The 72,089-nt window shown below is 39.5% G+C and overlaps 3 protein-coding genes and 1 long non-coding RNA gene across 5 annotated transcripts in view; all 4 read left to right on the top strand.

Moving 5' to 3' along the window:
- LOC110971178 (neuroendocrine protein 7B2) overlaps positions 1 to 4,655 on the top strand; it is a 7,491-nt gene extending 2,836 nt beyond the window's left edge. Inside the window, exons 3-7 of the mRNA XM_051960939.1 lie at positions 1 to 27; positions 1,540 to 1,689; positions 3,087 to 3,199; positions 3,658 to 3,711; positions 3,938 to 4,655. The exon at positions 1 to 27 is cut by the window's left edge and continues 199 nt beyond it. Coding sequence (XP_051816899.1) covers positions 1 to 27; positions 1,540 to 1,689; positions 3,087 to 3,199; positions 3,658 to 3,711; positions 3,938 to 4,063 — 470 coding nt within the window. The 3' untranslated portion in view covers positions 4,064 to 4,655. The remainder of the gene's footprint in view (positions 28 to 1,539; positions 1,690 to 3,086; positions 3,200 to 3,657; positions 3,712 to 3,937) is intronic.
- Positions 4,656 to 4,785: 130 nt separating this feature from the next.
- grem1a (gremlin 1a, DAN family BMP antagonist) lies at positions 4,786 to 8,542 on the top strand. The gene is made up of 2 exons (XM_022221509.2): positions 4,786 to 7,366; positions 7,530 to 8,542. Exon 2 carries the CDS (start codon positions 7,538 to 7,540, stop codon positions 8,069 to 8,071), a length of 534 nt encoding a protein of 177 aa, XP_022077201.1. The 5' UTR covers positions 4,786 to 7,366; positions 7,530 to 7,537; the 3' UTR covers positions 8,072 to 8,542.
- Positions 8,543 to 16,723: 8,181 nt separating this feature from the next.
- Positions 16,724 to 42,992, top strand: LOC110971175 (formin-like). Of its 2 annotated transcripts, XM_051960941.1 has the most exons (6): positions 16,724 to 16,840; positions 29,521 to 29,650; positions 30,103 to 30,249; positions 36,617 to 36,676; positions 37,112 to 37,233; positions 39,529 to 42,992. In XM_051960941.1, the coding sequence occupies exons 1-6, from the start codon at positions 16,761 to 16,763 to the stop codon at positions 39,536 to 39,538; spliced, it is 549 nt and encodes a 182-aa protein (XP_051816901.1). In that variant the 5' UTR covers positions 16,724 to 16,760; the 3' UTR covers positions 39,539 to 42,992. The 2 variants fall into 2 exon arrangements, with proteins under 2 accessions (XP_051816901.1, XP_051816900.1); XM_051960940.1 differs by lacking the exon at positions 39,529 to 42,992 and having other exon boundaries at positions 37,112 to 37,656.
- Positions 42,993 to 44,981: 1,989 nt separating this feature from the next.
- On the top strand, positions 44,982 to 50,392 carry LOC127537754 (uncharacterized). Its single transcript, XR_007947576.1, has 3 exons — positions 44,982 to 47,642; positions 48,969 to 49,550; positions 49,751 to 50,392. It is a non-coding gene; the product is annotated as an uncharacterized LOC127537754 (long non-coding RNA).
- The last annotated feature ends 21,697 nt before the right edge of the window (positions 50,393 to 72,089 follow it).

Genomic DNA, 72,089 nt, shown 5'->3' with positions numbered 1-72,089 from the left:
ACATAGTGGGGCCTCAGAGCATACAGGGTAGGCTGGATGAATGGAGATAAGCTGCAAACTAGAGCCTGCATTTAAAAGTCTCAATAGATGGCACTAACAGTAAAAAATTAACAATATTTCTGGTTCAAAACTTCTCAGTGCTGTGAGTTTAACCCAGTTATTGTAATAACCCCACTGGTTCTATCCGGTGGGGAATGTGTTGTTTTGGACCTACCTTGCTCCTATCATTTATTGTTGGGCAGCAATGGAAAATCAATTGTCATATGTTTTCTCTATTAATAAATTGGGTGTTTGTTTTACAAAATAGGAGAAAATGCTGAGAAACATCTGTCAATGTTTCCAAAAACCCAAGATGTCCTCCATAGTTTATATTTTATTTTGTCCACAACTCAAAAGATATTTATTTTGCTGTCATATGAAAACAAAGGATCTTAGAAAATATTCACATTTAAGAAGCAGAAACCAGGGAATTTAGAAATTTGTCTTTAAATAATACTCTAATTGATTCATCAATTACAAAAAAATAATTGGGGAGTAATTTTATAGTTGATAGCTAAGCTACTAATCATTACATCTCTAATGGTTTGACACTAATGTATATAACTTGTTCGTTGGCTGTTCACTTTCCTCTCCATATAAATGCTTGTTTGTGTTACTGTAGCTGAAACCTAATCCTAAAAAAATGTATTTAGTCAAACAAACACATTATCAACTGGAAAAGGATCCAACTTTAGATGGATCTGCATATTATTCCAGGCTGACTGAGTAAAACTATTGTTCAATAGTTCAGACTCGGTTAAACCAGTAGCTGCAGTGTGATTCAATCAATTAAGAGTATTTAGTAAGAACCAATGCAATTAAGTCAGCATCTGTCCTGCCTTACAGGGACGGCCACCCAACCGCAGTACAGCTCATTTTAATGAGTATTTAGTCATGAAGGGTTGCCTCAGCAGTTTTTTTTTTTTTTTTACAGTGCAGTGGAAAACATGATTTATTCTTGTAACTGAAACCTATTTTTTTGTTGTAGTTTAGTCAGCAGTGTGGACTCAGTGTTTAAAAGTCAGCTTCTCTGCAATATAAATTCCCAGATATTTGTGCAGTATTTTCTGTGTCCTCATTGTTAAAATTTAAAATCTTCCATATCACATAAAGGCTGATTTCAGAGCAATATATACATTTCTCCAACCTTGTGTTGACAGAGTCAGCTGAAGAAAACAGGTGTGAAGAAACACTTGCTCTTAATTCAGACAATTTAACGTAGACATAATCGGATGATGACATGAAATTATTGTAATATCTATTCTAATCTGAAACCCTTCCCTTGATAGCAAATGCTTTACTGCTGTTTGACACCAGGTTGTCTCAAATATCACCGTGTCAAGAAAATGATGGAAAACCACTTTAAATAGAAATTTGCTGAAGTTGGTTGCCCATGTTGAGTTCACATCTTTAATAGTTTGTTGTAAAGTGGTACATTTCAACCTCCAAGGTTGTTTTTCTAGCTGTTTTGTGGTGACTGCAGAGTCTTTCCTCCACCAGGTGGTGCTCATGAAGGGCTGCAGCATCTTGGCCCATATGGGAATATCCCAAACATTGTGGCTGAGCTGACAGGAGACAACATCCCCAAAGACTTCAGTGATGACCACGGATACCCAGACCCTCCAAACCCCTGCCCTCTGGGAAAGACAAGTAAGCGGTGTTCCTCTAAACAGTTTTTTTTTTTCCCAAATATGTGATGTCTTAGGAATTTCCAGTAAACCTTTTAGTGAACGTTGGTGCTGCTGATTTAAAAAAACAAACAAACAATAGAAACAGAATAGAATTTTACTTTTAGTCTTTTACAGGAAATCACTAATAGCAGTATGTTAACACACAGACAACCCATAAACCGTACAGAACACACTAATATTCAACAGTATGACCATATACAGATCATATAACTCTATTAACAAATTAAAATATTCATATTAATTACTGTGAATTGAAAAGCCTCCTTGCACTTAGTATGTACACTGCTGTACAAAAGTTTGGGGTCACAAACGCAATTTCATGTTTTCCACAAAAATTCACACTTTTATTCATGTGTAAAATTGTACAAGGGTTTTCTAATCATCAATTATCCTTTAAACAACATTAGCAAACACAATGTGCCATTAGAAAACAGGACTGATGGGTGATGAAAATGGACCTGTGTCCCCCTATGCAGATGTTCCATTGAAAAATCAAAGTTTATTTCTGTAGCCCTTTACAACGGCCCAAAAGGTGACCAAAGTGCTTCACAGTGAATAACAAGAGAATAACTTGAAAACAATACAGTAAATTAACAATCACACCTATGGGAATATTTAGAATATTCAAGTAACCTCAGGACATTTTTTGTACTGCGGGAGGAAACCGGAGTACCCGAAAGAGACCATACATGCACAGGGAGAACAGGAAGGCCGGGACACAAACCAGAGGTCTTCTAGCTGCAAGATGAAAGTGCTAACATGCCAGTTTGGCTTGTTCCAGAGCCTGGGTGTAGCTACAGAGAATACACGGTGCGCCCGAGTGTGTATTGACTTCAGAGCTCTTTCTGGTCTTTCAAAGTTAAAAGCTCAGATAAAGTGCAGCAAGATGTTTCAGAGCTTTAAAAACAAAAAAAAGTTAAAGAATGATTGACTTGACTGGAGGCCAGTGGAGAGTGTAAAGGTCTGGGGGTGTTTGTTAAAAGATGCCCTGCAGCATTTTTCACATCTGATAGACTGGTCGTTTCGAGCCAGAATTGTCCTAACAAGAAGTGAGGAAATCTGTTCCTCACTTCTCTGACTGTATTTCTAAAAAAATTAATGTCTTCACTGAAAAGAACTGCTTTTCTTTGAAAAATAAGGACATTTCTTAATGACCTCAAACTTTTGAATGGTTGTGTGTTTATTTTGTTCGCGCTGTTTCTGACCTTTAAAAGACTAGAAATGACGGTTAAAAAGAAAAATAAAGATTATTGACGCGAACCAGTGCATTAACTTTACTGATTATCTAGCCTTTTTTCCACACTAATGAAGTGATAATGTGACACCCACTCTGTCTGTGCCTGGTTGTGTTCACAGCAGCAGATGGGTGTTTGGAAAATGCTCCTGACACAGCTGAGTTCAGCAGAGAGTTCCAAAAACATCAACACCTATTCGACCCCGAGCATGATTACCCAGCCTTGACAAAGTGGGTGAGTACAAAGATGACTGTAAGTGTTGATTATTGGCATTCTTGTAATTTTTGTAATCTAGGGGTTGGTATATGTTGCTATAGTTTTAAAACAATTACAACAATTTGATACATGTAGATTTTAAGTTGCTTAAATTCAATCTTAGATTGAAGCAATTCTGTCTTATCTTAGTCATTGTTGGCAGATACAGCAACATCACTTACTGCTTTAGTTGCTAAAGCACAACAAGACTTGTCTTTCTGGGTCAAAAAAACATGCTTGTAATTCCCGTGGATTAATTTTTCAGTTTGTCTTTAAACCATGAGGAAGTTACCCTCAGAGAATGAGTGCTTTTATTTCCTGAAAATGATATTCAGTCCATTTGTTGACTGTAATTAAGGAACCTTTTACAGACTAGCTTCAAAACCACAGATGAATTATTTTATTTCTGAAATCCTGTTTTCTGCATTTTCTTTCAGAACAAAGAACGTTTGTACCAAAAACTGAAGACGGGACCAAAAAGAAGAAAAAGGGTATAATATTTCTTGGGTGTTTTTTTTCTTTTTTTCTTTTTCTTCCTTTTCCTGTGTGGATTATGTCTGAGAAACCACATCACCAGCTCAGATATTTACCCCTGAAGGAAATTATGTGCCACTGTTAAAAAAAAAAAAAAAAATCCTCGCTTTTTTCATCAAATGTTTGTACTTTATACACATGCTTACAGTCTGCATACAAACATTTTTACTTCTCTGTCCACAGAGTGTCAACCCATATTTAATGGGCCAGAGGCTGGATAATGTGGTTGCCAAGAAATCTGTTCCTCACTTCTCTGAGGAAGAAGCAGTGACTGTCCCAGCTACCAGACCAATTCATGACCTAAACTGATGCAACATCAATGTATTATAGAAAATAATTTTTAACACTACACATTTAAGTATTTTGGTTTGCAATCAATGGGACTGTGACCTTAGTGCAAGTATTGTATTTTGTAAATGCTTTGTTTTGTTGTATCGCAAGCATATTAGTTGTCCAAGATCTGGTTCCCAATTAGACACATGATGCTTTCTATGTGCTTTTGCTGGTATTATTTTATCACGTGCCATTACAATGCGCAAACTTGGTCATGGAAACACAATTTTAGGGTGATTTTTGTTAAACATTGATGGGCACTTGTGGCTCAACCTCAGAAATTTGCATGACATTGACAAATGCTGTTTTGAACGTTAAGAAAAAATTTGACGCTCGTCTCAGAGATAAATTACTTGCATCTTGCATCCAAAACATTAAAAAAATATTCAGAGTTCAGAGGCTTTGAAGGGTCGATTGGCAAGCTTAGTTTTTAATCTCGATTTCTGAGTTAAAATCTGTAAATCCATGTGTTTTTTTATTTTTAAGATGGAGCCACATTGCAGAGTTTCAACCAATACGCCCAAACTACGAGAATATATGGTGTGAAAATAAATGCTGTTACAAAATTTTTATTTTTATTTTTTATTTTTTAATTTTCAAGTCTCACATTTTTGTGTGAAGGCAGCCAGTGTACACACAATTCAATGCAGTAGTGAAAGCTGAGGTTGAGATGGAAACAAAGTGTACCTAACCTTGCCAGCAAGTTGATTTCTCGCGATATTTGTGAGCTCACAAATCCCTCAAGAAACCATCTTGCTCTGCTCCCGCATTCACTGTTCGTACAGAGCCAAGTTGGCACAGGCCAATCACGCAGCAGTATTCGTGTGTGGGGTGGGATATCCGGGTGTGAAGACGACACCAAGCGCCAGTAGATCAAAACAAACATGGCAACGGAGGACAACGATCGTGTAGATGCTGCTATTAAGTCAGTTTTAGCTGAATCTCCTATTGCTTCTTTGAAGGAAGAACAACAAGAGGCGCTTTGCGCATTTCTGGATGGTAAAGATGTTTGTGGTTTTTTACCTACGGGTTTTGGTAAGAGTTTAATCTACCAATTGACTCCACTTGTTGTGAAGATCCCACGATTGGCTAAAAACAAACCTGTCAGAGGCGGGACATACTGTTGCATTGTCCAATCCGTGCCTCTTTCCTCCGAACGGATTTACATGGAGCGGTCCCAGATTGATATTGTGGAGTACTATCAAGTACTACACAATTATTAATCTGGCTGTTGCCAGGTTAAAGTGTACCGTGTTGATAATTCTATCTGATATCAAGCTAACAGATGCCAGTGGAGGTAAAGATACCCAATATGCTTGATGCACAATACATTTGACAAAACATGTTGACAAAGATTTCTTCTTGGAATTATTTCAACTGTGAAGGCAAACTGTTTTGGTTGATTTAGATTGAAGTAATCGCGAGCACATTTGACAGAACTATTTCAGCACAAGAATATTAACGTGAACTTCATGTTGACAAAGAAATTTCTTCATCTGAATGTCTTTAAATATGAAGGCAAACAGTGGTTTGAAGGAATTACGGTGACAACACAGTTGACAAAACTGTGCAATTCAGGAAAAGAGTTGAAATGTCTGAAAATCTTGAAGGCTTGCATGCACTTGAACTTCATGTTTACAAAGCAAGTTCTTCTTCAGAATCACCTCAAATGTGATGCAGATGCAAATTATGTTGTGTTGGATTGAAGTAATAGAGGGAAACAATGCATTTGAAAACGATGTGCATTTAAGCTCATGAGCAGCATCAAATTTCTTCTTCAGAATGACTTGAAATGTGGTAAAAATGAATGTTGAAGTTGATTTGCTTTGACAGAATTATGGGAACAACATACTGTACCAAAGTGTGCATTTCAGCACAGGAAGAGCATTTGAAGCATGTACAAATCATGAACACTGCAGTAACATGAACTTCATGTTTTCAAACAAATTTCTTCTTCAGAATGACTTGAAATGTAGTAAAAATGAAGACAAATGCTGTTGAAGTTTATTTGAAGTAATTGCAGGAACAACATATTTTACAAAAGTGTGCATTTCAGCTTAGGAACAGCATTTGAAGCTGATTAACGTCAACAGTAACGTGAACTTCATTTTCACATAAAATTCACATAAAATTCTTCAGACTGACTTGAAATGTGGTAAAAATTAAGACAAATGCTGTTGAAGTTGATTTAGTTTGAAGGAATTGCAGGAACAATATACTGTACCAAAGTGTGCATTTCAGCTCAGGAACAGCATTTGATGCATGTAGAAGTAATGAGGGCTACAGTAACGTAAATTTCATGTTTTCAAACAAATTTCTTCTTCAGAATGGCTTGAAATGTGGTACAAATGGATACAAATGATGTTGAAGTTGATTTCAAGTAATAACGGGAACAATGTATTTTAAAAAGTGTGCATGTGAACTCAGGAACAGCATCTGAAGTGAAGCATGTACAAATCATGAAGGCTGCAGTAACGTGACCTTCATGTTTTCAAACAAATTTCTTCTTCAGAATGACTTGAAATATGTTAAAAATGAAGACAAATGATGTTGAAGTTGATTTGATGGAATTGCAGGGACAACATATTTAACCAAAGTGTGCATTTCAGCTCACGAGCAGCATTTGAAATGTATAAAAATCATGGAGGCTACAGTAACATGATCATGTTTTCAAACAAATTTCTTCTTCAGAATGATTTTAAATGTGATAAATATGAAGGCAAATGATATTGAAGTTGATGTGGATTGAAGAATTGCTGGGACAACATATTGTACCAAAGTGTGCATTTCAGGTAAGGAACAGCATTTGAAGCATGTAGAAATCATGAAGAGTGCAGTAACATGAACTTCATGTTTTGAGTTGCAATGTGAAAAATGTGAAGGAAAGTGATGTTTCACTTAATTTAATTTTGAAGGAAATTGCAACTGGCAAAAGGACTGGCTGCAACAAAACCATACAGAAAGCTAAAGAGTTGTTTAACAAACAGTGACAAAGTAAAAGAAAGATGCAACAAACCCTTTCACTATGACTCGTGTTTTGTCAACACGTTTGACAAAATGTTGAAAGCTTGGAAGGAGGATGTTTTTATTTTTTATTTCTTCTGTACTCAGATAAAGTGAGGGATTGGATTTGGGGGCGTGTTTGGCAGAATCTCTAGACAGTTTGGAAAACCCATCACTCTGGCGTTCATAAAGCCACTACTGAGGGCGCCAGACCAAACACATGCTCTCAACTGTCTGACTGGATAAAGTTTTTTCTGAGGAGTCTAAAATCATCAGGTAACTCAATATAATTATTGCAAATCGGGTATTAAAGTTAACTCATTCGTTATGTTCCTTGGGGGAAACACTGCATGCGCGCTGCTTATCCAATGCGTAAATCGCGCGTAAAACCTCTGCGTAAAATACTCTTAACGGATGACTTCTGCTTTTTTCCTCTCAGGTTGAATAATGCAGAAACATTCAGTACTGGTCTTTGTAGTAGTTTTGGCAAGGCTGGTCACCCCGTTGGAGAGCACTGACGCTGAAACATTTCAAGGCGCTCATCCAAATAAATACAACCCGAATGAATCGGAGAGGTGTCTGCAGCCACCTATCAATGGGCTCCTCGCCCGCGGAACGGGGGCCCCAATCTCAAACGACGAAGTGCTCGAGTCCAGTCAGGAGGCTCTGCACGTCACGGAGCGTCGGTACCTGCGGCTGGACTGGTGCAAGACGCAGCCGCTGAAGCAGACCATTCGGGAGGAAGGCTGTCTGAGCCGGAGCATCATCAACCGCTTCTGCTACGGACAGTGCAACTCTTTTTACATCCCGAGGCACATGTACCAGGACGGGATCGCCTTTCAGTCCTGCTCTGCTTGCAAACCCAAAACCTTTAGCACCGTTACTTACACCTTGTTCTGTCCGGGACAGACACCAAGTACGAAGAAGAAACGGGTTCAGCGCGTAAAGCAGTGCCGCTGCACAACTATTGATACGGATTAACCCCGAACTAAGACCTGCTGGCTGATGATATTCTCTTTCCTGGAAAATAAAAAGGGATGTCTGTGTCTTACTTAGAGGAAATATGAGAATAAACTTAAAATAGCTGAAAGAGCTGAAAGACATCAGAAATTGTAGTAGTTGGTTGATGTGCCCATTGGTCAACGCAACCATGGACCAATCACTCTGTCAGTTTTCACTTATCTCTGCTTCCACAGTCTTTGTGTGTTATATCAGACTGACACTATTTGTTGGCACATGGTTTCAAATGCAGATACCAATGATCAAAACTGTTTACTCCGAGTGCCAATGACACTGGGTTTAACTACATAACAACATATCATAATAACGTTATGTAGACATGCAAAATAACGGATGTGAAAGACTTGCAAGAGGACACATCTTCAAAAGTTGTTTCCACTGTGTGGGATGTGAAGCTGAAGGCTTTGGAAATATTACATTTTTTTTTTTTTTTTTTTTACAACCGGCACTGTTAAATGCTACTTGATTTATCTGAATGTGTATAATTTGGGTTTCATATATGGGATATGTTGCTTGGAAATAAAACATCATTCAAAATACTGCATCATTTTTTTCTGATCTGATCAGTGATTTTTATTTGAGGAAAATACTGTAAATGGGTAAAGTTTCTGAATCAATGCATAATGTTGAACACAATGTCTGTACACATTTGAAGACACCTTTCAAATTTAAATACATTTTATGTAGCAAAGTATAGCAAAGTAAAGCTTTCAGTTGCTGAATGTGACTATTCAGTGGAGACAAATCCATGTTGTGTTTATCAAGGAAAATGATGGAATCTTGGTCCACATTCTGTGGATAACAGTTTTGTGATGAGTTTTTTCTGAGCCTGTTATGTTGAAGACATGCTGGCTTCTTTCTGACGCAGTCGCTCTTTCTGTTGAGTACAAGTAATGATTGGATTTATAAATTCAGATGAAGTCACTGGCATAGAATGTTGCAATAATTCAATATGGTTTTGTAAAATATGCTGGTCAGATTTGGTTTTCTGTGTAGAATTAGTTATTTTAGTTGTTTAAATGCAATCTCTTGAGCACATTTCTGAAACTACGCTTTCAGATGGAGTGCATGTTCAAGGCTTGACTCAGCAAATGTCTGCTTGAGGATGGTCTCCTCAGAAAATCTACTAAATCCAGTCTTACCAGGCTGTTGGGGTTGATCTTTCTTGTCTCAACCTTCTTCTCTCCTGTGATCTGCTTCACTGACAGCTGAGCCTCTTTCAATCTGCAAAGTTGTTTAAAGTTATTTGATTAAACAGCAGTCCTTAGTCAATAAAACAACTTCAATCTCAAACAGCCTGAAGAGCTCAAATTAGTTTAATTTGTGACAAAAATAATACAATAAAGCAGATGTGAATATGAGAAGCTTTCAGCGTGCCCTTGCAATATCTCAGATATAACTGACTGGATAATAAAACATTTCACAACACATTCTGGATTTCTACATTTCGTGGGGTAGAAAAAGTTAAGCAAACCGATGCCTTTTATTGTAGTTTAAATATGCTACTTGAGATAATTTGGGGCATCTGTTCAATTTTCATCTGGGATGCCTTCTATGGAGAGTTTTGTCCAACTTTTAGGAGACCCATAGGAAGATCAAGTTCCTCTCAGGAAGATCTACGAAATGTTGCAGGGAAGTGGGACATCTGTGCTCACTTGCTTCACCCTCTGCCACCACAGTCCAACTCCAGAATAGCAGAATGTGGATGCATGACCCAAATTCCATATTGTTGGGTGCAATTATATACTGTAAATTAAAACTGAGCTGAACACAAATACTTGGGATTGGATCACCAAGTGGTAGTCTTAGACAGACAGACAGACAGACAGACAGACACACACACACACACACACACACACACACACACACACACACACACACACACACACACACACACACACACACACACACACACACACACACACACGACTCACCTCTCTTTTGAGATATTCTTGTTCTCCCTGTTCCACCTGGCCTTGAAGTCGGCACAAAATTCAAACCACAGCATGAAGAAGTGACCAGTCGTCAACTCTTTCTCTCCTGTTTTGAGCTTCAGTCCAAAGTCCAGAACCAAATCCTGAAAACTAAAAACAAGCATTAAAAAGAATAAGTACACAATGGAGGTGTGACTTTAGTTCTATTTACTTTGTGATTGTTAATTTATTATAGTTTTTAGTTTTACTGTGAAACATTTAACTGATAAGAACACAGAATTGTTAGCCAGTGTAGTAGCTACCAGGTGCTATGATTGCTAATGCAATGCTCTAAGTAACAGTGAAGCATTTTGGAACTTTTATTTTGAAGTTGCTCAGTAAATAAAGACAATAACTATTATTATTAATAATATTGTCATTTTACTGGTATGGTATAAGAAGCAACAAAACAATTTATCTTTGCTTTTGTGAATGTATTTTCCACAAAGTGACACAAAATCACAACAAACAGATGCAAAAGAATCAAACAGAGACATAAAACTATGTGAAAGAACCAAAGGAACGTGTTAAATGATCCAACAAGAGCTACAAGTCACTATAAAGAGACTTAAAAACTGTAAAGAGACAAAACAGCCAAAAGGAGATGTAAAACAGCCATAATGTGATGCAAAATGCCTCAAGATGACTAGACCAAGATTACAAAAAGAGAAGTAAAAGCCATCAAGAGCAGCAAACCAACTACAACAAGCTGCAGAAAAGAAATACAAAGAATTTAATTTTTTTATCTTATTTGTCACTGTTTCACAGTTGCTAAACTACAAAAACCAACATTTCAGTCTTTCTTAGCAGTCTATTCAACAGTCTAGTATTAACTGTCTGCATCTAAACGAGATTAGAAAAGGTTTGTTGTCAAGTTTATCAACTTTCAAAGAATCTTTGAAATGCAAATGAGAAAACTGCTCCACATATTTTCACAGACATCTCAAAATGATGATTGAGCACACTGCAAACTATTCCTGTGGCTGCTAGAGCTGATGCTGAACCAAACTCAGATGAAGATCAGTATTTTACACACAAAGTAAAAGCACAGTGTAATTCTCCCACCTTTTTTGTACATTCACCAGCTGATAGGAAGCATCAGTGTGTTCTTTCCATGCTGAAAAGAAGCAATAGGAAAAAGGGTTACTTCTTAACAGATGTAACAAAAAAAAACAACAACACACATCATATTTTAAAGAGTCCTAATCTCTATGGAGAGGACACAATGAGAATCTCTTGTAAGATGATGACCTTGTCCAAAGGAGCCAGATGACCATTTGGTCTCTTCAAATCAGCAATTATATAGTCTGTTTTTCAACAATGGAGCCATTCATTGCTGCTTACAGTACAAAAAAACCCCATTGTTTAATTTAGTCACTATTTAAAATTTCTTTAAAATTTTTTTTTTATTTCCCATTTTAAGTGGAGGAAAAATGTTTCAGACAAATCTGACCTGTTCAAAATGACAAGTAAAGGCTTAAAATATATGATGGGAGATCCTGCACATAGCCCAACTGTCTGCAATAGTTTAATTACAAATGAAAGAATGGGGAGGAAGAGACAAAAGCTCTAACATGAAACATGAAGCTCTAACAGGGTGATCTGAAGACTGCAGTCTCAGGATCCTCAACATAAGAAACACATTTTAGCACTACCATTGGAACCAGCACTATTTCAGAGGCTGGGTAGAGGAAGCTCTTCTCGATTACTCGACTCTATTACTTTTAAATAACCTTGACAGGGGTCAATATCAAGGTCTTCTGTAACATGGAATGATTCTGCTAGCTGGTTGGTGTCAGGGCTCCCTCCTCACCTTCACCCACCTGGCATCCCAAAGCCCTCTCCCTCCTTTTTCTCCCCCCTCCTTTCTCCCTCCTGCTCTCTCTCCATCTGTCCCTCTCATTGTTTCCTCCCCAGCAGAGCTCAGTGTGGAGCTCGGCCGTCACAGCTGTGTCCACTCCGACAATCAGCCGCTGCACTGGAGCCCGGGCAGCTGAGAAGCATTCCATCAATCACCACTGCTGCAATAAAAGACTGGTTCACTCATCCATTCTCCGCCAGATTGTTGCACTAGACTCTCCAGACCAGCTGTCTGGGTTCCTGTCCCCGCCAAGGTCTGTTGCTCCCTCTCAGAACCTCTCCGACCCTGCCGTTTTGGATCCCCTCCTTTGGTTTTCCCCCTCCTCATCTCCTGGTGCCCCTCGGACCCAGGGCCGGCTCTCCCTATACGCGAATTAAGCGGCTGCTTAGGGCCCCGCCGCCACTAGGGGCCCCCCGAATTGACTGTGTCTGATGGTCTGACCCACAGACTGCCATCTAACATTACTTGCTTCGGACTAACCTGGCAACCACCCAACACGCGTTGTAAGTTCAGTGTCACTGATTGGGCGGGAGCCGCAGCCCCAGACATGTGTCAAAATATTTGGTTGGTTGATCAAAAACTGGCATCAAGGAGGATGTGTAGAAGAAGAACAGAAAAAAAACAAGCTGAAGCGCGTTTATCCTTCAGGTGTGGAAAAAAAGGAAAAAGAAGAAGGAGGACGAACAAAAGAGAGATATGCAAGGTAACTTTTGAAAACGTCAGTTGATTGTTTTGTGGATACTATGATCATGAGTCTCATTTTTAAATGCACTTGTTGTCCTTGATATATTCAGCTCAGCTGACGGTAACCAAATCGTTGTTGCTAATGCTAGCGCTGTTTAGCTAGCGGCGCGGTCAATTTCTAGGTACAGACAGCTTCTATAGTGATGTGTTTTCTTGTATTATAGATTAAGATTAAGCTCGGTTCCTGCATCTTTCACATTGTTTATAGGATGAAGTAGAACAATATACTCACCCAGAAGGCTTTCCTGATCCAAACAGTGCTTCAGGAGACCATGATGAAATATTGGTGAAACTAATGAGTTTTTGGACGATTAATGCAGTTTTAGAAGTGGCGCTATACATGCCATCCGAGCTCCTCGACTTTGGAGCGACCTGCCAGGGGAGATAAGGCGTACGGAGTCTGCTGCTTCTTTTAAGTCACTTTTAAAAATATACTTTTACAGAACTGCTTTTATGTGATGTCGTCTTTTTAGTCTTCTATTTTATCTTCCTAAAATATATTTATATATATTTTATGTTGTCAATGTGATCCTGCTTAGGGCCCCCTGATGTCCAGAGCCGGCCCTGCTCGGACCTGCTGGACCTCCACGAACCCCACCAGTCATGAACCTCCCGGAACCACCAGCCGCCAGGGATCCCCATACACCTGCCGCGGCACTCTGCTCCCCTCTGGAGCCATAGATATACTAGATGCCTCGCCGGCCAGTGAGCGATGCGTCAGTGCGCCGCCATCTTGGAACGGGAGCAAGCGGGAGTAAACAAACCAGCGATAAGCGTGTTTATCACACACCGATTGCCAAAAAGCTCAAAATGCCACAGTCTTGTGCGGCCTGGGGCCAGGGCCGGATCTAGCTCAGCCCATTGGGGGGGGGCATTTGGTTTGACATGAGGGGCATGTGTCAAATCCCACCCAAACCCTTAAAAGTACACTACATAAAACAATGCTGACTATGGCCATCATGTTAATTAATGAATCCATAATTAGTTTATACATTTTATTTATTTTGTATTAGCCTATAGGTTTTATATTGGATTTGAATGCCATACCTGACACGCTACCCTCTGCATTTACCCGGGCTTGGGTGTTTGAACATTTTTTTTTCAGGTTATAGCAACTTTTAAGATTTTTTTTCTTTTTGTATTTTTTTTGTTCTTTTTATCCTTTTATGTATTCATTTAACATTCATTTATTTAGAACATAGTTTTTTTCAATATCTGTTTTTTTTGTCTTTTATGTCATTTTCATTTACCTTATGGCAACTTTTAGGATTTTTTTTATTGCTTTTTGTCTTGTTTTTTTATCTTTATCCTTCCATGCATTTCTTTGTAATTTTCTTTAGCTACAGTACATCTTTTATTTTATTTTGATGTCTGTGTTCTTTTCATATAGCATCGTTATCACTTTAGGATCAGTCGTCTGTTTTTCTGTGCAAACACCCTAACAAATTCATCCATGTTTAGGCCTTTTGTAATAGCCTTCTCGTGAGCCAGAATAACTAAATCTCTCTTTCTCTTGTGTAGCATAGTGCGGCGAAAGGGGGTAAGGACACGAGACAAAGTAGAGAAAGAGCTCTCGCATGAAGCAGATGATATCCCAATCACAATAGATGTCACATACATGCGATGGAGCTGAGGAAAGCCTTCTTTATGCCCTTGTAGAAATTGGCAAATGGTGGAGAGATTTACAAACTCTGCTCTACCCTCCTCAGTGTTTTTGAATTTATTTTCCAACATTATTTTTCCAACAAGAATCTCATTGGAAAGTGTGCCACTATCACACCCTGCCATTTTCTGCAGAGGACCTAACATTGCAGGATCCAGAAAAGAGATGGATTGAGGTTGAAGGCAATTCACTGCTTTCATGAGATCGAGATTGCTTTTGGTGAATCTCGTCTCCATCTCTACAATGGCTGTATCCAAAATGTTGAGAAGAGCTCTCTTCAGAGCCTGGTCAGGAGTCACAGAGTCTTCTTCATGGCCTAGAGTGGACATAACAACACTACCTGTAAGCTGTGAGCTCATTGTTCGCTGTCTTTTAGCTGCTGCAGCTGGTGTAGCTGTGCTTGTTAATGCTTCGCTCTGCTCATGTCGGATCTGCTTCAGAGTCTGCAGAGATGCACTGACTAGCTCTGAAGCACAACACAGATCAACAGAATGACCCTGTAGCATAGCATTTGCTGGCTTTAAGGGACCCAGAATCTTTAGGAGGAATTTTCCTATTTCAAAGAAATTATGCCTCCTTAACATCATCAATAGCCCTGATGCCTCTGTACAGATGTCAACAGCAGCTGCTCTATCCTCTGTAACCTCTGTCAGGATACTCATGATAGCATCCTGATTTTCCACAAGGCACTTGGTCACTTCATAGTGGCTTGTCCACCTGATCTCCAACAGCCGTTTAAGAGAAGGGACGTCATAGTTTTGAGACATATAATGACGGTGAAAAAATGAGTGCAGTGACCCTGATAGATCAAAAAAGGCTTTTGCACATGGCTCTGCTTGCATGGCATGAACCACTACCAAGTGCAGTTGGTGGTTATAGCAGTGTATATAAGGAATATCTTTCCCTATCTTCTTTTGTATTAAAGCCTGCACCCCACCCTTGACTCCACTCATGACAGAAGCTCCGTCATAGCACTGACTCATTATTTCAGCTGCATTGTAGCCTGACTCAGAAAGATGCTCAAGAATTTGGGTTGTAATATATTCAGCATTTAATTGACTGAGATCAAGCAAACCAATCAGGTGTTCTTCTGGAATGCCATTGCGAACAAATCTAATCATGACTGACATATTCTCTACATTGCATTTGTCCCTAGTTCCATCACTTTTAAGGCAAAAACCAGAATAATCTGCATTTTCATATTTTTCTTTAATGTCATTGATTACCATTGTTCCCAGTGTTTCAATAATTTCATTCTGAATATTGTGAGATGTGTACTTAGCATTTTCTGGGATGTGTTTACTGATTTCTTCAAATTTTGCATCCTTTGTTAGTGTGTAATTAAGCAGTTTTAAGAACAGTCCATCTCCATCAGAACTTTCCCATGTTCCACGAAGTGGAAGCTCATTTACTGCAAGGAACTGTACGACTTCTCCAATTGTTTTGACATAATATATATTTTTTTCAATTTGTGTGGGCCCTAGTAGATTGGTAATGGTTTCTCCAGTGTTAACTCTTTGTGACATTTCCGACCAGGCTTTTGCATTTTTAATGTGGCCTTGGCTTGATGCATGCCTTTGGAGTCCCTTGTCTTTTTCCAAAGCAGTTTTCCAATTAGTAAATCCCTGTTTGGTAAAAACCAAATCTCGATCATTGTTCCCCCCAAATTTGCGACAGGGAAAACAAAAGCATGCATCAAGCTTCGTGGAATATTCCAGCCACTGTCTCCCACGATACCAGCCTGGGCAAAATGCACGTAAAGTTTTGCCAAAATTACGTTTGGGGAAAACCAGAGCTGTGGGCTGTGACGGTGCTAGCAAATTCAAGCCCGTGTTTTCATCACTCGCAACGGCCTCTGTACTGTACACTGCGGGGGCTATGGTGCTTTTGTTAGACTGGGGCTGGGCACAAGGGGGACAGCCTGCCCCTGTGCCGAGTGAGCTGCTGCTGGTGCTGGGAAGTGCGCGCTGAGCAGCGGCAACGGCTGGAGTCTCCTGACTCGGCACTGTTGCTAATACCGTAGCATTGTTAGCAACAGCATTGCTAGGTTTAGCTTTAGGTACAAGAAATCTCCGCATCGTGATAGAGAAAGGGGAGATAGTTGGACGAAAACGAGCTAAATCACAGCGGTGATTGAGCACATTGTGACCTTCACAAGTCTGGGTCGGACTGAAGCGAGAGTGAGAGTGAGTGAAGCCTGGGAGTGGCCACTCCCTCTCTTTGAATTATCTACCAATCAGACGAACGAGACTCAGGGAGGGGAGAAGAGCGTGGGATATCTTTGCCTGTAAAGGATGTGATATTTTTGCCCCTTTCCATAGCGTTTGGTAAGGTTTGGTCGGGGCAGACATGGCATCGCGTTTGAGGGGGCAGGCGCCAAATTTAGTGGGGCAATGCCCCCTCGTGCCTATGCCTACATCCGGGCCCGCCTGGGGCTGCACAATACAACGCAACCCAAACACAAGGGCACAAGGAATCACATTCCACAAGTGAGTATGCCCTTTCCATTGAACTTTTCACAGATTTCACCAGATATTGTAGCAGAAACCCATGGTATGATACCAAGACGTTGTCAGTCTGTGGCTATATCTTTGGAGAAGTGCACACAGAGATGGCAAATTGGGTTTCAGAAATAAACTCATACTGAACTTAGAAAAGGATATATTGTTTTTGATGAGCAGTTAATGAAATCAATATTATATCTAGCTTTTTTCATGCAGGCATGGAACACAAGTAAATTGAAGAATTTAGGCATGGTTCCAACTTTGTGCTAGCTATGTGCTGTTATTGTTGTTCCCTTTTTCTCTCAGAGTGAGGAAAATCTATGCCTGTGAGTACTGAATTACTTACCGTTTGTGTTATTGAATTGATCAAGTACGATGCTGTTGAGTTTGATCTTGTACTATTTTCCGCGACCGCAATGCTAACCGTTAGCATGTCAATGGGTTTTCCCATTGGAATTAGCATCAAGCTAGCGGACTTTGTTTATACGCGTATAATTGTTCAAAGATGTTAATCCCATATGGAAATGCGGCACAAAAAAAGGAATAATCAGAAGACTAAATAAATAAAACTTAGAAGCTGCTTATCAGGGTGATCAGAGAAACCTGACATCACAACAGGTCAACACAACAAACAGTTGCAGGAAAAGGGTCCCTAAAACTTGTTGTGCTGATTGACACCATCTCTTTGGGAGTGTAATCAAAAGACGACCTCGTAAGCTTTCAAATGAGCCATACCATGTCGAAATCTATGCATTACAAGGTAAGTTATGAGTGGAAAACTGTGTCTGTGTAATGGTCTTGCATATACCAAACATTGGTTGTTTACAACCTCACTCCCGCTCCAAGATGGCAGCGCACTGACGCATTGCCAGCCTATGCTGGACAGTGGCGTGAGGCATCTAGTATATCTATGTCCGGAGCCCTCCACGGCTGCCGATCCCCGGCTTCCCTCCACCTCTGCAGCCGGACCCCCCCCCCCATCCGCCACTGCTGCAGTTCTGGACCCACACCCCTGACCATACTCACTCCGCCTTCCTACAATAAAACCCGTTTTTACCTCTATCCTGCCTCGGTAGCGTGGTTCTACACTCGAGTCCAAACCAACACCTTGTGACAGTTGGATATTTTCTGCCGAGAAAGAGTGCCTGTATGTCTCTGGAAGGAGCCACTGTCATTTCCAGATCTGCCTGATTCCTATCTGAGTGTCTAGCCTTTACTCTGAATCCATCCTATCTCCTTTATACACACACACAGATACCAAAGACAAAAAGAACATTGAATGGGCCGGTTGCGCAGAAAGCTGCTGCTGACATTTCTTGTTGGGAAGACAGTCATCAAAAAAGATGTTAATTACCATAAAAACACAAAATTACCTCAAAAAGAAAAAACGGATATCGAAATAACCAAAATAAAACATTAGCCAACAAAGACACATAAAACATTCACACACAGACAAAAAAAGACCAAAAAGAAGCATTACAGTGACCCCAAAAGAACGACTACTAGACACAAAAGACACAAACAACCTAAAAGATGAATTAGCACATGCAAAAGAAGGTGGAGGAACATGCAAGGAGATGCAAAATAATTCAAAGGAACCTTGATATACCCCCAACAACACAGACATGAAGGGAAACTTGAAAGTCTTAAATCTGACTTGCAACAACTTTGCAAACTGGGTTTCATGTGTCAGTATTATTCCGTCTCAGGCATTTGTTTTGTTTTTTAACTTAATTTATAAAGAAACACTTGCAGTTTTGTAGCTGTACAAAATATGATCATATTTACTCACCACTGAGAACAAAAGCCTCCATCTTGTCCTGAAATGGCTGCAAGTGTTCTTCAAGAGAGTCAGAGCAAACTCTCTGCACATCTTTCTCACATCCTGAAATGCGAAAACAACAGTAACAACAGTATATTTAGCAAAAAATAAGTACAAAAATACCTTCTGTAGGAGCCAATGAGCTCGAGTTATTATAAATGGGAACCAATCTTTGTTGGGGTAGGTGTTCCGCCCGGAAGGATAAAACAGTTTTGACCGCCATTGAAGCCGCCGCTGAAAAGCTGGTAACAATGAATTGTTTGTTTAGAATAAAGTTGTTGGACTATACTTATTTGGAGTAATAAACGCAGATTATTGGAACCGCAAGCATTGGTCTCGGCTCTCTTCATCAGACGCGGTAAAGTTGTCGGCGTGTCAACTATTTACATCCTGGTGAAGCACCTCAGGGGCTTCAAGCATTGGCTTAGCCTCTATATTCAAGTCAAAACTGTTTCAAGTCAACACTGGACTTTTGACAGAAAGTGGGCTCTTGTTTGACGAGCGAAAGACAATATTAGAGCCGTATGTGAGCAGGCTGTGAGCTTGAGCAGCAACGCCAGCTACACCTGTCAGCTCACCTGCCGGAGAGGACGCCGGAGAGGAGTACGCCAACATAGCGGCACCTTGTTTGCTTACCTGCCGGAGAGGGGAGAGCCAGCGGAGCCGGGTGAGGAGCCATCGTGTGGTGTTTCGTTTGTTGGCGTGGGCAGCGCGGAGGACGCCGAGGGATTTCGTTCTTATGGATCTCGGAGCAGCATTCTTCTGGACAAGGTATGGGTAGCGCTACCATAGATATGAATGGCCATAAAGTTTGTGTGTGCACACATAATAGCGTAATTCCAATGCATTGGTTGCCGAAGAGGATGGACAAAAAACAATAACGTTACATCATTGTTTGACGTGGTTGACTCTGTCAGTGCTATTTAAATGGAAGAGCGCGTTGCGGACGGGGACAAACATTCTGGCGTGGGTGTGTCCACAGATGGTAAACTGGACACAGTGACCAGCTGTAGTGACACACAACAGACTAAAAGAGAGAGCAAACTCTCTGCTAAAGCCCTTGAGCAAAGGTTAGAGAGATTGCAAAGTGACAGAAAAGCTAAGCTGAACAAAGCTGCTAAGTTAAGAGAAAATGTACAATATTTGATGCAAAAGTGCAAAGGGTCCGACGTGCAAAATGGTCTTGATGATTTTATGAAGCTATGTGATGACATAAGGTCCATTCATGGTTCTGTGTTGGGTTTATTGCCACAAGATGAACAGGGCAAACACGAAATATGGTTTAAAGCAAAGATGATGTTTAATGATGAATTTATTGTCAACACAAAGGGCTGGCTACGTAGCAATGGCGTGTCGGAAAGTGCTGCTATTAATAATGATGGTGGAATTCCTGAGCCAGATGATGTCAATCCCAATGACAGTGTTTCGAATGTGGGTGAAATTTCAACCAAAAGTGAAACCAGCAGCCATAAGTCAAGCACCACTTCCTCAGCTAGAGTTAAAGTTGCAGCAGAGAGAGCTGCACTTGTTGCTCGTGTGGCAGCTTTAAAGGAGAGACATGCGCTGGAAGTACAGGAGCAACAAATAAAGAGGAGAAAGGAAGAGCTGGAACTGGAAATCCAGCTGGCTGCTACCACTGCTAAGCTGGCAGTTTTGCAGGCCTCAGAAGGGCGAGGTTCTTCTCATGCAGCTTCTAATGGTATGAACTCTTATTTTGAAAAGGAGAAGAGGAAAATGGCAAAATGTAACATCCTTGACCCTATGGCTAAGGAGTATGAACCTGCAACTTCCAAAGGAAAAAGAACATGTGGGACACCCACAGAGAACATGCAATCAACAATGGATACAAGGCCTAAGAAATCGAAACTCAGAAAGCCATGTTGAATTGGGGTACTGGCACACGTCATCAAATGTCTTTGCAACCAACACAGTCTCTGCAAAATGGTACAACAACAGCTTGGCGGAATAGAGAAAACACTGAAAATATGAATCCTCAACAAAACAGTCCAGTACCACCTGGAGATGTTGTCACAGTCTTGCACAGACAAAATGAGATTACAACTGCTCTTTTACAGCAGCAGCGTTTAATGTCCTTGCCTGCACGGGATATTCCAGTGTATGAAGGTGATCCACTTCAGTATAAAGCTTTCATCAAAGCATTTGAACAAGGAGTTGAAGACAAAGCGAGTAAAGCTGATTGCTTATACTATCTTGAACAGTTCACAGCAGGACAGCCAAAGGAGTTGGTTCGTAGCTGCCAGCACATGGCTCCTGAGTGTGGCTATGTTGTTGCTAAAGGGTTGCTACAAGAACATTTTGACAGGGAGTACAAGATTGGTAGAGCATACATTGAAAAAGCTTTAGCCTGGCTAACAATAAAGTCCGAAGATGTCAAAGCCTTGCAAGCTTATGCCATGTTCTTGCATGGCTGCTGTAATGTCATGGAAGAGCTGTATTATATGCAGGAGTTGGACATGCCAACCAATATGAAAACGCTTGTGTCAAAGTTGCCATTCAAGCTCAGGGAGCGATGGAGAAGCAAGGCCCATGACATTTTGGAAGCCACGGATGACAGAGCTCATTTCAGGGACGTGGTGACTTTTTTGGAAAAACATGTAAAAATACTTTCTGATCCAATCTTTGGGGATTTGGAATGTGTAGCGCAAAGCACAGTTGGGTTAAAATATCTCAATAAACTGAAGTCACAGTCGAAGTATAAAGTGAAAGGAAGTAGTTTTGCCACTACAGTAACATCTATGGAGGCTGTGGATGAGAAACCAGCAAGAAATACCATCAATAAGAAGGAGAGCTTGTGTTGTCTGTACTGTTCTCGTGCTCACCTGTTGGAGAAATGTCAACAGTTTAACAATAAGAAACACAGAGAAAAGATCCGTTTCTTGAGGGGAAAAAGGAGTTTGCTTTGGGTGCTTATGTTCTGGACATATAAGCCGTGAGTGTGGTAAACGTTTGCACTGTGAGGTGTGCGATCAACAGCATCCGACTCCGCTTCATATCCAGAAGCGCATTTGGCAGTCTGAACAAACAGCTGAGTCACCAGGGACCAAACCAGAGACTCCCCCTCAGCTGTGTGGTCGTACAGGGGCTGGAAAGGATCGGTGCTTACTTTCTATTATTCCAGTGCAAGTTAAGTCTGCAAAAGGAAATGAGATCATAAAGACTTATGCTTTTTTGGATCCTGGCAGTACAGCAACCTTTTGTTCAGAACATCTCATGCAAAGGTTGAAAATGACAGGAACAAAGACTCATTTTCTTCTGAAAACCATGGGACAGGAAAGAGTTGTTCCATCCAATTCCTTGGTTGGGATGGAAGTGTCAGGACTGAAAGTAAATGATTTTCATCCCTTACCAGAGGTCCTCACACAAAAGCAAATGCCAGTGACGACAGATAACATAGCTACCTCTGCTGATTTAGAAAGGTGGCCTTATTTGTCTAAGGTACACATCCACAACATAAATGCTGATGTTGACTTATTGATAGGCACCAACGCTCCCAAGTTATTGGAACCGTGGGAGATTGTCAACAGCTGTGGTGATGGCCCATATGCTATAAGGTCAAAAGAGATACTTTGGTTAACGTTGTTGTTGATGCTCCACTTAATGCCACAGATGATCTTCTGACTTACTTCTCAGATTGGAGGAGACTTAAAGTGTCAGTGGCGTGGTTTCTCAGGCTGAAGGCAGTCTTGGTGGAACTCAGTCGTTGGAGACGGGATGGGAGAGCCTCTAATAATGCATGGGTAGATCTGATGGAAAGACCAAGGGCAGCCATCGCACTGAGGAGTACCATCTTAACCCCAAAGGATCTGCTGGAGGCTGAGTTGTCCATCATTCGCTATTGTCAACAGCAAAGATTTGGTGCGGAGATTTCTTCCTTGTCATCTGGAAAAGGAACGGTGAACAGACAGAGTTCCATATACAAACTGGACCCAATTTGGGAAGGTGGGCTCTTGAGAGTTGGAGGGAGACTAAGCAAGGGAGCAATGCCTTTAGAAGAAAAACATCCACTTATTCTCTCTAAAGATCAACACATATCCAAGTTGATTCTAAAGTATTATCGTCAGCTCTTGGATCACAGTGGTCGAAACCATACGCTCTCTGTGCTGAGAAGGAAGTATTGGATAAGTAATGCTACCTCAGCTGTGAGGAAGGTTATAGCTGAGTGTACCTTTTGCAGGCGTTTCAATGGTAAACTGATGTAGCAAAAAATGGCAGACCTTCCAAAGGAGAGGGTTGTTCCAGATCTACCTCCGTTCACTAATGTTGGCATGGATTATTTTGGGCCAGTTGAAATTAGAAGAGGTAGAGCAACCTGCAAGCGGTATGGCGTGATATTCACCTGCTTGGCAAGCAGAGCCATTCATTTGGAGGTGGCAAACTCACTGGGGACTGATGCGTGTATAAACGCCCTCCGTCGGTTCATCAGTAGGAGAGGTCAAGTTTGTCACATCAGATCAGACAATGGGACCAACTTTGTTGGAGCAGAGACAGAGCTCAGGGAAGCCCTTGCTGAACTGAATCACAAGCAGATTCAAGGCGCTCTGATTCCGTTTGGTGTGGAATGGAGTTTTAACCCACCAGCAGGGTCCCATCATGGTGGTATCTGGGAGCGCATGATACGCATTGTGAAGCGTGTGTTGAATTCAGTTTTGCGCCAGTAAACATTGGATGATGACGGGCTTAACACGGTGATGTGTGAAGTGGAAGCCATACTTAATGATTGCCCCTTAACCAGACTTTCTGATGATCCCATTTATTTAGAACCTCTCACACCGAACCATTTGCTTCTGCTGAAAGGGAAGCCAGCTTTGCCCCCTGGACTCTTTGAACCTTTAGATATGTATGTGAAGCGTTGCTGGAGACAAGTGCAATACATGTCTGATCTGTTTTGGAAGAGATGGGTCAGAGAGTACCTCCTACTGTTGCAAGAGAGACAGAAATGGAATCAGAAAAAGAGGAGTCTAGTTGTTGGTGATATCGTTGTAATCATGGATGCCTCAGCTCCACGGGGTTTCTGGCCTCTTGGCAAAGTACTGGAGGTTTTTCCTGACAAAGGGAGTCTGGTGCGTTCTGTTAAGCTACAGACCAAAACTAATATTGTTGAAAGACCTGTAACCAAACTTTGTTTATTGCATGAGGTATAGACAAATGGGTAATGTGGTGTACATTTATGGTTATTGAAGTTTTTGCATTTGGCTCCTTTTGTAATGTATGTATTTGAATTGTTATGTCTGTTCGCCAGTAACAATTAGGGGCTGGTGTGTAGGAGCCAATGAGCTCGAGTTATTATAAATAGGAACCAATCTTTGTCGGGGTAGGTGTTCCGCCCGGAAGGATAAAACAGTTTTGACCGCCGTTGAAGCCGCCGCTGAAAAGCTGGTAACAATGAATTGTTTGTTTAGATTAAAGCTGTTGGACTACACTTAATTGGAGTAATAAACACAGATTATTGGAACCGCAAGCATTGGTCTCGGCTCTCTTCATCAGACGCGGTAAAGTTGTCGGCGTGTCAACTATTTACATCCTGGTGAAGCACCTCAGGGGCTTCAAGCATTGGCTTAGCCTCTACACCTTCTGTTTCACTTCAAACTATTTTTTATTTTACTCTGAAAAACAGATGTTTGGAATGAGACATCATCTGTTGGTCTCCCCTTCACCCCACCATTTCACAGGGAGCTCAATAATCATGAAATAGCAAGTTTAAACCAGCAGCACCTGTAGAAGCAAGATATGCTGACAAATGCCAGATGGATCTTAAACACCCACACATCACATCACATTACATCCTTAAACTGCAAGATACTTAAATACACCCTGTCTTTTTCCTTTCAATCCAAGGCTTTAATTTTCAGATTTCTTATCAGTAAGAAAGTGGGAATTAGGCAACTCTCTTCAGTGATGCAGCCAATATTTAAACTGTTTGTTTCTGCCTTAAATTGTAGAAATCTACCCATAAGCCAACACAAGGAAGAGCTAAACGATTTAGGGAAAACTATTTGCAATTTTGACAGATATTGGAATATGATTTGCAACAACCTCCCTATTTCCCTTTTATAATATCGTAGCTACAGTCAAGATGAAAACATTATCTAAAATCAACTATCTCTTCTCTATGATTCCATTTAAACCCACATCAAAGTGATTTCAATCATTAGACTCTGCCATTGGTAAATTGTACTCAAAGAACAAAAAGGCTAAAATCAGTCTGACCACCCTCCAGTGGAATAAACCCGAAGGGGGACTGGAGGCTCCCAACTTCATGTATTACTACTTAGCCAACCAACTACAATATCTCACCAAATGGATATATCCACATGAAGAATATAACTCCTGACTGGGACTAGAACAGTTAGATTGTAACCAGATCTAAATCTCTGATGTTCCCCTTATCACTTCTGCCCTTAAATATCATTCCTGCTTCAAGAACCCTATCATCGCTTCCACTTTGTCTGCTTGATGGAAAACGCTGGAAGTCACAGGCTCCGAATTAAAACCCAGTACTCTACCCGTCAACCCTGATTTTGCAAACAATAAAATAGCTCTTGATTTCAACAATTGGGCAGAGAGAGGAGTCACCCACCTCCATCACCTTCTTGATGATAACATATTTAGATCAGTTATAAACTTATTTCAAACATTTGAAATAAAAAATGGGAATTTTCGAGGGACTTCCGCTTCCGCCTTCATGGAGTAAGCAGCAGGTAAAGGCAGCTCCGCTTAACTTTGATAACAAACGCCTTCTGGACCAGCTAAATAACATTCCTGAGCGAACTAATCCATAAACTCCCGAAATACAAGACTCTGCCATGAGTAAGAACAGCTCGAGATATACGCAGAAAACACTACAAACTCCGCCAGCTCCTTCTCAGGCGGAGCTGAAAAGCAAGATGGTGGGCCCCAAAGAGGACGACTTACCGATCTCCATGATGACTCTACGAAGTGAACTACAACTTACTGTGACGGTATGATGGAGGACATTAAAACACAAATTGCTAGCATATATCAAGAAATACGCAAAGATATCTCTTCCCTGCGAGATGAAGCCAAAGCTGATATTAATATGCTATGAAACGAGTTATCATTGAAGATTCAGACGCTGTATAAAACTAACACCGAGACCACAAACACACAGAAAGAGATGGAAAAGTCCCTCTGTTATGCTTCTGACAGGATAATGCAGCTAGAAAAGACAGCGGAATCTCTGTCAAACGACCATAAGAAGCTGCAGGAGAAGTGTATGGACATTGAGAACAGAAGTCGCAGACAGAACCTGCGGATAATCGGGATATCAGAAGGTACTGAAGCGGGAAATCCAAGCCGTTTCATACCGGAATTTATCACTGAGGTGCTCGGTGAGGAGAACTTCAACACTCCCCTCATCATAGATCGGGCCCACAGAACCCTCGCTCCAAAGCCGCGGAAAGGAGAATGCTCACGAGCCATGGTGGTTCACCTCCACTATTACTCTGACAAAGAAAAAATCTTAAAACTATCCAGAAACAAAGACCGCCTGACCTATAATGGATCTCCAGTGCACATCTTCCCGGACATGAGTCCGGAGGTGGGCCGTCTACGTGCCTCGTTTAACCAGGTGAAGGTGAAGCTGCGTGACGCTGGGGTCCCTTACAGCCTATTCTACCCGACTAGACTGGTGATAACAACGGATGGCTCCAGGCACTCATTCACTGATCCACAGGAGGCTGAAAAATTCCTAAAATCCAAGAATCTGACTGCAACTGAGGGCTGAGGTGACTATGCTCATAAAAACCCTGAAAGAGGGCAACCAGGATCAGGTATAAGACATATTTACTCAGGACAAGCTTAGTAAAAGACTGATTTCTTGGAACAGATAAAACTTTAACTGGCCTGAATAACTACCTCTGAGGCTGACAGGCCAAATTATATACTGTATACACATTATGATTTTATGACTGTAATGTTATGGGTCATCTCTCCTCTCCAAAAAAAAGTTTTATTTTTAAGTTGTTAATTAAGCTAAATATTCATTTTTTAAAATTATCTGAATCAGTTATGTGCTTTTTTATGTTTAGATTACAAGCTATTGAGAGGAGTTAAATTTTGTTTATAACGGCTACTTTAAAAATGCAGTGTAAGGCCTCACTGTTAAGATATCAGTTCAAAGAAGATATAATATGGTTCAGAAGGAGCAACACAAAGTATCTAAATTGAGCTTAGTGGCAAGACAAATGTCCTATTTCCTCTCGAAGTTTAAGTGGGACAACTGTTTACGGACAGAATTTTCTTTTCTTTTTATACCTTTGTCTTTTCTTCAGATGAAGACAGAGAGGGTTTCAAGTTATTACCTCCGCCAGGAGGTTATGTAATCACCGGAGTTTGTTACCTCCGCCAGGAGGTTATGTAATCACTGGAGTTTGTCTGTCTGTCTGTCTGTCTGTCCGTCTGTTTGTGTGTGTGAGTCTGTGTGTCTGTTTGTCTGTTAACAGCATAACTCTGGCGGCCATCTCTCAATTGTCCTTCGACCTTCAAAAAAATCCTGGATCCAAACGGTGGTCCGGATCACCTCCAAAATCTAATCGATTGTTACTTTTGCTCTTCCGGACATCCTGTAAAAATTTGGTGAAAATCCGTCCATGACTTTTTGAGTTATGCTGTTAACAGACAAACAGACACACACACACACACACACACACACACACACACACACACACACACACACACACACACACACACACACACACACACACACACACACACACACACACAAACGGCATGGCGGAGGTATGCACTCTCCGAGTGCTTTTCTAGTGGTTCAAGGGGTCTATTTTTTGTTTAACTAGGTTTTCTTATTTTGCGTGGATGTCATCTGGAAAACATAATATGATGGGTTTGTCTGTTATCAGATTAAAGAGAAAGACATGGCAGGAAGATCTAAACAGTCTGTAAAACAACACCACAGAATGCAATCAAATTTGTCTCATGGAACTGCAAAGGACTTAATGGCGCTATTAAACGTAACAATATATTAACCCACCTAAATAAATTAGAAACAGATATTAGTTTCTTTCAAGAAACTCATCTAAAGAATCAAGATCATAAAAGATTAAATTGAAAGTGGACAGGACAACTATTCCACTCTAACTTCAATGGAAAGAGCAGAGGTACAGCAATATTAGTTAAAAAAAACAATACCATTAATAGCAACTAAAACCATATCTGATCATCAGGGGAGATTTATTATTGTGACAGGTACTCTTTACAATAATCCTATTACACTAGCAAATATATACGCTCCTAATGTTGATGATGAACAATTTATCCAATCTTTTTTTGCAGCGTTATCAAATTTAGACTCCAATCAACTCATAATTGGTGGAGATTTTAATTTAACTTTAGATCCAAATCTGGATAGATTATCACACAAACCAGTAAACATCTCAAAATCAGCTAAGCTTAGTCAGATATTCACTAAAACATACAAAGTCATAGACCCATGGAGAACTTTATTCAGTTCAATTCAGTTCAATTCAAATTTACTTCGTCAAGGATGTGTAGCACAGAAATACACATTTTATAATCATCAGATGACCAATCATACACACGTTATGCCATACACACCCCTGCTCGAAAAGGAGCAGGCTGAAGAAAATCTTATATTTCCTGCCCCTTATCAACTAAAGATAGCCTTACTGGATGGCTCACATGACTAAGTAAACATATTCAAGCAATACACACAAAATACATTCAAGACAATAAAAAAGAAGAAAACACAAATAAACAAAATTATCCTTCCATGAAATACAAAACAAACACAACACATACAACTGTGCAGCTTACAAAACTGTACAAGACATCTTTTCTTTTCTAAATCATAGGTACCTGCCCTGAATGAATAGTCCAAATTTAGACACAAAATAAAAATCTAAACAAATCAAACATAACAGACCTATGCACTTGCATATCATCTCATTGTTCTGTCTTTTAAAGACTTTCTTTAGATAAAATATATTTGTACAATCCTTAAATTCATCATAAAGAGAATTCCAGAGTTTAACACCCACTACTGACACACACATCCGTTTTAATGTGGTCGGTGCATATGGCTGTTTAAAGTGACCTTTCCTTCTATGCTCAATCTCCTCTGAAGTGCAGACAAATATGTTTTGTATTGCTATTGGTAAACCTTTACTTTTGACTTTGAACATAACTAATAACGTATGTAACTGAAGTAATTCCTGCCACTTCAATAATCTAGAATCAAAAAATAGCGTATTTGTGTGCTCCCGATAATCTGCTCTAAAAATAATCCTATACAACATTTTCTTCCTTTTTTTTCCTCTTACCAAAAATCATAAATTTTGTTTTTACATTTAATGACAATTTATTGTCTTCAAACCATGTCTTGATTTTAACTGTTACTACTATTAAAATTTGATGTTTGTGCTTCTTCATATTGTCATTTCCAGCTGTGTTGACAGTGGATCACTCTGTGGTACACCTGGAGACCTTTGAAGTGTTGTATGAAAATGTGTGTACACTGTACTGTGGTTTAACGACAAATGTACAGTCATGGACCACTTATGTATATTTTTACTGACATTGTGTCAGAGAGCACAGCCAGAGGAGCTGGAGTGGATCAAGAAACACTATGAGACATCAAAGGAAGAGGAGGTTAAACTGTTGGACAAACCAGAACAGTCAGTACCTCAGCTAATTTGAACAATGTTTAGAGAGTGCTGCAGTAATTATTGTGTGTGTAGATCAGTACACACACAGTTCTAAGAGGGCTGGGTAACATCATCATGTTTTGGACTCTCACTTTTTATGTTTTATGATTGTGTTCCAGGTTCTTGTATGAACTGTCTCAGATCCCAGACTTCTCAGGAAGAGCTTGCTGCATCATCTTCCAGTCAGTCTTCATCGATGGGATCGCCTCCATTCAAAGCAAGCTCAACACACTCTTCTCTGTCTGTAAGGTCGGTAAAGGACCTGATGCAGCCCATCAAAAATATCTGCCATCTGTCCAAGCCAGAAGCTGCATCAATGGAAAAAAAATCATCACATTTTCAGCTTTTCAGTGGCCGATACATGATCACATGTGATTATACAGTTCCATCAAAAGAAAAATCAAATCTAAGCTTGAAATTCTAAAAAAAACAAAAACTGATGTATTTCTTGCAAAACAACTAATCAAAGAAGGTAAACTTTTACAATTTATGGCATTCTAACTTTGTTATACTATACAGATGACATTGTCTGAATTCTCTCTCCATCTAGTCCTGATTGTACTGTTTCCATACATATGTGTGTGAATATTATATTTCATTGAAGAATGAGCAACACAGTGAGTGACAGGACAGGAGAAAAAACTGCTTTGGGTTCACTAGTTTATAAAACTGTTCACCATGTGTGTGTTAATTGTTTCAAGGCTCTACTGGAGAGTGACAGTGTCAGGGAGGTGATGGGACTGGTGTTGGCTCTGGGGAACCACATGAACGGAGGCAGCAGGACCAGAGGGCAGGCTGACGGCTACAGCCTGGAAATCCTCCCCAAACTCAAGGATGTGAAGAGCAGGGTAAGCACATATACATGCTGGGACAAAGTTTGTTATTTGCTGCTCAAGTGGGCACATGTTACTATAGTGAAAAAGTAGTCTAATTCGATGAAAGGCTGGTGAAGATGTGACGACATCGAGCAGGTCCAAGACATCCATAATTATCTTACAGTACCTGACAAAAGTCTTGTCGCATAAGGATATTGTAACTTTAAAATGACATATAACTTTATTTCTAATCAATCAGTTGTCACAAAGAAAGGTTCATTTTAATGTCAAGGGCTTTCACGTCAATAACTGGGTGTAAAATGAAACTGTCAAAAAGTGTCCTGATGTTCACATCTTGGTAAAGCTCATAACATCTGTTTTTGCAAGGACAAAAGTCTTGTCCTGTTTTTAAATTATTCAACCAATCACAGATTAGAGCTTCATCTGTGACAAACACTGTAGTTAACGCATTCCCAGGTGTGTATAAAAAGAACCCCAGCACACCAGACCCTCATGTGAAGTGCACCCTGACTTCTGACAACATGCCAAAGATTCAACCACAGACCAACGTGCTGATCATTAAGAGCCTGAAGACCAAGTCTGCTGCTGAGGTGGCAGAAAGATTTAATGTATCCAAATGTCAAGTGAAAAAGATTTGAAGAAACTGGTTACATTCATGACAAGTCCAGGTCAGGCAGACCCTGTAAGACAACTGTTAGAGAAGAGCATTTGTTGCTTCGGCAAGCCCCTTTTCAACTGCAGTAGAGTTACATGTGAACTGGTCATCAGAAACTCGTGTATCTACTGTACAAAAACATACGTCAAATTCTCTCACACGGTGTTCTCCATGGTCAAATTAGTGCATAGAAACCAGCATTACACAGAAAGATAACAAAAAAAATTGTGTTACATTTGCCAAGGTCCACAGCTTGCAGGAAGGATGGACAATGAAAAAGTGGCAGAAGGTTGATTTTTCTGATGAACTGCATCCCAATTGATGCAAATACTGCAGAAGCTGCACGGACCCAAGACTCCCCAAGAAAACAGTCAAGTTTGGTGGAAGAAAAATCGTCGTTAGGGGTTACATCCAAAAGACCTGCAGAGTGGATGGCAACATCAACGGCCTGAACTATCAAGAAATTCTTGTTGCCCATTACTACAAGAGAGGGCAAATCCTGCTGCACAATGGCGCTCCTTCTCATACTTCAGCCTCCACATCAAAGTTCCTGGAAGCGAAGAAGGTCAAGGTGCTCCAGGATTGCCCAACCCAGTCACCAGACATGAAAATTATTGAGCATGTCTGGGGTAAGATGAAGGAGGAAGCTTGGAAGATGAAACCAAAGAATTTTGAAGAACTCTGGGAGTCCTGCAAGACTGTTTTCTTTGCCATTTCAGATGACTTCATCAATAAGGTATTTGAGTCATTAATGAGATGTATGGATACAGTTCTATAAGCTCATGAGAGTCATGCATGATATTAATTCTTTTTTGCAAGGCACCATGACTTTATGTTCTGATGTTTTTGTAGCATATTTGTGTATTCAAAAAGTGTATGTATAATTTCTACATTATTTTTGTATGCGACAAGATTTTCGTCCAAGCAAAAGCTGACCTTTCTGTCCTAATTAAATGATTAAACTCAGTGAATGATGCAAAACTTTATTTTGGTATAATAAATATACTCTAGAGGAATGTAGCCGCAAGGGGACACAAGCCAGTGTCTTATTGTGCCGGTCCCAAGCCTGGATAAATACAGAGGGTTGTGTCAGGAAGGACATCCGACGTAAAACTTTGGCCAAACATGCGAATCAAATGTATGACTTCCATACCAGATCGGTCGAGGCCCGGGTTAACAACGACCGCCATCGGTGCTGTCGACCTACAGGGTGCCGGTGGAAAATGGACGACTGTTGGTCAAAGAAGGAGGGGAGGAAGGTGTGTTCGTAGGAAGAGAGGGAAGAGGAACACCAAGAGTCTAGGACTGAGAGTAGGGACTTTGAATGTTGGAACTCTGACAGGAAAAGGTAGAGAGCTGGTTGACATGATGCAGAGGAGGAAGGTGGACATACTGTGTGTCCAGGAGACCAGGTGGAAAGGTAGTAAAACTAGAAGTTTAGGAGCAGGGTTCAAGTTGTTCAACCATGATGTAGATAGGAAGAGAAATGGAGTAGGAGTTATCTTGAAGGAAGAGTTTGTTAGGAATGTCCTGGAGGTAAAAAGAGTGTCAGATCGAGTGATGAGCCTGAAGCTAGAAATCGAAGGTGTGATGTTTAGTGTTGTTAGTGGGTATGCTCCACAGGTAGGATGTGAGCTGAAGGAGAAGGATAAATTTTGGTTGGACCTTGAAGTGATGCAGAGCATCCCTAGAAGTGAGAGAGTTGTCATTGGTGCAGACTTCAATGGACATGTTGGTGCAGGAAACAGAGATGATGAGGAGGTCATGGGCAGGTTTGGTATCCAGGAGAGGAACGCAGAAGGACAGATGGTGGTTGACTTTGCAAAAAGGATGGAAATGGCTGTAGTGAATACTTTCTTCCAGAAGAGGCAGGAACATAGGGTGACCTATAAGAGTGGAGGTAGGAGCACACAGGTAGACTACATCTTGTGTAGACGGTGTAATATGAAGGAGGTCAGTGACTGCAAAGTAGTGGTAGGTGAGAGTGTAGCCAGACAGCATAGGATAGTGGTGTGTAGGATGACCCTGGTGGTGAAGAAGATGAAGGGGGCAAAGGCAGAGCAGAGGACCAAATGGTGGAAGCTGAAAAAGGAAGAGTGCTGTATGACTTTCAGGAAAGAGTTGAGACAGGCTTTGGATGGTCAGGAGGTGCTACAGCAAATGTGATCAGGGAGACAGGTCGGAGAGTACTTGGTGTGTCATCTGGAAGGAAATGAGATAAGGAGACTTGGTGGTGAAATGAAGAGGTGCAGGAGTGGATCCAGAGAAAGAGGTTAGCTAAGAAGAAGTGGGACACTGAGAGGACTGAAGAGAGTAGACAGGAGTACAGGGAGATGCAGCGTAAGGTGAAAGTAGAGGTGGCAAAGGCCAAAGGGGCTTACGATGACTTGTATGCTAGGTTGGACAGTAAGGAGGGAGAGACTGATCTGTACAGGTTGGGAAGGCAGAGAGACAGAGATGGGAAGCACGTGCAGCAGGTTAGGGTGATAAAGGATAAGGATGGATGTGTGTTGACAGGTGCCAATAGTGTGATGGGAAGATGGAAAGAGTACTTTGAAGAGTTGATGAATGAGGAAAATGAGAGAGAACGAAGAGTAGAAGAGGTGACTGTTGTGGACCAGGAAGTAGCAAAGATTAGTAAGGATGAAGTGAGGAGGGCATTGAAGAGGATGAAGAGTGGAAAGGCACTTGGTCTTGATGATATACCTGTGGAGGTATGGAAGTGTCTCGGAGAGGTAGCAGTAGAGTTTCTGACTGGGTTGTTCAACAGGATCTTAGATAGTGAGAGGATGCCCGAGGAATGGAAGAGAAGTGTGCTGGTGCCCATCTTTAAGAACAAGGGAGATGTGCAGAGTTGTGGCAACTACAGAGGAATAAAGCTAATGAGCCACACGATGAAGCTATGGGAAAGAGTAGTTGAAGCTAGACTAAGGGCAGAGGTGAACATCTGTGAGCAGCAGTATGGTTTCATGCCAAGAAAGAGTACAACAGATGCAATATTTGCTATGAGGATGTTGATAGAGAAGTACAGAGAAGGTCAGAAAGAGCTGCATTGTGTCTTTGTAGATCTGGAGAAAGCTTATAACAGGGTGCCCAGAGAGGAACTGTGGTTTTGTATGAGGAAGTCTGGAGTGGCAGAGAAGTATGTTAGAGTGGTGCAGGACATGTATGAGGACTGTAAGACAGTGGTGAGGTGTGCTGTAGGTGTGACAGAGGAGTTCAAGGTGGAGGTGGGACTACATCAGGGATCAGCTCTGTGCCCCTTCTTGTTTGCTATGGTGATGGACAGGATGACAGACGAGGTTAGACTGGAGTCTCCATGGACTATGATGTTTGCATATGACAATGTGATCTGTAGTGAGAGCAGGGAACAGGTGGAGGAGAAGCTAGAGGCATGGAGGTTTGCCCTGGAAAGGAGAGGAATGAAGGTTAGCCACACAAGACGGAGTATCTGTGTGTGAATGAGAGGGACCCAAGTGGAAGAGTGAGGTTACAGGGAGAAGACATCAAGAAGGTGGAGGATTTTAAGTCCTTAGGGTCAACAGTACAGAGCAATGGAGAGTGTGGAAAAGGGTGAAGAAGCGTGTACAGGCAGGCTGGAATGGCTGGAGAAAAATGTCAGGTGTGACAGAAGAGTTTCAGGTAAAATGAAAGGAAAGGTTTACAAAACTGTGGTGAGACCAGCCATGTTGTTTGGTCTGGAGACAGTGTCCCTGAGGAAAAGACAGGAGACAGAGCTGGAGGTAGGAGAACTGAAGATGCTGAGGTTCTCTTTGGGAGTGACCAGGATGGATAGGATCAGGAATGAGTACATCAGAGGGACAGCACATGTTAGAGGCTTTGGAGATAAAGTCAGAGAGGCCAGACTGAGATGGTTTGGACATGTGCAGAGGAGAGAGAGTGAATATATTGGTAGAAGGATGCTGAGTTTCCCACTGCCAGGCAGGAGGCCTAGAGGAAAACTAAAGAGGAGGTTTATGGATGTGGTTAAAGAGGACATGAAGTAGTTGGTGTGAGAGAAGAGGATGCAGCAGACAGGGTTAGATGGAGGCAATTGATTTGCTGTGACGACCCCTGAAGGAAAAAGCCGAAAGGAAAAGAAGAAGAAATATAATCTAGAGGGCTTTGCCATTCATATGAGCCATTTCTGATTCCAACTGATGAACTACAAGTCAGGTTGTTATTTGTTGTTCCTACGATGTAAGATAAGTGACAAGACTTTTGTCAGGGACTACATCGCTTAAGCCTCATTAGGGTCACGGTGGGGCTGGAGTCTATCACAGCTCACTTAGGGTGAAAGTAGGAGACATCCTGGAATGGTCACCAGTCTATCACAGAGAGACAAACAATCACTCACATTCACACCTACAGACAATTTAGAGAGAGTTACCAATTCACCTCAGCATGTTTTTGGATTGTGGGAGGAAGCCGGAATATCCAGAGAAAACCCATGCATGCACAGGAAGAACATGCACACTCCATGCAGAAAGAGCCCAGATCCCATATCCAGAATTATTTATTACACACAATGGAAATTCATTCAGTTCCATCCCTTTCGATCCACACTGGTTGTAACCAAACAGGTTCTTTTTTTAAAAATTTGAATTAACAGTTTATTATCTTCCGAACAACTACAAGTGATATTAAGAACAAGTAACCAAGTGAAATGACAGGGAAAAACCCCCAAACAAAAACATAATGCAAAAGCACACACCACCACACTGACACCACTCAATCATCAATTATACACCAAGTGGAGATCACTGACATATTCACACCAAGTTGGCCATCACTTCAAAGCCAGTCTGTAAAAGGGTCCTATGTGAGCCTGTGTTGGTCCAGTCTGTCTAGTAGAGAGTACGTCACCCTCTCATGTGCAGGTAGCTGTGTCATTGTTGTCATCCATTCTTCATAAGGGGAGGATGTTTTCTCCTCCAGTGTCTTAGCAGTATCCGTTCAGGTGTTGTGAGAGCCAAAATATCCATCCATTCTCTATACACTGCTTTATCCTCACTAGCCTATCTCAGCTGACTCTGGCGAAGGCAGGGGACACCCTGGACAGGTCGCCAGTCTGTCGTAGGGCTACATATACAGACAATCACACTCACATGGACACCTACAGACAATTTAGAGTAACCAATTAACCTCAGCATATTTTTGGACTGTGGGAGGAAGCCAGAGTGCCCGGAGAAAACCCATGCATGCACAGGGGGAACATGCAAACTCAGCGAGGATTCGTCCTGAGCAGTTGCACTTGAAGAATCCAGCCTGCTATCCAAAGCCTTGCTAATGAAAGCGCCCCTGTTCTTGCTAGCTCTCGGCGTCCGCTGCAGGGATGTATCTTTGAGGGGCTTTAGTTTCCAGAGTTCCCAATGAGACATTTGTGTCTTGTTCTTGAAGAGAGGGAAATATTTCGCTGTTGCTGAGCCGCTACATTCTATGTAAAATGATTAGATTATTTATCAATAGTTTTCACCATTTTGTATTGGGTTTTAAAGAGCGACTCAGGTACGCCGCCATATCCGTCAAGAGTTCACATGATCCCCCAACAGGTTCTTTTATTTAAAAAGTAGGAATAAAACCATATTTCCTCTGAACATCAAATAATAGTCTGTATAGTCAAAATATATCCTATAAAAGGCCTTAATGGAGGCACAAGTTTGCACATGAAGGTTCTAATTTTTACTGAACTTACTTTGACATGTCTCCTGCATTTCTTGCCAGGACAATCGGATCAGCCTGATGGACTATGTGGTGTCTTATTACCTGCACAACGTGGACAAGGTATTTCTAAAAAAAAAACAAAAAAAAAACAAAACATTTTGATATTGTTGTTTCATATGCTTAACAGGAAACTGGTGTCTTTATGTTGTTTATATGGAGATTTGAATGTTATTCCTATTTTAGAATAAAATTCATTCAGCAACAGCGAGTGTGCTATTATAGGAAAATAATTGTGACACAAAACGAGTTCAATACTGCACTAGTTGGTTTGCAGCATTTAATAGCGCAAATGAAGCACTATCTCTACACTTTTACATAAAGATGAACAAGGACATAAGGCAAGTGCATACGTAGAAAGCCTAGAATAGGTGAAGGTTCATTATTGCTCAGGATTTCAATTCTAAAAGGGTTAAAGGCTAGGAGTTGCTGTCCTTAATTAAAGAAGCACCTGGTCAGCTGCATACATTTTTCCATGTTTTGGTTGTATTTCACTAGAATGCCGGCACAGACAAGAGCATGTTCCTTCTTCCTGAACCTCAAGATGTCTTCCTGGCAGCACAGGTCAAGTTTGATGACCTCAACAGTGATTCGGAGACAGCTCGGACGAGATCTGACAAGTACGTGACACCACAGTACTTTTTCTCTCAGTATGTGAAAATAAGCCCTTAGAGGAGTAATGAGCCCCTCTCTTTTTTGTGCTATCATATTAGATGGTTGCACACATTCCCCAAACATGATTTCTACTCTGAGCAGACAAACAGCGAGCTTTGACATCCATGTGACTGGCTGACCGGGAACAGTCTTGAGTTGTGATCATTTTGTTGTGTGTTTTTGTTTGAACAACTAAGCCAGTCAGTGGAACTCTATCACTGTGATTTTGTGATACGCTCAAGCGGTTCCCATAAACCAAACCTCGGCTCAGTCTGGCATCATTTTTCCTCCGACATCACCCCCCTCAAAAAACTCACCACTCTGGTTTCCCATCACTGGCCCCACTCATTGAGGAACAGTTTATACACACGTGGACAAAATTGTTGGTACCCCTCAGTTAAAGAAGGAAAAACCCACAATTCTCACTGAAATCACTTGAAACTCACAAAAGTAACAATAAATAAAAATTTATTGAAAATTAAATAATCAAAATCAGCCATCACTTTTGAATTGTTGATTAACATAATTATTGAAAAAAACAAACTAATGAAATAGGGCTGGACAAAAATGATGGTACCCATAACTTAATATTTTGTTGCACAACCTTTTGAGGCAATCACTGCAATTAAACGATTTCTGTATTTGTCAATGAGCGTTCTGCAGCTGTCAACAGGTATTTTGGCCCACTCCTCATGAGCAAACAGCTCCAGTTGTCTCAGGTTTGATGGGTGTCTTCTCCAAATGGCATGTTTCAGCTCCTTCCACATATGTTCAATGGGATTCAGATCTGGGCTCATAGAAGGCCACTTTAGAATAGTCCAACGCTTTTCTCTCAGCCATTCTTGGGTGTTTTTGGCTGTGTGTTTTGGATCGTTGTCCTGTTGGAAGACCCATGACCTGCGACTGAGACCAAGCTTTCTGACACTAGGCAGCACATTTCTCTCCAGAATGCCTTGATAGTCTTCAGATTTCATCGTACCTTGCACACTTTCAAGACACCCTGTGCCAGATGCAGCAAAGCAGCCCCAAAACATTACTGAGCCTCCTCCATGTTTCACCGTCGGGACAGTGTTCTTTTCTTCGTATGCTTGGTTTTTGAGTCTATGAACATAGAGTTGATGTGCCTTACCAAAAAGCTCCAGTTTGGTCTCATCTGTCCAAAGGACATTCTCCCAGAAGCTTTGTGGCTTGTCAACATGCATTTTTGCAAATTCCAGTCTGGCTTTTTTATGAGTTTTTTTCAGCAGTGGTGTCCTCCTTGGTCGTCTCCCATGAAGTCCACTTTGGCTCAAACAACGACGAATGGTGCGATCTGACACTGATGTACCTTGGCCTTGGAGTTCACCTTTAATTTCTTTGGAGGTTGCTCTGGACTCTTTGGATACAATTCCAACGATCCGTCTCTTCAATTTGTCATCAATTTTCCTCTTGCGGCCACGTCCAGGGAGGTTGGCTACTGTCCCGTGGGTCTTGAACTTCTGAATAATATGAGCCACTGTTGTCACAGGAACTTCAAGCTGTTTAGAGATGGTCTTATAGCCTTTACCTTTAAGATGTTTGTCTATAATTTTTTTTCGGATGTCCTGGGACAATTCTCTCCTTCGCTTTCTGTTGTCCATGTTCAGTGTGGTACACACCTTTTCACCAAACAGCAGGGTGACTACTTGTCTCCCTTTAAATAGGCAGACTGACTGATTATGAGTTTGGAAACACCTGTGATGTCAATTAAATGACACACCTGAGTTAATCATGTCACTCTGGTCAAATAGTTTTCAATCTTTTATAGAGGTACCATCATTTTTGTCCAGGCCTGTTTCATTAGTTTGTTTTTTTTAAATAATTATGTTAATCAACAATTCAAAAGTAATGGCTGTTTTTGATTATTTAATTTTCAATAAATTTTTATTTATTGTTACTTTTGTGAGTTTCAAGTGATTTCAGTGAGAATTGTGGGTTTTTCCTTCTTTAACTGAGGGGTACCAACAATTTTGTCCATGTGTGTACTTCAGTCTCTTTGACCGAACTCCTTTTAGCTAAAGCTCGAGAACAAAAGATTTCTTCTCGTCTTTCTTATCCTTCTTGCTTATTCTTTTCATCCCCTAAGTGTGCCCATATTCAGTATGCCAGTCAGTTAAAAGTCATTCTGAGGACAGTGCTTACAGTACATGTTTATGATTATGAGTGAGTGCATTGTTGTGTTTCTGTGTATGCATGTGATTTTGCATGCATTTCATAGCATGTCTTTATGTGTGTGTGTTCAGAGACTGCTGATACTGGCCTGGCGCCTTTCAGATCCAGCTTCTAATCCTCCTGCCCATCAGACCTCCTGCCTTTGTGCCCCTGTCACCAGTGCAGGGAGGCCGTAGCTTCCCACTTATGTAATCTCCAGACCTCCAGTATCTGCAGTATCTCTGCAGGGATGCACGGATCCTTAACTTGCTCGGCTGTATCATCTGGGCTTCAGTGTGGCCCCCAGATGTGTGCCTCAGATAGCTTTCTTTACCTCTCAACACAGCTTTGTCTTATCAGGCAGTCTACCAAAACCACCATGCAATCTGGATCGCCAGTCACAGGTCCCTTTTGTTCTGCCTGTTTGAACTGCCCTCATGCCTGGTTTGGAGCTCTGCTTTTGTCATTCTTCACTCTCCCTGTGTTTTCTGTTTGTTTGGTATGAAATGTTTCTGTTTATTGTGGTTTAACTTCTCTTAAGTCATTCACGTTGAGGCTATGTTAATTAAGTAGTTTATTCACGGAAAAGTTCTTTTAAATTAATACAGGAAATGTGACTGACTTACCTGACAGGGTGTAACCATGACCTGTTAGCTTTTTTGTCCAGAGTTTTCGGTATCTATGACTTTTGGCAAAATTGCAGTATAATAACTGTGAAAAAAATATCTTTATCCGCTTCATTCAAACTGTATATTTAAAAAGTCACCAGTTTCGTAATTTTTCAGAAGTGCAGTCCCAGTCAGTTTGGATAGATCTGAGTCCTCACTGACGCCAGTTTTCAGTGAAAGTGATCACAGCCTGATAAATTCTTTGGATCCTTTATTTTCACTTAGACTTGGCTCAGGCGGGCTTTTCGATAATCACTTTGATCCTTGCCCCTCTGCACCCAGGTGGCAAAGTGTCCTTAGACAAGACACTAAACCTCAACAGGTCCTGAGGACATGCATAGATCTTACTTGGTAGTTCTGCCACATTGGTTTGTGATGTGTTAGCATTTGACCGTAGCTGAGAATAAAAGGAGCTATATCAGTGCAGATTATTTGCCATTATCACTCCTTCTCATTCAATGTTTTTATTTAATTATTCTGTATATTGTAGAATAATACTGACAGACCTGCCAACCTGTAAACATTTTGCGTAGCAGGTACGCAATTTGACATCAAAATACGCTGGTACGCTCCGCCTCATTAAACTACTCAAAAAGCTGCAGACATCTGTGAGTGCTGTTAGAAATGTGGACGTGCAATACTCATGCCTGACAACATGATACAGCAGTGTAGTGGTGCAATTTCAACCAATCATCATAGAGTAGCGGAGAATAACGATTCTGCCGAACCCTTGCTGGCCCACTCTCTCCTGTCCTCTGCCTCCCTCCGCCTCTCTCCCCGTTCCCTATGCCCCCACCCGAAGCAGCTGGCGGTTAAAACAGTAAAATGGTGTGTGTGTCTCTGTGTGTGTGTGTGCACGTGTGAGTGTACGTGTGTGTCTTTTGGCAAATATGTACTGTTAATAACGTTACTTTCACGTTGAAAATGCGATGTCATATCGGGGAAATAAGCACCGAGAGTTTTTTTTCCCTATGGACATGAGCGCGAGCTGTGTTTGCGCGTGCGTGTTTGTGCGTGCGTGTTTGAGATTAAGTGGTACGCAAAATATTTCGCCAAGGTTGGCAGGTCTGTATTGAAGATATTACAGTTATATAAGAATGCATATGACATTATTTTGTAATCAAAAAAGTGTTAATCTTCATTGTTAATCTACAATGTACAAAATAATACAAATAAATAATAAACACTGAGAAGGTATGACAAGGTGTGCTCAAGCACACACTGCTTGAGCACACCTTGCAGTTGAGGTACACTGGTAGTGTACCTTAACTGGTGGATTGACTGTTGTTACATTTTGTACTAACAGTCATAGTTAGATGCATTGATGAACTTACATTTTTCTTTGAGCAAATGATTATAACTGTGGTTTGGTTTAAATGCTAACAGCTAATGTTAGCACTTAGACTACATATAGCTGTGAATTCCTTTGGGCAGGGTTATGTCTGGCAAAATACAGCTCTTAAAGCTCGTGTTCGGAGTTTCCGTTTGTTGTCAATTTATGTATCATTGTTTAACAAAGCTTAAATGTGTGAGTCTAGTTCGATACTATAATATAATGTTAGTATGACGCAATATGAAAATTTATTCATGAGCTCTGCCTTCCTCTCATAGACCCCCATGTTATTCCAAAAAGCGCTGGTCGGCAGCTAGCCAATCAAGTTCGAGCTTCCGCTTTGTCATGCTGTCAATCAACGGTTACACGCACCGCAAGCACGCCCATGCAGAGGTGCGCGAACTACGCACTACGCAACCGCGCGCACATTTGTTTTGCTTGTGGAGGAGAGAGCATCAGGGATCAGCAACTTCCAGAAAAGTTACTTGTCAGGCCAAGAGACTTCAGGACGTTTTTTGGCTCGGGGTGCTCGCGTCGCTCCCCGACCACGGCCTCCATAGCCCACCTGACGGCTTCGTTTAGATGCCCGACCTCTGGAGGAAGATGTTGGGGCGTCTGAGACATACTCTTCGTCAGAGGAGTCATGCAATTCTGAACTCTAGATAGAAATAAATAAACAATGTAACACATATACACACGTAAATGCACTAAGTTTGATAAACAACGTCATCGAGATCGATACACGAGTGTAATCACATATTGAAACTTTACTCGTTCGTCCTAGCAGATTCATGTTATTTTGGTATTAGGACAAGTTAGACTCAATACAGAATTCTAACGTAATTCCTTTATTATTTACTAAATGTACTAAATGTAGAAGAGTGGAAAACAGCAAAACAGGCAAGATGCTGCAGCACTTTGGGCACTCCTCTCAGGTACTGCGCGCGTGCACAAATAAAGGGGCGAAATCAGAGGGAGGGTGGGACCAACAGTGTTTTGGGAGATGCTGCGATTCAAACTCCAGACACGAGCTTTAATGTGGCCCAAGTAGATCTGAAACATGTTAGATTAATGTCTGAAACAATGACGTTCTTCATGTTTCACTCAATATAATTATAGATTCTGCAGAAACAATAATGCACCACCTGAAGTCCCATTTGCTGCCCAAAGGTGACTGTGTGCCAGAATCTTTCCTCTGACTTTATTAATGACTTGCTTCTTTAAATTCAGAGGGATGATAAATAATGTTCTATGTTCTTCTACACACCTGGCAGGTGAGTTGTTCAACATAGATTTCAGATCTATACAGTGGAATTATTTGTATTAAAGCTTCTCGGATGAATCCTGAGCTCCACCAGAGCTGTCAGGACCTCTCACCCACCTTTGTACATTTTTAATGAGAACTACATGTATTAAGCTCTGGTGTGTATGAAAACCTTCTGCTACTCTGTTGCACTGTAGCCTGTGTTTTGCCTTCTTGATGGATTTATTGACTACAGTGATGATGCGATTTATGACCAATCCAAATATGGCATCATAAAAACCTTTAAAGTTCTTCAGGCGTGTATCCCTCACTATGAAACTAAATCATAGCTTCAGTGCTTGTGTAACTGCAGTCACTTCATCAGCCGGCTGTGTTTATGTGAAAGTCCATAACACTCTTCAATCTGAAATAAGCAAACTTCTGTCAGGCACAAAAGGCAGACAAGTGATAGAAAGGCTCCCCACACAATGCAGAGAGAGATACCCGCCTCCACAGTTTACACAAATGAAAACAGTATTCTTTTGTAATCTTATCTGGGAGATGTTGATCAGGCATCAGGGTGGAGGGGGGCCGGGGCTCGGCTCCCTCTGCAGCCTCTATTATGACTGGCTCTGTAGACTGGCTCCTCTGATCCACTGATTGGATGCAGAGCAGCTTGGAGCCACAGACTGGCACAGGCAGAGAGAGAGAGAGGAGTTTCAGTCGTCATCTCTGGGTGGATCTCAATAAGTGATATCTGAAGAAAAAACTCTGGTAACGTCCAGCTCGGACACAGGTGGAGCTGATTCAGGTCCTGATTCCGTCAATGCTGCTTTCCTGTTCATACTACAGGTTATCTGCAGGTCCCGAAAAGTCCTAGAAAGCACTGAACTCAATTTATTAAACAAAAGGTATTACAAGGTCTTCACCTACCTTAACAAATGTCTTTCCTGCCATATATAATAGTATTAGTTATAGATTGTGGACTACGTCCTATTAGTACAGGGCTCCAGACTAACTTTTTTTCCTAGGACCACATTGGCCCCCAAACTTCAAATTTTAGGAGTGCAAGCAGAAAATTTAGAGGCGCACACCGAAACCAACTTGCAAAGTAATATTCACATTTCCTCTCATTTTCACTGCATTACTGATAAATACTTGAACAATAAATGGAGAAAAAAATAATGTTTTCGGTTTACATTTTATTGTGCAGCAGTTGACACAACATAACAAGAAAAACACTTAGAGAGTGCAGTACTCCACCAAGACTGCTCAGTTGATGTATAATTTCCAATGTATAAAATCTTAATAAAAAATGACCTTGTGCTGATACATAACATGCACAAGCATGTGTTATGCATGTTATGTATTTTCACAGAATCACATGTAAATTACCCTTATAAAAGTCTGTTGATTAGTTCATCAATTTTGGCAAGCCTTTGTTTTAATAGTGTTAAAATAACCGGTCCCTCCATGTTATGTAATGTGACATCACGTCACATAACATGGAGGAACATCATATGACATCACATTGCAAATCATATTCCTTTTTTTTCTTCTTTTTTTGTCTGCATTTATTCTCATTGTTTAACTCCACAGAAGGGGTGTCAACATTTTATGAGATTATTGTATATTTTAGTCTTGCAGCCAAATATGTTTTTTATTTAGTGCATGTGTATGACCATCACCAGCCCTCCCTGAGCGCTAAGCTGATATTCTTTATTAGAATTCTCTAATTAAAGCCACAGAGGGCAGTGCTACACCTCAGTGATGTGCAGAGGAAACAAAGAGTGGCAGGACGAAACAGGACGAACAGGGATAGGAGCTAGCAAGCGGTGCTATAACAACTGAAGAGTGTCAGGTGCTGTGGGGTCATTCCAGGTGAAATGACCAGATATTCCTTGGGGGTGTTGCCGCACCATTTTCAAATTAGTTCTAAATTTGCATGCCCTTAGATAGTCACAAAAGTACTTTCTATGCAAAATTGTAGGCCTGTAGCTCAAATAGTTTCTGAGTTGTGGGGGTCTGAAATTTTCAGAATTTGGGCTATAAAAAGCCTCGCCAGCATTTTTTTTGCATCTTTAAGTGGTTAATTCTCAGCCTCTAGACATACCAGAGAGCTGTGAGTTGGTAAACAAGGCCTCTGCATGTAGCTAGTGCCCCACAAACATCCCCAGGTGTTTCCCTACACTCTGCAGGCCATGGGGGTTTGCTAAAAATGCTAAAAATTAAGAGCTACCTACTCACGAGTGGGGTTTGGGACCTTAAAAGTACTAGAAATACTGCACAGAAGTGTTCTAACACCCCTGGGTTCCATTCTACACAAACTTGTGTGATAACCTAGCAAACTGGAGCTTTCTAGGTACCTCAATTCAAGTTAGTACATGTAATTTGTATGTGTATGTTATAATTACATGTATGCATTGCAAATGAGTGTCAACATGTCATTACATTTTACAGTGATAGAAGACAGATGGAAGTGTCTTGTAGAAAAATTTGGGGGTCTCTGGTACCTGTCCCACACTGAAAGTTTTCCCACCAAAAATAGCCAATTAAAAATCTCGTCCAAATTTGGGAGCTCATATTTCCCAAACTCGTGAAATGTGAGGCTACGCTGCAAATACCCTACCCTTATTTTGAAAAACCAACACCGGAACACCGGAGTCACTGCCTGGCACCTGCCTGTCTAACTGCTGCGTGCGAAATGCGAAGAGAGTAGAGACAACAGTCCCACGTGGAGGGAGAGAAAAGGGTGAAAGAAAGGTACCTAAACGAGGCTGTATTTGATACAGTTTTTTTCAAACCAGTGAAAACGAAATATAGATGGATTAGGCTACGGAAAAAATCCTGAGTCGTGATAAATGTGTTATTCATTGTTTACTACAGCAGGGCTGTACAGTGCAGCGTTTCACTCGCATGTGCGCCTAAAAATAGATCGGTGCCAGTAGAAAAAATAAAAAGGGAGCGCGCGTGCGAATACAGATGTCAACCCTATCATTTGCATTTGCTCCTAAAATAAATCCATACAAAGTGGATCAAACTAAAAGTCATAGCCTACTCCTTCTTCTTCAGCAACTTTTTTTCACATCAGCGCTACAACAGGACATGGTCAGAAAAACGGTGAGCTCCTCTGACAGTACCTAGCATCACACAGATCGCCGCACTTTCTTAAAGCGACAGGCTCCTATTTTTGTCTTTAGCTTTTATGAACACATTAACTTGAAATAACCAAATACTGTGTCTGTCTAAATTATAATAATGCAAATGACACTAAATTGAGCATGTAAAACAGTTTAGATACTATAAAGTAATAACTGAACTAAAATTGTCATCAGTTAACACAATCTATGCATTCTGCACCTATAATCAGACTCCCCTAAGAATGCAAGATATGGCATCAAAATATGTCTGGTATTTATGTATAAAGTCTTTAATCTAAGTATAGTTCTTAAGTATAAAGTCATTATTGTTTTTTATTTTTATTGGGCCAGTTAACAATATATAATAGAATTGAAATTCTTTAATCCCACACCTGGGAAATTATTTGCTACAAAAGCTAAAACACCAAATCACAAGTTTAAAAAAATAAACCTAGTAAATTACAGTCTGTAAGAACAGAATAATACATAAGGGGCTAAATGATCACAGTATGGCAGAGAACAGAGAGACTATTTCAAAACTAGGACTTTAACAGAAATATGCAGGTTGAGTTAACTGTGCAGATTGTATGATATGAAATAAAATCTGGAGTCAGATTGTGTTGGGCCACTTAACAAAATCTGACTCCACTACTATTTTGGCAATGCAAGAAGTGACAACCTCCAAACTTTCTCAGCTACAACATCTGCACCTCTGCTGCTGTTGTATAATGTCTTGTGTACATGGTGGCTTCCACTGAGTTTTTTCAGGGTATCCGCGGGGTCTTAAAAAGTCTAAAAAAGTCTTAAATCTAATAATTTGAATTTAAGGCCTTAAAATGTCTAAAATTCTCCTAAAATCTTATAAAAGGTCTTAAATACGATTTTGAAAGGTCTTAAAAAATCTATTGATGTTACTTATATGTAAAACATGCATAAACTTCAGTCTCGCTTTGAAATGTTTCGATTTTTGAGGACGCAGCGGAAATAAATGTAGGCTACCTGTACTGCCCGGTCACAATTTATCGAACACCACCAGCCATTGCTGTGCACGGCACGCTCAGCGGTGTTGATAGCTTGTTAGCATAGCAGCAGAGAAAACTTATGAGAAAACCGAATTACAGTACTTGCATACATGGGTAAATGCAAGTTTAACGATTTGTGGCTTCAGGACGAGCAGTTCAATGCCTGGTTGAAGCTGGTGGAGGGAAACGCATATGAGGCATACTGCGCTTTATGCAAGAAAACTTTAAAACTTGGAACATTGGGCATCAAGGCATTGGAATCCCATTACAGATCGGAAAAACACAAGGCGGTTATAAAATGCCAGCAGCGAACGCTGTCAATCAGCCACTATTGCTCCACATCAGGAGCTGGAGCATCGAGGTCCACCGAGACCCAGTCTGCTTCAACTCCTGTCGACCTCCGGACAGCGTTTGGGTCTACACCGACACTAAAAGCGGAGGTGCTATGGACTTTTCATACGGTAACCAAGCACCAGTCATATACTGGTAATGAGAACATTGATGAGCTGTTCCAGACTATGTTCCCGGATTCAGAGATAGCAAAATCGTTTAAGTTTGGAAAAGACGAGATGGCGTACATAACGCGATTTGGATTAGCCGACTACATCAAGAGAGACCTCATCTCCAAAGTTAAGGGCCTGTTCGTGCTGATGTTTGATGAAAGCCTGAATCAAACAAACAAGACCAAGCAGTTGGACCTGCACGTGCGTTTTTGGGAAGGTGAGCGGGTCCAGTCAAGGTACCTGGGGTCCCAGTTTATGGGGCATGCAACGGCGTAGGACTTACTGAAACATGTCAAGGTAAGTAACATAGTATTACATAATTTTTATTAATTTTTTTCATGATTTTTTAATTATTATTAGGACATACAAGATAATGATACCAGAAGTAAGAGAAAAAGAGTCCAGCAATAACTTGAACTATAAAATTGTAATGGTCGGATTTAATGATCATTTGTGGGAAGGATTTGGATTTGAAAAAGTTTTGGATGAAGTAGGATAAGAGTTAAAAAATGGTTGGTTTGACTCAAATAAATTAATGCTAAATTTAAATAAAACTAAATATATTATAATTGGGAGCCGTCCAACTTGCTCAACCAAAAAGCTCATAACAAATGACGTAGAGATTAAAAGAGTGTCAAATCAAATTTCTTGGTGTAATGATAGATGAGAAACTGGTCAGTTGCAAATTTTAGATAAAATCTAATATTTCCTAAATTAATCTTCACTATACATTTTGTACTGCTCCTTCATACTCCCATACACGAATTACTGTGTTGAGGTGTGGGGGAACACAAACAAAACAAATACAGAGCCTATGTTCATCCTACAGGAAAGAGCAATAAGAATCATAAACAAAACCACATACAGAGAACCATCAAACTAACTCTTCGTTGAACTTAATACATTGAAATTCTAGGATCTGGTTGAGTATAAAACTATCCAAATCATGCATAAAGTTAAAAATCAGAAGTTACCAAATAGAATCCAAAGGTTTTTTCAAATGAGAGAAGACAAACATCATTTTTGAGGAATTTTTATGTTCAAAAAACAACCAGTAAGAAATATGAAACTTCACTGTGTCTCAGTAAAAGGAGTTACATTATGGAACAGCTGCATCGATGAACTGAAATCATGTAACACAATAGGTATGTTTAAATATATCTTTAAAACTGAAATATTAAACAGATACATAATGGAAAAATAAAGAGGAAATCAGTAACATCATGGATACTGTGTATCCAGTGATGTGTCATTCTTGTCTTTGTTTTGAAATTTGTTGTTTTTCTTACGATTTGTCTGAGCTTTTTGTTGCTAAATATATTATTGGTTATGTCCTGAAGAGTGCTTCAGGTTGAATTTAAGTCAGACATTTTGAAAAGGAATAAGGGCTGGGACTAGATAAGTTTGTTACTTCTTCCTACATGCTTTTTGAACTGAATGTGTTTTTTTTCCTTCTTTGCAAAGATTAATGATAGTAGAAAAAAAATGCAGTAGTATTTGCATTTGCTTACTATTTTATTTTATTTTGTTGGATTTGTATAGATCTATACATATGTATGTTTTTTTCCATTTAAGTTCGAAATAAACATTCATTCAAAATGTATTTATTTATTTTCATCTCAGGAGTGTGTGGACCAGCTTAACCTCAGGAGCCTAGTGTCCATCTCCATGGATGGGCCCAATGTAAATTTCAAGTTTTTGGAACTTTTCCAACAAGAGTATGCAGAACTGAATGGAGGTGCTCAGCTTGTTTCCGTGGGCAGCTCTGGACTGCACACATTGCATAATGCTTTTAAAAGTGGATTCACCATGTGGCAGCTGGACAAACTTTTGAGAGCTATGCACATCCTTTTCCACAACGTACCAGCAAGGAGAGTAGATTACAGCGCTGTCACAAAATCCACCATCTTCCCCTTACCATTTTGTGGTCATCGGTGGATAGAGAACTTGCCTGTGGTAGAGAGGGCTATTGAAGTCTGGCCATCACTTGAGCAGTATATGGATGCAGTGAGAAGAAAGAAACTCCCAAACCCGGGGACAGCATCCTTTGACACAATTGAAGCAGCCCTGAAAGATCCACTCATCTTGGCCAAGTTAGAGTTCTACATGACTGTTGCCAGGACATTCAATCCCTTTTTGAAGAGGTATCAAACAGATGAGCCAGTGATGCCTTTCTTCAGCAAAGACTTGGCTGAACTGATCAAGGTAATTATTTATATGGAAAGCACACCACATGATCATCACAACATTCTTGTCACTACAGATAAGACCGAGCTAATTGATGTGTTCACTGTGTTATTGAAGAATAGATACAGATACATTTGTCAATTTTTGTTCATGCATGAGAATTTTGATGATGATGCATTGTGGATATGGGGGACTACTTTTGAGATTCTCTTTGACAGGGTCTACTCAGGCGCTTTGTCAAGCGAGAGGTCCTGCAAGACATCAGCACACTGCAGCTAACCAAACTAGATCTAGCTGATAAAAAAACTGGCACCAGCCAAAGCACATCGACATCGGCTTGGGTGCTGAGTCAGCCCTCAAGGTAGTATGATCATTTAGAAAGATAATTTTATAAATTGAAGTCAGGATGCAAGTAGCACATATCATTTTATGATAAATACTATTTACAGCTTATTCCCCTTTTCAGAGCAGCAACAGTTCAGAACTCAGAGTCCTTCAATTTAGAATGGACTGTATGCAGGGACTGTCAAACATCGTCAGTAAAGTGCAGGAGAAGAGCCCCCTGAAGTATCCAACAGTTAGGCACATGGTGTGTCTCTGCCTCTGCCATTTTCAAAGATCCAGACAGGTGCAAGAGGCAGATGAAATGTCTTGTTCAGACATTTCTGCAAGACAAACAGGTGACAGGAGGTGTTTCTGCTGGTAGGAATAGTTCTGGAAATTTAGTTCTTGTTTTAAACAAAAGTAAGATGCTGGCACTAGCATAGTGAACAGTAAATAGTCTGTGTGTCACAGCCAGACTTTTTTGCTACACTTTAAATTGACAGGTAATTTATTAGTAACAGGCCAATCATAGACATAAATTCACATAATCAATTGTACTACTATTTCTACAAGTTCCTCTATTTTCAGTTGACCTATAATTTTCTGTGTGCTTTTCTTTCCTCTACTGGATCTCTTACTTTTGTTATTTTCTCTCTACATGGTCCTGCACCTGTTCTGTGTGCATTTGCTCATGTGTTGTTTTGGAATAGGCTTTGACATTGTACACATTTATAACCCAATTTAGAACAGTGACTTTCTTCACCATTATAACCATTACAGGATGTTGATATAATGTAATGATTTATCTGCTCCTTTTTTCTTGTATCTGATATGTTCCATAGGTGATACCAGGCCTTCCTGTCCCTTGAGAGCAGAAGTGAAGAGTTCCCCTCCTTCCAGCCCGTGCAAGAGAGGCTAGACACCTTCTTGAGTGGTTTCCTTAGAAGGCCCTATCCTGAAGTTTGGTCTTTTTGCCAGAAGCTGCTCATTTTGTCCCATGGACAGGCCACAGTGGAGAGAGGTTTTTCTGTAAACAAGGAAGTTGAAACGTGTAACATGCAGGAGGACACTGTTGTTGCGCACAGGCTTGTGTGTGATTATGTCACTCAACATGGCGGGGTGACCAAGATTCCCATCATGAAAGAGCTCTTGACTTCTGCGGCATCAGCCAGGTCCAAGTACCGTGTCTACCTTGATCAAGAGAGAAGGAAGAAGGAGTCTGATGAACAGGGAAAGAAGAGAAAGGCTTTAGAGGATCACCTGGAAGAACTAAAAAAGAAAAGGAAAACTGTCCAAGAGGTTTCTGGAAGTCTGGCCAGAGATGCAGACAGGCTTGCAGAAGAGGCGGAGGGCAAGGTGGGCACTCAGATGGCCCAGCTCATCACAAAATCAAATGCTCTGAGGAGGAGCTACAAGGAAAAATTAGCAGAGCTCAAGAATATTGTGGAGGAGATTGCAGCCACGGGACAAGAGCTCAGATAGTTCTTGTGTGCATACACAGGCACACACACACACAATGGCCGTTGGCTGTCAAGTTTACCAATATTTTTTGACTCTGACTTCTTAACAAATTTTGGTTCACAACAGAGAGGTTTCTGTTTTTTTTTTTTGTTGTTGGATTAAGTGTTTTGTATTCCAGTGTGAAAGAGCTGTGAATAAATTCCGGGCCTCCAGTTTTCCTTCAAGTCTTTTGTACTTTTTTGCCAGTATCAATGTGAAATGGGTCTTAAATTGTATTCATTATGGTCTTAAAAAAAAGTCTTAAAAAGTCTTAAATTTGGCTTGTTGAAACCTGCAGAGACCCTGTTTTTCCTTGGAAATTGGAAAAATGTAACACAATGCCATCTGAGTGATAATGGAAAATATGACAAAAGAAAGAAGTCAGTAGACCAATCACACTCCAAATGAAAGGAAGCCATATTGGTGAAAGTTTTGTTTTCTTTGGTGAGAACAAAATAATAATAATAATTCTTTACAAACTAATTACAAAATACACATACATATGTACACCTCCTTTTATGAGAACAAAATCAAACATAATTCTTTGCAAACTATTTACAAAATACACACACACACTCTAAACAAAGATTTGGAATTGGCAGGTACATTTGTTTCTAAAAGCACTATTAGTAATACACTCAACCACAATGGCCTGTATGCACGCTCACCACGCAAAACACCATTGCTTAACAAAAAACATGTTAAAGCTCGTTTAAAGTTTGCTGCAGAGAATTTGGACAAGCCGGTGAAGTACTGGGAGAATATGATCTGGTCAGATGAGTCCAAAATTGAGCTGTTTGGACACAATCATACTAACCGCGTGTGGAGGAAAAATGGCACAGCTTATCACCCCCAAAACACCATACCTACTGTAAAGTTTGGGGGTGGGAACATCATGGTATGGGGCTGTTGTTCAGCAAATGGTACTGGCAAACTCAGTGTAATTGAAGGGAAGATGAATGGGCAAATGTACAGGGATATTCTTGATAAGAATCTGCTGCCATCTGTCAGAATGATGAAGATGAAACGAGGGTGGACATTTCAACAAGATAATGATCCCAAACACACAGCCAAGGAAACTTTCAATTGGTTTCAAAGAAAGAAAATAAAGCTACTGGAATGGCCCAGCCAGTCACCTGACTTGAACCCAATTGAAAATCTATGGAAAGAACTAAAGATCAGAGTTCATCGGAGAGGCCCCAGGAACCTTCAGGATCTAAAGACTTTTTGTATGGAAGAATGGGCCAAAATCCCACCTGAGCATTGCATGACACTTGTTTCTCAATACAGGAGGCATCTTGAAGCTGTTATTACCAGCAAAGGCTTTTGTACAAAGTATTAAATAAATTTCAGTATATGCGTCCAATACTTTTTTCCTGTGTTATTTCATATTATTGCACATAATTTAATTTATGGCCATTTGTGTTTTGATTTCTTTGCATGTGTCAACTGCACAGGTTGTTACCTACATCTTGTAAAAATATCAAGTCAATTGCGCCTTTAGAAATATATTTACTCAGGAAACTGGTGATGTGTTCAATACTTATTTCCCCCACTGTATATACATACCAATTTACAACATATAAAACTTTCATACAAGTTATAAATCTGAGAAAAAAAGATACAATACAATAGGATTCAATGTCATGTTACATCATTGTTTCAAATATTCTCTTCTTCATGGGTTTGTCTTGTTATAGTAATCCATAAAAGGTGGCCATACAGAATAAAATACATGTTGTTCTCTTAATGAGTATTTGATTTTTTCTAATTCCAAATATTGCATTACATTATTAAGTAAGGCTGCATGAGTTGGGGGTTTTCTCTGTTTCCAGTTTAACAATAACAATCGTCTTGCTAATAGTGTTATATACCGAATCATGCTGTTTTGATTACTAGAGAGTTGAACGGTAGTAGGTTTAACATCAAATAGTGCTAGCAATGGGTCAAGTAAAATCTGTTTTTGTGAAACCTCAGAAAGGGTTTGAAATACCTTCTTCCAATAATTAATAATTCGTGGGCAACTCCAAAACATATGTGCTAAAGAAGCTGGACCTTGCCCACAACTGTCACAGGATGGACTTACAGAGGGAAACATCTTCGAAAGTTTAAGTTTGGACAAGTGCAGTCTGTGTAATATTTTGAATTGCAGAAGTCCATGTCTTATGCACACCGATGAGGAGTGTACATTGTCCTGGGGCCTATTTCACGAAGCAGGTTTTACAAACTCTGAGTTTCTTCCACAACTCTGAGTTGATCTACTCTGAGATAGAAAACTCTGAGTTTTCGGTTTCACAACGGCTGATATGAGTTGGGTTAATCAACTCGGAGTAGTTTGACCCGGAGTTACGCGCGTGCACTGCAACTCTGAAAAGACAGCATCAATGGAACCCCGATTCGACGAGTCACCATGGAAACGGGGAAGCGAAAGGCTGCGTTTTTGAACGCCATATGACAGGGTACCCGCGGATCCTTAAAAAGTCTTAAAAAGTCTTAAAATCGTGTATCTAAAATTAAGGCATTAAAATGTCTTAAATTCATTAGAAATTCCTTAAATACAGTAGTCAGTGGTCTTAGATTGTCGGGTCTGTTTTTTTGTTTTTTACTCAGGGGACTTTGAGTAACGTAAAAGTTGTGCCGGAAGTTTAATTTCAGTCACGCGCAGACTCCTTCTTTCCTTTCTTCCTTGCGTCACCGGTCAGTCAGGATGGGTAAGTGCAATTTAAGCAGTGTTGGCTGGAGGACAGTTGGTTTCAAAGCTGGTTGAAACCTGTTGCCAATCTCGAGGAGGCCAGGTGCATTCTTTGCAAGAAGGATTTCAAACTCGGCACCATGGGAAATTAAAGCGGTCGAATCGCACATGCAGGGCGCTAAGCATAAAATGGCGACAGAGAGTTTTTTTTTTTTATTATTAAGGTTTTTATTTAAATTTTGAACAGGATACATTAATTAGGTACCACCAAATTCTATCATCAGAAATATAGATTAACAACATACAACAAAAACATACCAAATACAACAAAGAGCAAGGGGGCAGTTGAAAGAAAATACAAACAATAAATCATGTTATAAATGGAATCAGTTAGTCAAATTAAATTCGCTACAAAAAGTTTCAAGAAGACCAGCATTCTTATGCAATATCAGATTTAAGGATTTAGCAAAGAGCTTAAAATCATTCCTCCAGTGGGTTAGAGTTGGTTTAGTTTTCATAAATCTGCATTTATGTATAAAATGTTTGCAGAGTATTAATAAATTGTTCACACCATAGTCTATTTTGTTGTTATTAATATCTATCCCAAATTTGATGTTTTTATCAGTCAATGTAATTCCACAAATTCCCTTTGATTGCATCCAACTTTCAAAATCCTGCCAGAACATCTGTACTATTCTACAATTAAAGAAGAGATGTTCAAGGTTTTCATCTTCTGTATCACAGAAGGAACAATTTCCAGTTTCTATTTTGAATTTGTTTTTTAAAAATTCATTAGTTGGGTATATTTTGTTCAAAATTTTGAAGTGGACTTCTTTCATTTTGAATGGAATAGGGAAAGCCAGATATCGACATCTAATTTTTTCAATTTTTTCTTTTCTAAAATCCTTTAAAATATAATTTCTTCTTACAGAGCTAGGAAAGCTGCATTTTACTAAAGAGTTCCTTATAAATTTGTTGTTGCATTTGCGATCGCAGAAGTCAATGCCATTAATTGATAAATGTCTTAAATCTGGTTTAACATTTGAGTAGTACATATCCTGTCTAACCATAGACTGCAATGTTATTGGAATAGCTTTAACTGTTTGGCTATATTTTCTCTTCGTACATTCAATTTGAAATTTCTCACAAAAAACATCATACGGCAAGAAGTTTCCTTCATCATTTAAAAGATGGGCAACAGCCCATATACCTTTAGAAAACCAGTCATTTGTAAAGAACGATTTTCTATTGATAGTTATGTACCGGTTGTTCCATATCGGAGAATTATGTGGTGTGAAATTATGTTTAAAGATTAACTTCCAATAGAGAAGGGTCTGTTGATGGAAATCAGAAAGCTTCACTGGTAGTTTGCTAAATTCAAAATCACATTTCAATAACAAGTGAATTCCTCCCATCTTATTAAAAATCATGTTGGGTATGTAGTACCAAATAGAGTGAATATTGTTAAGCAAGTTTTTCAGCCATTTTAGTTTCAATAAACCATTCATATTATCAAAGTCTATTGCATTTCCTCCGCCATCTTTATAGGATTGAACCATATCGTTTTTACTTATGTAATGACATTTATTCCTCCATATAAAATTAAAATTTATGTTATTAATAGCTTTTATCATCTTATGATTCATTGGAAGAGAGTACGCTGGGTAGATAAGTCTGGAAAGGCTGTCCATTTTGGTTAGCAATATTCTCCCAAATATGGAAAGATCTCTTTGTAACCATCTATTAAGTGTTGATTTGCATTTGTTAATGTTATCCCAAATATTTACCTTGTCAGAAATGATTTTGTTTTTTGTTATGACAATTCCCAAATATTTTACTTCATTCTTAACTTGTATGTTGTATAATGATTGCTGAAAGTCATCCTTTAGCGCAAGTAATTCACATTTATTTAAATTTAGTTGTAGACCAGAAGCCTTAGAAAAAGTACTTATTGTTTGTAAGGCCAAAGGGATTTGGTCTTTATTTTTCAAAAAAAGAGTGGTGTCATCAGCTAGTTGACTTATAATCAATTGTTTATCCATTATATCAATTCCTGTTACTTCACTATCTTTAATTAAAATAGAAAGCATCTCTGCAACCATTATAAATAAAAGAGGAGAACTTCCACATCCCTGTCGAATACCCTTTTTTATAGCAAACCTGTTACAAGACCCATGCTCTAAGATCACTGAACTGTTTATATCATTGTATAACATACTTATAGTTCTTCTAAATTTTTCACCAAATCCGAAATGCGAAAGTGTTTCTAGAATAAAGGGATGCTCTACTGAATCAAATGCCTTGTAAAAATCAAGGAAAAAAATCAAACTATCATCATTAATCAGATCCCTATACTCAATTAAGTCCAAAACAAGTCTAATATTGTTGTGAATAAGTCTATCTTTGAGAAAACCAGATTGAGTTTCGCTAATTATGTCCGATACACCCTTTTTAAGTCTTGCTGCAATAGAGCCAGAATAAATTTTATAGTCCGTATTCAGTAATGTTATTGGTCTTAAGTTGTCCAGTATTCTTTTATCTTTTCCTGGTTTAGGAATTAACGTAATTATTCCTTGCTTCATAGTTGTCATTAATTCCTTTTTGTTAATGCATTCTACCAAAGCTTTGAACAGTATTTCTCTCACCTCATCCCAGAAAAATCTTAAAAAGTTGACTGTAAGGCCATCAGATCCTGGGGCTTTGTTTAAAGGCATTTTTTTAATAGCTGCGTCTAATTCCTCAATTTTAAGGTCAGATTCACAAAATTCATAGTATGTTTCATCAATTTTGGGGATTAAATGACCTATTTTGTCAAATAAATTGTTACAATTTGTTTGAGAGAATTGAGTGGAATACAATTTAGAGTAAAATGTGTACACTTCTTTTTCCAATAATTTAGAATCTTTACACTCTAATCCATTGATTAGAATACATGCTATACTATTTCTCTGTTGTCTATTCTTTTCTAAATTGAAAAAGTATGAAGAGTTTTTTTCTCCCTCTTCGATCCATTTAGCACAAGATCTTACAAACGCTCCTTCCGCACGATTAAGATAAAGTTGATCTAATTTAGCCTGTAAATCCAAAAGTCTGTTTTTTTCTTGATCTGACAAAATGTTGTTACTACAGCATTGATTTATGTCTTGCAAAAGACTAATCTCATACTCCTTTTGTTTACGAATAAGGTTTTTGCTAAATTGAATACTGAATTCCCTTATTTTAAACTTTGTAAATTCCCATTTGTTGATATATCCCTTAATTGATTCATCAGTAGTGATGTTTTTAATAATTTCTCTTACTATTTTGCAGTATTCCTCATTTTGAAGTAATTTGGCGTTAAATTTCCAATATCTTATCTTGTTAGTTTTTCTGGTCGAAGGTTCTATGTGCAGTTCTATAAAACAGTGGTCTGAGAGGGGGGCATATGTCATTAGCGTTTTGGTAGAGAGACCTACAATATTGTCACTTCCCAACCAATAATCAATTCTCGATTTGCAAGTTCCATTTGGTTTAAACCATGAGAAGCTTTGAGTTAGAGGGTTCATTGTTCTCCAGATATCTGTTAAGTTGTTATTCATCATAAAATTATTAATTATATTATTAATTTGGGTCCTGTCAACTCTTTGGGGCCATCTATCCATCCATTCATCTGGTGTCATGTTCCAGTCACCTCCTAACAAAATATAGTCTGTGGGGTAACGTCCTTTAAGTTCTTGAACAACATTTGTAATATCATCTAACATTGTTCTATTTTGATTATCATTGTTATATCCATATACATTCAGTAGGATGAGAAACAAACCTTCTACTTTGGTCACCACAGTCAGCCAGTGTCCTTCTGCATCTGTCTGGTGGGTCATAATCTCGCCAGGGAAGTTATTGAAGCATATAGCCACACCCCCGGATCTGTTGGAGCCATGGCTAAACAGGATCTTGTCTTTCCATTGATTTGTCCAAAAAGTTTCATCTGCAGTTGAGGAATGGGTCTCTTGTAAAAATAAACAATTCGAATTACGCCCTTTGCAGAATAAAAACAAAGCTTTTCTTTTGACAGTCTCTTTTAAGCCCCTTGCATTTAAAGAACCAAAGGAAAGTTTAACATTTAACATGAACAGTGAAATTCAAGGAAAGAAATAAAAATAGAAAGTTTTGGTTTTAGTGTACTGTAACTGTACTACTAACTGAATAGATGAGTAGCTCCAAACTGCTCACTGTTTCTCCACCGAAGTAACAACTTCTTGATTTTTGGATTATCCATTGTCTTTCACTCGAACCCCCTCAATGTATGCATATTGGCCTCTGAAGTAAGCCTTTTTCCCAGCTCTTCTTGCTTGGTCAACCACCGGCCACTGACGTTGACGTGATTCCAAATCTTCTCGTGGCAGCATCTCCGCAAAAGAGATTCCTTCAGCTTGGCAGACTGGCGATCTTTTGGTTCTTCTCCACACCTCTTCCTTCACGTGTCTCATGGAAAACAGGATGATGATTTGTCTTGTGCGTTTGTCTTCTTTTTTCCAAGCCTGTGCACCACATCCACAGCAAAATCCATTTTTGTTGCCATCTCCGGGACTATTTTTTGCAGTAGAGGGATAATGGTGTCTCTGAGATTTTCGTCATTTTTCTCCTTTACCCCCCTCACTCGCAGACACCATTTCATGTTGTATCTTTCCAGACCAATCACTTTTTCTTTGAGTACTTCGTTTTCTTTCACCAAAAGTTCATTTTTTCTTTCCATCTCCAAAACTTTCTTTTTGGTATCCTCCAGCTCTTCTGAATTGAACTGTACAGCCTTAGTCAAATTTGCAATCATGGCTGTGTTTTGACGGTTCTGTTCTCCAATATCATCAAGCCTTCTCTCAGTGCCAGACACTCTTTTGCTTAGCTCCATTATAGCGTCAAAAATTGCATTATTTGACACTTGTTCATTACCTTGCTCCACGCTTGGCTTTATTTTCTTTTCAGCCGGCGCTTTTGTTGGGGTTGGCGGGTCACGTTTAGCTAGCATAGCATTAGCGTTAGCCACCTCATTTGCAGAGTAGTTATGATCGTCTTCCATAAGCTGTGGCAGTGATTTAGGTTTCGGTGGAATCGGCGGGTTTAATTTTGCAGGTTTAATAACCTTCTTTGAGTCCATTGTTGCAGTTCAGGTGGATAAAAGTAAGTTTAAAACAACAAAAGTCTGCAGTTTTTGTCGGAGCTTTTACCAATCGAACTCAATGGTCCGCCATCTTGGTACCTCCCCGCGACAGAGAGTCAAAAACAAACGCCGGGCATCTCTCATTTTTGTGTGGGTCTAGCGCCCCAGCTAGCAACAACCGCTGCTGCTGCTGCTACCGCCGGTGCTAGCAGCACTGACCTGACGGTTATCTTTGGTGGGACAGCAACACTCAAATCCGAGGTGTTATGGATCTTGAACACTGAGTGTGTGTTCAGTGTTTTGTCGTTGACATATAGTACTGTTATTGCACTTGTAATTTTATGTGTTTGACCAAATGCAATGTGCTTTTACTCACGCCAAGTCTCGTTGGCAAAGCAGTGTTTTGTATTGATCAGTATTGTATCAGTTTGTTTAATAAACTGACAATAAGTAAACTTGAATGATTGTCATTGAGGTTCTAGTACAGCGGGATCCCTAACCATTGCTTGTATTTATAGGATTTTTTTTTAAAATTTCAGTCTTAAATTTCATTCAAGACGGCATTAAAAAGGTCTTAAAAAGTCTTAAATTTGACTTGCTAAAACCTGCAGATACCCTGTATGAGTTTCGCTCATATGGCGAGTTTGAACACGTTTTTAGAAAGAAGTGCAACACCGCTGCAGCTGCAAAAGAGAGAGAGACGGCGTGGAGAACAGCCCAGATCAATGCGTAAGTTTAAATGTAGTCCTTTGTAATCGTAATAATATTACAGGGAATAACTGTCTGAATGGCAGCCTAGTAAGTTTTTAGGGGAATCTAGGGGAAATCCCGACGGGGCATCAGCTTAAGATGAAATATAAAAACATTGTTCAAACAGGTCAGACCTTGGCATTATCTCATGGAGGTACTTCATGTTGATCATGTTTTACATTGTAAAGTAGCCTAAATATTAAGTGGCTGTTTGACTGTGCAGTTGTTTTATCCACATAGCCTAAATGTCTGCATCCATATCATGTCCTGTTAAATAATTAAGTCTATTTAAACTAACATAGACTTCTGCTCAGCCAACAGAAAGAAAGCAGATGCCTGTAAAACGGTGGTATAAAATGTCATGGATGCATATGTATATATATATATATATATATATATATATATATATATATATATATATATATATATATATATATATATATATCTTGTAATTGTAAGTAGTCAACACTCCAAAGAAGATTTATCCAAATGGTAGTTTAAGTTTACTGAAACATGTCACTGATCTAGGATGAAGAGGATGAAACTGTGTCTGCTGCCTTTACAGAGGGGGATCCAAAAAGGCATATAGAGGTATGTTACGGATAGTTCTCTTCTCATTCAGACTTTGGGTGGAATGTAGAGTGTGACATTTAGCCTACACTGAAGTATTGCACATTCTCATCCTTTTTAACAGAGCATGGCTGGACAGCAGCAGGATGGTTCCTCAACTTCCACTGCACAGACTGACACAGTGAGATGGATGTTCAGGAAACACCAGAGCTTCATTCTGTGGAATTCATGTGCAACTGTATAATTTAATGTCCTCTATGTAATCCCAGTTATCAGTAAAACGGATTTACAAACTGCATTTGCTGAGAAAAATAATTAAAAAAACAGATTAGGAGGGCATATCTGGAAATTGAAACACTAGAGTACAAGTTAGAGGTGGTGATGGTCACAGGTGAATTTTGTTAACTATTGGAACATGAACTGAACTATCTCTTTTATTTGTAGGAAATAAAGAAGACCAAATGAAATGTGTATCATGTCTTTATTTGCTGTGGTGGTGATGATGGTGACTTAAACTGTAAAGTGATTATTGCATACGGTGTCTCTGACTGCTCTGCTGTCCTGGATAGCTGCAGGTAGATGGGCTCATCATCTGGGTCTTCAGTTTGTAGGGCAGGGTGTTGCTCTCCTCTAATAGTAATATTATGAAGAACAACACATGCCACAGTAATATCACAGGCCCTCTCAGGGGTCATCCTGAGGTGATGTAGGCTCTGGAAACGGGCTTTCAGCAGGCCTATGGTCATCTCCACCCAGGCTCTGGTCCTGCAGTGAGCCCGGTTGAAGTTCTGTTGGGGGCCTGGTTCAGGGTCAGGGTATGAGGTCATCAGCCTGGGTTGGCATGGTAACCCCTGTCACCCAGCAGAAGGCCATCAAACTCTCCTGTAATGTATAGTGGATACATCAGAGTATATTAAAGGAGGGAGACAAGAGAATTCTATTGTGAAAATCTTTAGGCTGCTGACCATGCTGCAGTCTGTTGCTCGGGTTAGACTCTCCATAAATCCTGGAGTCATGAACAGACCCAGACCACTTGGCCTCCACATTAGAAATGATGTATGCAGCATCACATATGATCTGGACAGTGCAGAGAATGACGGATGTTGAACTATGATGCAGTCTTTAACATTTAGAAACAGTAGTCAGTCTACCTGTAGCCTACCTGCACATTTATGCTGTGAATGGACTTCCTATTCATGATGTGAGGGAGCTGTGATGGGGATGTGTGTGCATCTATGCAGCCAATCACACTGGGAAATCCTAAAAGAAATTAAAATGACTAATCCCAGTCTGAGGCTGCAGCACAATGTCATTAACAGAATATGATTTAAAATGAATTTAACAGATCTCTACATCATTCATCTGCAATCCCATGCACAATGAGTAAAAGTCGTTTCAGAGCCAGGAAAACTTTTCTGACTGTCCTGCATACAGTTGTCTTACTGTAGTACTCTGCATCTCTGACATCATATAAAAACTTCCATTTGCAAAGAACCGCAGCGCAACACACAATATCTGCTGGATGTGAGAGCATGACTGCGGCTGGTAATGTAAATGTAAGGACGGATTAGGTTGTTTATGTAGATTATGGACTTGAAACAATTACGAAACGGTACCGCTCAAAGCGATAATTGTCCGGAAATGCGAGAACATTTATGCGCGGTCTGATAACAATCTACCGACGAATATTTAATTATCTGTGCAGTAATGCTGCTCCTTTATCCACTGGATCGTTAATAAAAGCTGTTCTACGCCAAAACTCGCTCGCTTACTGACTGAATGAATGAGGAAATGAAACAGCGTGTGTGGCTGAAAGAGGGCGGAGACGGAGAGAAACTCGAGGTTTTCTCAGATAAACCTGCTGGCGAGCAGGTTAGAGTCATAGAGTCTGTTACTGCGGTAACTGACTGAGAGTTGAAGTTACCCCTCTTTGTGAAACAGGCTCGAGTTACCCCGCATTCCCTGGTTAGAGTTACCTCGCTTCGTGAAATGGAAAACTCTGAGTTTCCCTCATTTCAGGGTTAACAAACTCAGAGTTTTCCCTAAACCTGCTTCGTGAAATAGGCCCCTGGGCCTTTGTCTAGTGGTTATCTGAGATTTCCACACCTAGATCCTCCTGCCAGGCTTCCTTTAGATGATCCAGTGTAGCTGTACAGTCTATTTGAAACAGAGTGTCATGTATTTTGGATATAGATCTTCTTTTAAATGGGTCAGATTGAAGTAGTGTTTCCATGTTGGATTCAGGGGGCTGATGGAGAAAGGTCGGAAATGTTTTTCTCACAAAACTACGGAGTTGTAAATATTTAAAGAAATCCCTATTATGTAAATCACATTTCTCCTGCAACTGTTGAAATGTGGGAAAAATCTTGTCAATATATAAATCTTTTATGGTGCGTAGACCTTTATGGTACCATTGGATAAATGATAAGTTAGTAGAAGATAGTCTGAATGTATGATTTTTTTATCAGCGGAATCAAACATGAACCTTTATCTCAGCTAAAATGTTTTCTGATCTAAGACCAGATTTTTATTGAATGAGAGACAACAACATTTTTTACCTTTAAGTCAGAGATAGGTCGGGGTGAATAGACCACTGCTTGTAATGAAGAGGGATGACAGCTATGATTTTCCATCCTTGACCAATCAACCCCCTGAGGATGACACCAGAAAGACATCGCTCTTATATTACATGACTAGTAATGCAACCGAAAGCATGGCATTCCCACCCCCCCTAGCTTTTCAGATCTTTGAAGAAATATTTTTCTGATTCTAGGGGTTTTCCCATTCCAAATACAATGGGATATTGAGGATTCTACTTTTTTTTTTTTTTTTTAATTTGTTTATAAGGATAGGGATGCACTGAAATAAAAATAAGAATTTGGGTAAAATATTCATTCTGACAATATTTATACGTCCTGCTATTGAGATTGAATTCTTAGCCCACCTTTTGAGGTCATTTTCCATTTCTTCATAAAGCTTCAAAAAATTATGTTTATAAAGATGTGAAAATTCCTGACTAACATTGATTCCAAGATATTTAAACTGACTTGAAATTGCAAATTGATAAGAAGTGAAGGTATTTAAGTTTTGTTTTCCTTCTAAATTGATGGGGAATAGTATGCTTTTAGATAAATTTAGTTTGTATCCCGACACCAATCCAAATTGTTTGAGGAGTTTAAGTATAACTGGTATTGATTTTTCTGGGTGTGTAATGTACAATAATAAATCGTCTGCATATAAAGATACTTTGTGTTCAGTTTCTCCCCTCCTCACTCCTGCATATTCCTTTGCTGCCCGTAAAGAAATGGCCAGAGGCGCTAAGGCGAGTGCAAACACTAACGGTGATAGAGGGCAGCCCTGCCTAGTCGAGCGACCCAAAGAAAAAAAATCAGAGCATATATTATTCGTCCGTACTGAAGCCTGGGGTTGAGCATATAGTAATTTAATAAAAGCAATAAACCGAGGGCCGAATCCAAACCTTGACAGGGTCGAATAGAGGTAATCCCATTCGACCCTGTCAAAGGCTTTCTCTGCATCTAAAGTGAGCAGTATTTCTGAATTGTTACTATTTATATTTTGTGTGTAAATTATATTTAATAATCTCCTGATGTTAAAAAATAATTGCCTATTTGTTATAAATCCTGTCTGGTCATGAGAGATTATTGCTGGTAAAATTGTTTCTAAGCGTGTTGTCACAATCTTAGTCAAGATTTTGTAATCCACATTTAATAAGCTTATGGGCCTGTATGATCCAGGTTCTAATGGATCTTTATTCTGTTTATGGATTAAGGAAATGTTTGCCTGGTAAAAAGTAGGTGGTAAGCAGCCTCTGGCCAATGCCTCATTGAACACTGCTAATAATATCGGAGAAAGCTGACATTTAAAGGCCTTATAAAATTCGGAAGTATAACCATCAAGGCCTGGAGTTTTAGAGTTTTGCAATTTTTGTATTGCCTGTTCTATTTCTTCTTTTGTTGTGGATCTATCGAAGCGTTCTTTGTTATCTAATTCAATTTTTGGAATATGTATGTTTTCCAAAAAATTATTAATCAGTGCTGGATCACCCTTGGACTCTGATGTATATAATTTAATGAATTTTTTTTTTGAAGGTGTCATTAATTTCTCTTGGTTCTATGATAGTTTGTCCTGTATCTGTACGTATCTCTGTAATTGACCGTGATGCTGCTTGCTCTTTTATGTGATGAGCCAAGCTCTTGCCCGCTTTTTCTCCATGTTCATAGTATCTATGTTTTGTTTGAATCAGACGCTTGACTGTCTCCTTAGTATAAAGTAAATTGATTTCCGTTTGAAGTGCCAGCTTTCTTTTATGTAAGTTTGTAGAAGGGTAAACTGAACACTGACCATCTATATTTCTTATTTCATTCATTATTCTTGTTGCCTTTTCTTTTCGTTGTGTGTTTATTAAACTAGACCATGAAATTATATGCCCCCCGAATATATGCCTTCATTGCCTCCCATAAGATCGTTGATAGACAAGTATAAATCTATTTGTTTCTTAATTTCTTTCATTATGTTATGTTATGTTATATTATGTTATGTTATGTTATGTTATGTTATTCTCTCCCTGGGAGATCCAGAGCCATACCAGCCATGGTGGTTCGGTTTGCCAACGGGCAACACAAGGTGGAATTACTATGGCAGGCTAAAAGGCTGAGAGGTATGGAGTAATAGGAGTGCCAAATCAAAATATAAATAAATAAATAATTAAATAAATAAATGTGGAAATGTAAAGAGAAATGAATAATTAAATAAATAAATGTGGAAATATAAAGAGAAATAAATAATTAAATAATTAAATAAATGTGGAAATATAAAGAGAAATAAATAAATAAATAAATAAATGTGGAAATATAAAGAGAAATAAATAAATAAATAAATAAAAAGGAAAATTTTGTCTTTGCTTTTACCTTTTCTGTTTTTTCCTTTTATTTATTTATTTATTTATTTATCTTTATATTTCCACATTTATTTATTTAATTATTTATTTCTCTTTATATTTCCACATTTATGTATTTATTTAATTATTTATTTATTTCCCTTTATATTTCCTCAGTCCACCAAGAAAAGGAAAAATGCAAATCAGTTTGCTCTGGGCGGGGATTCTGAACACAGGAGTCCTGCCTGACACCAGCTCCCAGCACGGCTGAAGTGAAGCCATGTCACCGTTGAGCTTCGGCTTATTCTGCCACACTGATAAGAAAATAAACATTAATTTACCGAATTAGCAGCGTCCTTTCAGTGTCTGATGGCAGAATAAGCCGAAGCTCAACAGTGACATGGCTTCACTTCAGCCGTGCTGGGAGCTGGTGTCAGGCAGGACTCCTGTGTTCAGAATCCCCGCCCAGAGCAAACTGATTTGCATTTTTCCTTTTCTTGGTGGACTGAGGAAATATAAAGGGAAATAAATAAATAATTAAATAAATACATAAATGTGGAAATATAAAGAGAAATAAATAATTAAATAAATAAATGTGGAAATATAAAGATAAATAAATAAATAAATAAATAAATAAAAGGAAAAAACAGAAAAGGTAAAAGCAAAGATAAAATTTTCCTTTTTATTTATTTATTTATTTATTTATTTATTTATTTATTTATTTCTCTTTATATTCCCACATTTATTTATTTATTTATTTCTCTTTATATTTCCACATTTATTTATTTATTTATTTATTTATTTCTCTTTATATTTCCACATTTATTTATTTAATTATTTATTTCTCTTTATATTTCCACATTTATTTATTTAATTATTTATTTATTTATATTTTGATTTGGCACTCCTATTACTCCATAGAGAGGAACCGGGATTTATTTGAACGAACATCTGACAAAGAAGAATGCAGAAATCGCCAGACAGGCTCGCATTTTGAGAAAAGAAAGCAAGATACAGGCTACATGGACACGGAACTGCAGGGTCATGATTCGATTGAATGGAACACCCGAGCAAACCAAAGTGGTCATGATACGAGAGCTTAAAGATCTGCAACAATGCAAATGATGGTGTGTGTACGACGGAAGGACTAACGATGAAAAATGGATATGGATTAAAATACAATGGATACAGTTTATGAAAGTAACCGGAGGAAGATGTCTGGCAGGAGAGGCTGTAAGTCAGTCATTCTTAAGTTCAGAACTAACAAATCATAAATTATATGACTTTGAACATGATGTCGACCCAGATAATCATCTGTTCAACTCAATATCACTTGTGACTACTATACAGAGGAACAGTTCAGAGACAGTGTTGGGATGGATAACACTTTCTCTATAATACATTTCAATTGTAGAAGTACAATTGTGCTCATGAGTTTACATACCCTGGCAGAATTTATGATTTCTTGGTCATTTTTCAGAGAATATGAATAATAACACAAAAACTTCTTTCACGCATGGTAAGTGGCTGGGTGAAGCCATTTATTTTCAAATAATTGTATTTACCCTTTTTAAATCATACTGACAACAGAAACTACTCAAATGACACTGATCAAAAGTTTACATACCCCAGTTCTTAATACCGTGTATTCCCCCCTTTAACATCAATAACAGCTTGAAGTCTTTTGTGGTAGTTGTAAATGAGGGTCTTTATTTTGTCAGATGGTAAAGCTGCCCATTCTTCTTGGCAAAATCCTCCAGCTCCTGTAAATTCTTGGGCTGCCTTGCATGAACTGCATGTTTGAGATCTCCCCAGAGTGGCTCAATGATATTCAGGTCAGGAGACTGACATGGCCACTCCAGAACTTTTACTTTATTCTGTTGTAGCCAATGACAGGTCAACTTGACTTTGTGCTTTGGATCGTTGTCATGTTGGAACGTCCAAGTACGTCCCATGCGCAGCTTCCGGGCTGATGAGTGCAAGTTTTCCTCCACTATTTTCTGATAACATGCTGCATTCATCTTGCCATCAATTTTTATCAAGTTTCCTGTGCCTCTGTAGCTCACGCATCTCCAAAACATCAGCGATCCACCTCCGTGTTTCACAGTAGGGATTGTGTACTTCTCATTATAGGCCTTGTTTACTCCTCTCCAAATGTAGCATTTATGGTTGTGGCCAAAAAGTTCAATTTTGGTCTCAACACTCCAAATGACTTTGTTCCAGAAGTTTTGAGGCTTGTCTCTGTGCTGTTTGGCATATTGTAAGCGAGATGCTTTGTGACATTTGTGTAGTAACAGCTTTCTTCTGGCGACTTGACCAACATGTCATGTCAACATGTCAACATGTCATGATATCTACAGGTATGGCTCTAAACTAGACCTTGTGACACAAAAAGGGCATTACACTTTTTGCTTTTCAGTACTTTAAATTGAGATACAAGTATTAATAGTCATTCCAATGGTAGTATTATGTATATTTTGTTCTGTTTGAAATGTTAGTTGTTAAAGGTGACTACCTTCAAAAAGTGTAATGACATGTTGACACAAATTTGCAATGCATACATGTAATTATAACATACACATACAAATTACATGTACTAACTTGAATTCAGGGAGCTCTGTAGTAGTTCATGGTTGATTAATTTAAAAATACAGCAATAATGTTGAATTTTACAGTATCAGTGCAGTGGGATTAAACATGTTAAATTTATTGCACAATGCCATGTTACAAGCAAAAGTACCTATACCTAAGTTATAACTTAGGTATACCCAAGTTATACCATTACACTTTTTGAAGGTAGTCACCTTTAACAACTAACATTTCAAACAGAACAAAACATACATACTACCACCATTGGAATGACTACTAATACTTGTATCCCAAATACTGAAAAGTACTGAAAAGCAAAAAACGATTTTGACATTACCCGTGCCATTTTGAGTAAGAATATCTCAGTAACTACAAATATAACCCTGCTGCTTTTTTGTACAGTGATAGAAGACAGATGGAACTGTCTTGTAGAAAAATTTGGGGTCTCTGGTACCTGTCCCACATTGAGAGTTTTGCCGCCAAAAATAGCCAATTAAAAATCTTGTCCAACTTTGGGAGCTCATGTTTTCCAAACTGAGGTACCTAGAAAGCTCCAGTTTGCTAAGTTATCACACAAGTTTGTGTAGAATGGAACCCAGGGGTGTTAGAACACTTCTGTGCAGTATTTCTAGTACTTTTAAGGTCCCAAACCCCATTCGTGAGTAGGTATCTCTTAATTTTTAGCATTTTTAGCAAGCCCCCATGGCCTGCAGTGTAGGGAAACACCTTTGGATGTTTGTGGGGCACTAGCTACATGCAGAGGCCTTGTTTACCAACTCACAGCTCTCTGGTATGTCTAGAGGCTGAGAAATAACCACTTAAAGATGCAAAAAACGCTGGTGAGGCTTTTAATAGCCCAAATTCTGAAAATTTTAGAACCCTACAACTCAGAAACTATTTGAGCTACAGGCCTACAATTTTGCATAGAAAGTACTTTGGTGACTATCTAATGGCATGCAAATTTAGGACTAATTTGAAAATGGTGCAGCAACACCCCCAAGGAATATCTGGTCATTTCACCTGGAATGACCCTCCTGTATTTCCCTGTTTCATATTTTTATTAATAATGTGCACACACAAAAAACAAGGCACATACATAGCAGCATTGAATGTTATTTGCATGCATCATTGAATTTTAACAATAGTTTCAAATTTCCTTTTTTCCCCCAGAACATATAATGAATACAAAAATAAAATCCAAACAAACAAACAATATATATATGGAAAGAAAAGAAAAAAAAAGGAAGAAAGGGGAGAGCTCACGCTGAGGCGAAAAAGTCTATAAAAGGTTGCCATTTATCAAAAAAAAAATTTAAGGTTACCCATTTTCAAATGTCTCAATTTCTCTACTTTTATAAAGAACATAACCTCGTTAACCCATTGTGTACTTGAAGGAGCTGTATTAGACTTCCAGTTAAGGAGAAGGAGGCGCCTAGCAATTACAGAGGTGAAAGCAACTACTTCCAATTCACTGGTAGAGTATCGAGTGTAGTCTTCGGGTAAGCCAAAAATACCAATACTTGGTGAAATGTCGATATTTCTTGAGAGTACCTTGGACATGGTGTTGAAGTAAATTTGCCAAAAGCTTGTGAGAGCTGAACAGAGGAAGAACATATGCGGAAGATTACAAGGTGAACCTCCACATCTGTCGCAAACATTAACTATATTTGGGAAAATCTGTGCTAGCCTTGCCTTTGAATAGTGACATCTAAATACAGTTTTAAACTGTATTAAAGTCAAACGGGCACAGATTGAGGTTTTGTGAATGACCTTCAATGCAGATTCCCACCAGTTATCATCAAAAAAAAGAGTTCACCTTCCCAAGCTTCTTTGGTGCTGTAAGTTAAGTTGCTATCATAAGATTGAATAGAACTATAAATTTTTGAAATTAAAGACCCTTGTAAATGATTAAATTGTAATAGTTCACTCCATGATTGTTCAGGTGGAAGGTAAGGGAAGTTCGGAAATAAGGATTTTGCACGGTTTCTCACCTGGAAGTATCTAAAAAGGTAAGAGGGTGGAAAATTTAGTTCAGAAACCAGGTCTGAAAAAGAGCAAAAGGTTCCTTCCTTATAGAGGTCCTTAAAACATTTCAAACCCTTATCATGCCATTGGGAGAAAGTGGAGTCAATAAAAGTGGGTTTGAACACAGGATTCCTTAGCAATGGAGTTAAAACTATAGGAGCAGTAAAGTTAAACTGTTTCCTGAACTGGAACCATATTTTAAGAGTAGCGATAACCACAGGGTTGCAGGTAAGGCCAGAGGGGTTAACAGTGATCGGGCCAGTTAGCAAAGCGAAAAGAGAGACTGGGAGACATGACTGTATTTCTAGTTGACACCAAGTTGTAGAACGAGATTTGGACCAGAATATAATTTTAGCTATGTTCGCAGCCCAATAATAAAATTGAAAGTTTGGTAAAGAGAGGCCACCATAAAATTTACACTTTTGGAGTACTCTCTGGGTGTTTTGCCATCCCACAAAAAATGACAAACCATTGAATCTACCATTTTGAAGAAACTTTTTGGTAAAAAAAAAAAAATAGGCAAACATTGAAACAGAAACAAAAATTTTGGCAGAATAACCATCTTAATTGTATTTATTTTCCCAACCAAAGAGAGAGGGAGGGAACTCCATTTTTGGAGATCTGCCTTAGTCTTAATTAAAAGGGAAGAAAAATTTTCAGAATAGAGGGATTTAAAGGATCTGGCTATGTTGACCCCAAGATATCTAAATCCCGAGGGGTTTAATTTAAAAGGAATATCCGATTGGGAGAGCCACATTGCTGGCTTATTTACAGGATAGCATTCACTTTTGGCTACATTAACTTTATACCCAGAGAACAGGCCAAATCTACTAAAAAAGAAACAATAGTAGGACATGCACATTCTGGGTTTGTTACAAAAAGCAACAAATCGTCGGCATATAGTGACAATTTAAATTCTGTATTTGTCCTGATAATACCATTAAAAATGGGAGAGGTCCTGAGATAAATAGACAAGGGTTCTATTGCAAGTGCAAACAAGAGAGGAGATAGGGGCAGCCCTGTCTACAACCTCCGTTCAAGAAAAAATAGTGAGACTGAATATTATTAGTAGTAATACTAGCACAAGGGAGTGTATAAAGAAGGCGTATCCATGATATAAAGCTTTCACCAAGTCCAAACTTAGTCAACACTGCGAATAAATAGCTCCATTCTACTCGATCGAACGCCTTCTCGGCATCTACTGATATTACTACCTCGGGTTTGACTGCTATTTCTTTTGAGTAATTACATTCAATAAAGTACGAACGTTATAAAAGAGCTGTAGCCCCTTTATAAAGCCGGTCTGTTCTTTAGAAATGATTGTAGGAAGGACCTTTTCAAGTCGGCAGGCTAAGGTCTTTGCAAGAATCTTTGTATCTACGTTCATTAATGAAATTGGTCTGTAGGAGGTGCAAAGGTCGGGATCCCTGTCCTTCTTCAAAAGAACCATAATGGAGGCTTGTCTCAGTGTGGAAGGAAGAGAGCCAAGCGACAGAGATTCGATATATACAGAGTGAAGTAATGGAGTACGTCTGGCATGGAACGCTTTAAAAAATTCAACTGGGAACCCATCCGGTCCCGGGGTTTTATTATTTTGCATGTTATATAAAGCTGCATGTAATTCTTGATTGGACAATTCGGCATTTAATTGGTTAATCAGTTCTGCGTTTAAAGAGGGAAACTGAAGTTCATCCAAAAAAGTATGCATGTCCGTTAAATCTGATGGGAGTTCAGACTTATATAGTGACTCATAATAAGATGAAAAGACAGAATTAATGGCATTTAGGTCTTCCTGTAACACACCTGATTCGTTCTTAATGCGAGGTATAACACGCAAGGCTGCTTGACGATGCAACGGTTGGGCAAGTAATCTACCAGCTTTGTCACCATGTCAAAATATCTGGAGCGGGAGTGAAGTAGCAGGCGTTCGGCCTCATAAGTTGTGATAAGATCCAATTCCGTTTGTAGAGCTACTCGCCGCTTTAAAAGATCGTCAGATGGGGTGGTTGCAAGCTGATGGTCCACTGATTTTAAATCCAATGAAAGCTTCTGAAAATTTGATGACCTTAATTT

The sequence above is a fragment of the Acanthochromis polyacanthus genome, chromosome 16, assembly GCF_021347895.1.
Source record: "Acanthochromis polyacanthus isolate Apoly-LR-REF ecotype Palm Island chromosome 16, KAUST_Apoly_ChrSc, whole genome shotgun sequence".
Classification (NCBI taxonomy): domain Eukaryota; kingdom Metazoa; phylum Chordata; class Actinopteri; family Pomacentridae; genus Acanthochromis; species Acanthochromis polyacanthus.
This window is presented reverse-complemented; position numbering and strand designations above follow the sequence as displayed.

Excerpts from the sequence above, each read along its gene's own strand:
- grem1a (XM_022221509.2), top strand. The coding sequence starts at position 7,538 with ATGCAGAAACATTCAGTACTGGTCTTTGTAGTAGTTTTGGCAAGGCTG.
- LOC110971175 (XM_051960940.1), top strand. The coding sequence starts at position 16,761 with ATGCCTACATCCGGGCCCGCCTGGGGCTGCACAATACAACGCAACCCA. Across the intron at positions 16,841-29,520 it reads CAAGGAATCACATTCCACAA|GTTCTTGTATGAACTGTCTC; the intron begins GTGAGTATGCCC and ends ATTGTGTTCCAG. Across the intron at positions 29,651-30,102 it reads CACTCTTCTCTGTCTGTAAG|GCTCTACTGGAGAGTGACAG; the intron begins GTCGGTAAAGGA and ends AATTGTTTCAAG.